This window comes from Coffea eugenioides, chromosome 8, assembly GCF_003713205.1.
Source record: "Coffea eugenioides isolate CCC68of chromosome 8, Ceug_1.0, whole genome shotgun sequence".
Lineage (NCBI taxonomy): Eukaryota > Viridiplantae > Streptophyta > Magnoliopsida > Gentianales > Rubiaceae > Coffea > Coffea eugenioides.
This window is the reverse complement of record NC_040042.1, coordinates 34,174,442-34,246,530: the sequence shown is the minus strand read 5'-3', so window position 1 is coordinate 34,246,530 and position 72,089 is coordinate 34,174,442. Positions and strand designations below refer to the sequence as shown.

General features: G+C 36.0%; 1 protein-coding gene across 1 annotated transcript; it reads right to left on the bottom strand.

The window, feature by feature from the left end:
* Positions 1 to 41,387: 41,387 nt before the first annotated feature.
* LOC113780618 (protein POLAR LOCALIZATION DURING ASYMMETRIC DIVISION AND REDISTRIBUTION) lies at positions 41,388 to 63,448 on the bottom strand. The gene is made up of 5 exons (XM_027326401.1): positions 63,270 to 63,448; positions 43,581 to 43,693; positions 42,095 to 42,568; positions 41,992 to 41,996; positions 41,388 to 41,868 (listed from the first exon to the last, which is right to left on the bottom strand). Exons 1-5 carry the CDS (start codon positions 63,446 to 63,448, stop codon positions 41,572 to 41,574), a joined length of 1,068 nt encoding a protein of 355 aa, XP_027182202.1. The 3' UTR covers positions 41,388 to 41,571.
* Positions 63,449 to 72,089: the final 8,641 nt, after the last annotated feature.

The following is a 72,089-nucleotide window of genomic DNA, read 5'->3' as shown; positions in this document are numbered from 1 at the left end:
ACGATTCTGGCTCCGGCTGACTGACGGGTTCAGGCTCGGGTTGAACTCCACTACTGATAAGCTCATCGATTAATTTCTTTTGGGCGGCCATTTCAGTTGCCATTTCACCAAACTTCGTAAGCATCTCGGTCAGTTGGACCCCCAAACTTGCAGTCTCAGGTTGGGCAGTTGTAGCAGACCTATCTGACAGTTCCGGTTGCGAACTCATGTTTACACGATTCCTCTGGGCTTGACTACGGGATCGCGTTATGATGGGGCTTCGACGAGAAGCGATGTTTAAATATTACCTGAAAATTTTAAAAGGAATTGCCTTTAGATTTAGCCCTCGCTTAATTATTCAAAGAAAATAAAGAAAAGGAAAAGAAAAAGGCAAGAGTTAGTAGATATCCAGAAAAATTCGGATGCATGTCCTATGGGGGAACCCTTTTATGCCAAGGGTAGGCCTAGCATGAAAATGCAATCCTCCAGAGCAGGCACTATACAATACCTGACGGATCTGATCAACTCATTGAGTGAAAAATAATTTTGAAAAATGTGGCCATTGGAGTGACGGGAGATTTGTCAAAATGAGGACAACGTCCGAATAGATTGATCACCTTTGATCGGTACAAGATTTTGCAAAAACGCACGGGTTTTACCTTGACGAACTTCCTATCAAAGAGATTGGAATTCGTTGATTGGATGCAATGGACGGTTTTCTTCAAAAGTGACTAGATTTCCCAATTTGGAATTTGACAATGAAACCCCAATAGGGCGACAATTTATTTAAAATCGACCAAATTACCCTAAAAAGGGAAACAGGTCAAATGAATTGAATGAAATTTATCCAAAATTAATCAGATTACCCTAAAAAGGGTAAATTGATCAAACAGATTGAACGAAATTTGATTTATTCAAAATCGGCTCGGTTGCCCTAAAAATGGGTAAATTGGTCAAATGAATGAAATTGAATTAGGGATTTATTCAAAAATCGGCCGAACGACCCTAAAAAGGGTAAATTGGTCAAAAGACCCTAAAAAGGGTAATTTGGTCAAAAGACCCTAAAAAGGGTAAATTGGTCAAATGAATTGACGATTTATTCAAAATTGACCGAATGACCCAAAAAGGGTAAATTGGTCAAATGATTTGATGATTTATTGAAGAATCGACCGGATGACCCTAAAAAGGGTAAATTGGTCAAATGAATTGGATGAAATGAAGTTATTGAAAAAAATGGATTGGATAAGATGGATGATTTGTTCAAAAATCGATTGAATTATTCGTCCACTGGGTGGTTTCAAGAAATCATTACAATGCCTTGGTCTATGAGCCTCTAAAATCAAAATTTGGCCTCTATATTTATCGTCTCAACAATGAGGAATCATTTGTGAATTTTCTTCGAATTAATGTCCTTTTACGCAAGGGAATTTTACCAATTTTGAGAAAATGGCCAAAAAGTGATTATTAGATGCTCATATTCCAAAAATCACTCTATGAAAATGATCGGATCCTACCTTACCTTGTGCACAACCCCTTTGGATGGTACGAGAAAGGTAAACGTGCAAGTCTCATTTGGATTATATATCCGAGACATGGGGTGGTTTATTCCTAACACGGGATCCCCTAAATGGCATTCCCTTTCTAGGGTTTATGCATGATGCCAGTTTATTAAAGCGATGTAAATATGTGACAAATACGACCTAAAGGACATGAATAATGCATCGAGGGGAAAAAGGTCTAGAATGAAATGTACTCATTGAAAATTAAGTGCAATAACTGAAATTTAAACATGTGAGCTATCTAGTAGGTGAGTCACTAAAAGAGTGCCAAAAGGGCCTCTTATCGCTAAGGCATATGAATGCAAGCCAAGAAACAAAAGAATGGTTAGTGCAATTGATAGTACACATAACACATTGTAAAGCAATCAAAGAAATAAAGCAATGAAAAAGGGGTTGGACCCCTCCCCTCGTGAATAGTGTCCCTTGCTTAGGATAAAGCTGACTCTACCCTAGGCAAGCTATCATGGATGCATGAGATTGAGGTTCGCTAATGCATCTAGACTCGATAAGCTCAGGTCCCCGAGCCTTCAGACTTAGAAACCAAGGGTCATCAATCCCAAAGTTCTTTGTCGGTGGCACGAGCGATTCCCCAGACGTTGCTACGCACACGTCGTGTTACGGCTACCCGTCTGGGCGAATCTAAAAAAAATCCTCAACCTTCGACTAAAAACTAATAGGTTATCAACCTAAAGTTTAAAGCGGAAGATCGAGTGACCCCTCGGATCATGCTACGCACACGTCGTGATACGATCACATGTCCAAGTGGGTCGCCTAAAATCCTAATAGGGTGGAGTGGCGTGACAAGCCACTAAAAGAAAAATAAATGAGGGACGAAAAATTAAAGCGTATGCACGTATGCTAGTGCTCGTTTGGAGGGGAGGGATCAAGAACCCACGCGAGGCTCTAGGGTATATCCCCCCACCCAAATGCAATGCAAAGCGCGAGATAAAACAAGTAAAATATACATCCAAACAACCAATCATACATACGTGAGTGAGGGAGTAGTTTGATACGCGTGCAAGGCCAAAAGTCCTAAAAATAGAAAAATGCAACCCTAATATCCAAATGCTATGCATAAAAAGGGTAGAAAAGGGAAAAGAATGGTCAAATCAAATGCTTGGACCCACTTAGGAAATCCCCAGTGGAGTCGCCAACTGTCGCGCCCCACTTTTTGAATGCGTGGTGAATGGTGTGTTGTATGTGTGTGAGTGTGTGTGATATACATGTGAAAAGGCCATGGGACTTGATAATGCGACGATTTGGCCAAATGAAATTTTAAAAAGGGTTTTTTAAATATGAAAATGGAGTCGCCACTTGGTATAGATTTGGGGTGTACCAAGTCACCCAAAAAGTGTTTTTAAAGACAAAGTAGTGAAAACCCTTTTTAAAACGACTCCTAGTCCACGTAAGCCAAAGAAAAAGGTTCGGGGGTCACGTTTGACAAAGGGGAAGGCAAGGATAGAATCCAAGGCACCCCTTTGACCTAGCCAAGGCTAGTTGCGCGACTCAAACCAATTTTTCCTAATATTTCTACCCAAGGTATGTATCGCGTATTGGATATGTCTATATGAATGCAAAAACCTAGACCTAGGGGGATTGGGGGAAATTTCTCTTCAAAGGTTGAGTGGTGCCAATCACATTAATTGTGAAGCCCAATAATGATCCTTTTGGAGAGGTCACACCTAAACCTAAATGACGTGAAAAATGAGTGGAATGCATGCCATGAAAAATGTGAGTTTGTGTGAAAAAGTAATAAAAACAATAGTGTGAGTGGAAGTGTGCAAAGAAAATGAAAGTACTCGTGTGCGAGTGAAGATAAAAGTGTGCGTGTGCAAGTGAAGATAAAAGTGTTCGTGGGCAAGTGAAGATAAAAAGTGTTCGTGTGCAAGTGAAAGTGAGAAAAAGTGAAAGTGTGATGATAGAGTGGATTGAAAATGCATGAGCCTAGGGAATTCATGCATGTTGGGTACGGGGAGACCTAAATCGTGACTCAATTTGCCCTTTTATAGAGAGGATACAAGCGTGCTAAGGCTTTAGGAAAAGCCACACTCGTCTATATCCCATATTTAAGGGGACTCTTCAGGCAAATGTACCCTAACTAGCATGAGATGCAAAAAATCCTAAAATGAGGGAAAAGGGGCTCGAGGAGCATGCCAAATGATAAAACTAAGAAAAATGCATGACATGTAGTGAACATGCAAATATGCACTAACAAAAAGGGATGGCCTAATGAGCCACAACTAGCATTGGACTAGTGTGGTGACGTACATTCATCCATTCCATTCATTCATGGTTATGAAAGCAAGTAGACATGCCAAAACGCTCGTAAACACGTAGCACGTAGCACTTAGCATGCTCGACTAGATGCAAGAGCCTACTAAAGCAATTTAACATGTAACAACAAAAGCAAGCAACCAGGGGGAAGGGGAAGTGGACCAGATGCTCTCCGAGCCCTATCTATTACAAGCCAAGAGGTGTACACATACCCCATGAAAGCATAAAGGGAAAGGGGAAATGGACCAGATGCTCTCCGAGCCCTATCTATTACAAGCCAAGAGGTGTACACATACCCCATAAAAGCATAAAGGGGAAGGGGAAATGGACCAGAGGCTCTCCGAGCCCTATCTTAAATAAAAGTAAAAGCCAGTAAATGCATGCAAGGAGATAAGGAAAGCGAAGTAGACATGCATATTCATATAACACGTAGGAGCACGTAGGGTCAAATGAAGTGCAAATAAAGGGGTAGAGTGTACCTCCCTTGAAGTGACGCCCTAACGTAGTGAAATTACTAACTTACCCTCCAAAATAATAAAAAGGGTCAAGGTACCTCAAATAGTAGAATATAACAAAAAAAAAACGGCTTAAGCTAAGACCATCAAAACAAAAGGTTAAGGCACCACTTTAATGATAAAATATAAATAATCCAAATGGCATTCATCAAATCATCAAAAATTTCCTCCATCACAACTTAAATGTAGTCAAAGGTACTTAAAGATCAAGGAGAAGGCATGGCCTATTCAATCCCCAAGCATAACACCTACTAAAGACCCAAAAGCAAGCACTACTCAATCATTTGAACCTAATTGAGGCATTTAAAAACACAAAAAGTTCCCCAAGTAAATAACAAGATCCAAACAAACATTTATGGAAATTCGAAGGTCCAAGAATGAACAAAGGTCCATGAATGATTTAAACATGCATTTTGAAAACTCAATAGCAACCATTAATCAAACAAATAGAACCAATTAAAAAATTTAAGAGCTTCAAAAGTCCCAAAACAATGAAAGACCAAATGATGACTCAAAGTACACCTACCTTAGGACCTAATTGTAAAGAAATGAGAACATGCTTGGCTTTAATGCATAGCTGCAAAAATCTCAGGGACCCAATTGATTAAATTTTCAAAGTTTCTGGGCCTTAGTGGCTTAAGGGGAGACTTGGGGAGTTAAAGTGCAATGTTAGAAAACTTTTCATGCATGCAAACCAACATTCACGACCAAAACTTCTGTAACTTCAATTCTTTTCTACAAATTCTGCTATGCTTAAACTTGGGCCATTCAGCACTAGCCTTCAAGCTCAATTAAACTTGTACAAATGAAACACCAACAGGCCGCCAATCACACATGCAAAATCTGAACAGCTCAAGATACTTCATGCAAAAAATTTATCAAACATTTCTGCTACAACCTTTTCGTTTCCAAATTTGCTGCAACCTTCCACCCATTTCATCATGCAAATGAAATCATCAAAACTACAATATCTTAACTACCAAACGTCCTTTGACAGCTAAACATTTTTATTAACACAACCCCTTCATCAACAAACAAACCATTAAACGGAAATGAATGACCAAATGATAAACACCTATTGCAGCAGAAAAAACTGGCTGGAAAATTCATTTCCAAACGCAGATTCCCATCCAAATGTACAACGTAGATCTGAATTTATCCACTAGTCATCAACAATGAAAAGCTAAACAACCAAACCAAAAACTTCCGCATCTAAACAGGCTAAAAAATTAGCAAGGAAGTTATGCAAGTGCTGGAAAATTTTCGTGCAGAAATTTTATCAATCAATGCTCTCTGGATTCAGCATCTCACATGGTGGACTCATTCTCAAATCACAAAACCATTTCAAGTTCACATTAAGCATGCCGGGGAATGGTAAAATCAAAAATGCTAAGGATCTTCATGCAGACATGAACGCAAACCAGGCTTTTTACCAAAGGAAACGAGGAAAAGAAACCAAATGCAGCCAACGTAGCTTTCTTTCTACAGCTTTAACATACACACGACATATTTATAAGCTTCAATGGATCATGCAAATCTGGAATAAACTCATGGGCTTCCTGCTACTCTGAAAACTCAGCAACCAAAGAAAGGAAAAAGGTGCTATAATAACCATGGATGCGGGCCTATTACAGCAGACTTTTATGCCCACCCTTGGCCACACACAACCTACAACCCAGCCATGGAACCATCAAATGTTCTACTTCCTTTTAAACGTGAGCCCCCTAATTCGAAAACTAAAAAAAAACCGACAGCAAAAGATGTAAACTTTTAGCCATTTGCTGCCATTATTTCAATCCCAAACCCAATTTGCTCATGCGAAGGTGGAAAAGAAAATCCAGACAAGCTTCACAACAGCCCATCCACAATCATATTGCTTCAAATCCAGAGGACCTAATCATATGACCAATCACAGAAATGCAGACAAAGAAAGCAAAACTCACGGCAAAACACAACCAGCATCGCAGCAAAGCTTCAACATTTCAGACATGATTTTTCAGTCTAACGGCAGAAGACAAGCGAAAGGCATTACCTTTATCTTTTCCAGAGGAAAAAACAGAATCTTGGATGATGAACAAAGTGTCCTTGCACAGCCCAAGAAGCTGAATCTTCCCAGTTGCCAACGTTCTTCCTCCTCCGGTTCCTTCACTCAACAGCCGAGAACTCCTTTGCAGTTTTCTCCAGCCCAAGTCTTTCTCTAATCTCAGCTTTTCACTCAACCCTCCCCCTTTTGCTCTCAATCCGTCTAGCCCCACTCTTTCTCTCGGTTGCTGTTTTTCTGTTCTCCCTTTTCCTCCCCAAATTTTCAGCCGTTCCTTTCTTCTCTAAAACCCTCTTTTTCTTTCTAGCTTTTAGCCCTTCTTTTTTCTTGCGGCTGCTACTTCTTGTCCCCTTTTATATGGAACCCAAAGGCTCTTAAACCCTCCACTGAATGGTCAGGATGAAGGCCAGCCTCTGCCTTCATCCTGCCCTTCAGTGGCACGCCCGAAACTAGCCCTTTGCAAGCTGCCAAAAATGCAGCTTGCAGGCTGCGATCCTTTTTTTTTTTTTTTCAAGAAAATTAATTGATTAAAATTGATAACTAATTTAACAAAATACATAATAATAAAAGAAAACTAATGAAGAAAGCTAAATTAAAATGAAATGCTAACGCTAATTATTCTTGTTTTCTTTTCTTTTTCTCTTGTTTTTTCCAAATTAAAAGACGAAATGGTAAAATAAAGTAAAAAACAGTAATTTAATTAATTGTCAAGTGAAAATGAATAAACTAAAAATAAAAAGCGGCAAAACTGCTATTTTCTACTTTTCGCTTTCATTTTTTTTATTTTTTTCCTTTTCTTTTTTTTTTCTTTTTCAAAATAACTTAATAAAAATAACTAAAATGCAAAAGGGTTGAATTTAAAGAAATAAAAATATTTTTGTGAACAAATTTCCCTTTTCTTTTTTATGATTTTTCTTTCCTTTCCTCTTTTTTTTTGAATTTTTCTTTTCAAGAAAGCATTGAATAAAAACAAAATGACTACGACATATTTTTGATGTTTTCCTTTTCTTCTTTTTTTCTAAAAACTCTACGCTAATTTTAAACTTAAACGCTAAAACTAAAAATTAAAACTAAAAGTAAACAACGAATGCAAGCAATCTAAAATGAAAATCATGAAATAGATGCCACATAAAAATATTCAAAATTTGGTGTCTACACTGATCAGTCAACCTATATTAGGTTCCCCTCAACAATATTGGAGGCATTAAATCCCTTTTTTAGCTTTTTTTGCTCCGATCCTAGGAATGAGTTTTCATTAGTTCTGTGACTGCATTTAAATGGAAGAGCTTTTTCTTTATGAAATTCGAATCTTCGTTTACTAGTTAAATGAGTGCAAACATGATATTTTTATGTAGTTTTTTTTTTAAAAAAGCTCACCTTTTTATTCTGGGAAAATCCGCAAATATGTTCCCCCTTCAAATTTATCTTCTTGTGCACCAAAAATTTTGATTTTGACTGATATACAAGATATTTAAAGTTCTTTTGTTTTTAATTGTTGGAAAGATGTTGATTTATCCATTTTGGTGAAAAATAGAGAACATTAGGTTGTAGTTGAGGGAGTAGGCAAAGGTATGTCTTGTTGGTGAGCTATCACTTTGCCAGATTACTGGAATGCTATTACTAGAATGCTATCCGTTTAGTATTGAGAATTATTGGCATGCCATTCTTCTTGTCTTGTTATAAGGGTATTGGCTTGAGGCTTCTATTTTTGTCTTTAAATGAGAATTAGAAAATGCAATCTGTTAGCTTTTTGTGCAAACATGACATGATTGTCAGATTGAATTAGCAATGGCTCGCTGGTAAAAGGGTAAGTTTGTAACTTATTCTATTGATCTTGGAAAGAGCTAAATAAACCTATATACTTGGTTGGTTGTCATATGATACGAGAGCTCAATGTTGTTAGTCATATACTTGGTTGGAAAGAGCTCAATGTTGGACGAATATATGAGATTCACTGGTTTGCATCGGTTGCTCTTATTTTATTTTCATTCCTGAATTGAATTTGGTCTATTAATTTTGCTTTGCTTAAATTAATCCAAGAGTAATGGCATTCTTTTTGTTGTGTTTTGATTCGAGAAAGATAGGGTTAGCGTAATTAGTTGAAATTGTATATTTGCTTTTTAATATTTTGAATGTGGAATTCCATTAGGCAATTTAGCGTACTTTTCTGCTTTATTATAGAAACAAATAATTAAGCTATAGCCTCTACAATTTGAGATACAGGCATACTTTCTTTTGTTAACAGGTTTATACTGCCACACACTAGATCCATTTCTAGAGATTTGTATTAGGAAATTTCAGTGTTTTGGAGCTGCATGTTGGACTGTTAAACAAGTAAGGGCTAATTACACTACTTTTTTTCACAGTCGGCAAACTCGTACTTCCTGATCCTGTGAGTGCTTGCTGGTCCGACTGTGGAGAGAACGACTTACAACTTTGCATTACCAATTACTTCAAGGTATACATTAAGTGTTACTGTTTTTCCAACCTCGTGTGCTGTTTATTGGTTGAAATTACCCATGTGCTTCACCTGTTGTTCCAAAATTGCTATATATGATGTGAAAATAGATGCATGTCTTCCTTTTGCATGCTTTATGGCCAACTTGCGCTAATGCATATTCCGTATATAAAGATAAAAAAACAAATGGCAAGTAAAGCTATTTCATCAAGGCAAGGTCGAGCTCAATTTCCAATGGAGAGAGAACTTGAATTTGCGGAGTACTTGGTGGAATTTAAACGAGCTAATAGAATGAACAAGGGCAACCTAAAGAGTGAGGTCTTCCCTGCAATAGTTGATAAATTTGCTAAAAAATGATGCCACTTTGACCCATCTCAAATTAAGGCAAAGTATTATGCTTAGCGCAGGAATACAATCGCATGCGATTGAGGGTCACTAGGGCCGGCTGGGATCCCCTCCTGCAGACTATAACCATGGACGAAAGCAAATGACAAGCTGTGATTAAGGTGGATACATTATTTTTTTTCTATTGTTTCACTGCCATACTTTTAGATTAGTCCTGATTTTTTTGCACCTACATCTTATGTTCTTTTTGGTGTTAAATGTGTAGGAGAATCCATCATTCGAGAATTATCACAACAATGACCGCCGTGCCTTCTACATTTTGTCCGAGGTGTTTGTCAAAATGGATGCCCAAGGGGGATATGCAAGGGATTCAAACCAACCTCCGGTTGACATCAATGTTGAGATAAAAGCGAGGCAAAGTCAATCACCAGGCAATATGGGTGGACAGGGCCCGGAGCAGGTGGACTTGATTGATGATATGAACCTGCCTATGCAGTCAATTGGGAAATCGAATGCCAAACATTCAAAAGGCAAAGGGAAAAGGAAGACGCTGGAATCTTCATCCGTCAGAGATCAAGACGGCGACCTCCCGCGTGGTTGAAATCATACTTCCTACAACAATGCAATATCTTGGATGGATGTCTAATTTGCTTCTGATCGGAGCACGTCCAAGAGAGTAGATGCCCCACCTCCCCTACCTGCTGCTGCTGCTCTTCCCCCAACTTACTTGGATGATAACCCTTATTCGGTGGGAAAGGCAAACGAAGTCTTAGAAAAAATAGAAGGCTTGCCCGATAAAATAGCGGTCTCAGTAGCTGTGACCTTGGCTGATTCCACTGCCCATCGGAAGATGTTTTTGAGTTAGAAAAATGAGGTTAGGAAGCGGTTATATGCATTGAAGATTGGGGGGCGAACTAGGTGACTGAGACCATTTCTGCCTAGGGGTCTTCCCCTTTTTCCATTGCTTTGATTGCATGTGTTAATGTAATAAATTTTCATTCAAGATTACAAGATGTTTGTTTTCTTTGTTGGGACAAGTTTGAACCTTATTCGTTGTGTTATTTCATGGTTTGGATCATGTTAAGACTTACCAAAATAGTGCTCCATTTCAAATATTTGACTTGATCGAAATAATAATACAAGTTTTACTTCAACCTAAAGAGTAACTTCTAAGTTCATATACTTGTTATGGCTCATTTGGTGCTTATCCGTCACATGTTTTCAAAGTGTAGGTGTTGCCGCTCAGGGCATAAATGGTTAGGGCTCCACCTAATTTTGGAGTGAATTTAGATGATCCAAATCATGCAAGAAAAGCCACAACTGCTATGCTAATACTATCCTGGCACTTTCAAAGACAGCAGGTACCAAGAATAAGGTAGCTAGCCCGAACAAGTGCTATGTCAGGTCACGGTTGGGTTGACGAGCTGTTGGAGGGACATTGCACTAGGATGCTGAAGAACATACGCATGAATGTGGCTACGTTTGTTCAACTATGCCGGATATTGCAAGAAGGTGGATACATTATTGAGGGACCCTTTGATAAAGTGTCTTTAGAGGAAGGAATAGCAGTTACTTTATATGGCATGAGCCACGATTTGACATAAAGAGTGCTAGGTGAGCGCTTCCAGCATTCCACTGAGACAATTCATCGACACGTACGCCGGTTGTGTCAGTCCTTAGTGCAATTAGCACCTATTGTACCCCGACATAGGAACACAGATGCTACTCATCCTAGAATACGGAATAATAAAGGATTTTATCCCTAGTTTAAGGTACTTGCCCCTCTCCCTAAAATTGATAAGTTAAATTGCATATAACTTATGGAAAAACTTGTAATGTAGGACTGCATTGGGGCAATTGATGGAACCTATGCCTCGGCAAGTGTGCCAAGAGAGAAACATGATACCTTTCGTAACAGAAAGGACACGATTTCACAAAATGTTTTAGTTGCATGTGGCTACAATGTGAGGTTCGTATACATCAAAGTTGGGTGGGAAGGTAGTGCCCATGATAGTCGTATCTTATTGGATGCTATTTCCAATCCCAGTGTAGTATTTTCCGTACCACTGATTGAAAAATATTACATAGTTGATGCAGCGTACAAACACATGCCGGGTTTCATGACCCCTTTCAAGAGTGGTCCAAGAGGGAAATCACAGACTACACAGAAAGCGTTATTTAATCGCCGCCATTCTTCGGTTCGGAATGTGATAGAGAGAACGTTTGGGGTCTGAAAAATGAGATTTAAAATTTTGGAAGGTCCTATGAAAAACTATCCTATTGAGGCATAGAGGAACATTGTAGTGGCGTACTGTGTACTGCACAATTTCATTAAGGAGATGCAACCATATGACCTCTACTTGACGGATGCTGCTAATATGGATGTCGGAGGTACCAAGGGAGCTCAAATGCCACAATTCCATGTCACTCCAGAAACATTCCATGATTGGAAGGAATTACGAAATGCAATGGCTGATCACATGTGGATGCACCGAAATGAGTAGTATATGATGGCCTGTCCTAATATCCACGCTGATTAAGTGATTCCCATGTAACCCAAACTAGTTTTTTGTATAATATGACTCTTTTTAATATTTGTTGAATATTTGGTCATGTAGCAATTGAAGCCTTCTGCTCATATACTTGTTTACCAGATTCTTTACCACTTGTATGAATGCGACGTTTTCACAACTTCCCCTACTTATTTTGGCAAAACAAAAAATTTGCACACTTATTTGAATCACCATATTTCTTTGAAATATATGAAAATCTACATGTTTATACAGTAAAGTTTTTCTACAATTTCTACAGTGATTTATAGTAAAGTTTTAGGTAAACTTTCAAAAAATTCAGGTTCCAAACAGGGCCATGAGCTCTTCGAGATAGTAGAATGTGGCATTCTACTTGGTCCAGGTGAGAAGATCATTGCAATCTGATGCGCTTAAGTAGTCATGATTGGAAGAATTGGGACCAGGATTGCAGAGCATAATTGTGTGAATTATGGATATTTAGAATTGAGGACTAATACGGTTGGGCCTTCTTTTATTATGATAATGGATTTGGTGTGAGGCCCATGTATATTTGAATTGGCCCAATGGATCAAAAAGTTGAAAACATTTTCGACAATAATGGATTGGATCTGGTACGAGACCCAGACACATTTTAATTGGCCCAGTGGATCAACAAATTGATAACAGTTTCACCAAGAATGTATTGGGCCTGGTGCGAGGCCCAGACACGTTTTAATTGGTCCAGTAAATCAAGAAATTGAGAACATTTTCATCGTGGATGGATTGGGCCTGATGTGAGATCCAATTACCATTTGATTGAGCCATCTGATCAAGAAATTAAGAATATGTTAGGCCATAGTATAAGTGGTCCACACATTAATAACCTTAATTCATCGCAAGCACTTCGGTTCACTTATTTTTTCCGACAAGTACATCGGCACACAACTCTTCTGATTTGTCAGATGAGAATCTGTCCCAATCGAATGGTCGGAGGCATCCATAATTTAAATAATTGTCCTGTCGCGAGTCATAATCTGTTAGAATGGACGGTTTACTTCGCACTTGATACTGTGATTGAAACTCCATTATAGAGAGTATGAATCGGATCGAAAACCATTGATAGGGTGCAAAACTGTTATTCAATTTATAATTATTTTTCCCTTGATTTTAGCCAAATATTATTTTAAATGATAGATTCTATTTATATTTGGCTAATGGAGCCAATTTTAGGAAAATGAGCAAAATATGATAAAAGGGTAATTTTTCAAAATTTGCTGTCAAATCCAAAGAAGTCGGGATTCGTACATAGCAGTTTCTCAATTCAAATCGAAGACTTACGAAGCATGTTTCCAAATACAGTTGGGGAATGATTTAGATTATCTTTTGTCAATTTAGGAATTATTTTCTTCTTAGGAAAATTAGGAAGTTTAATTTATTTTGGAAGTTAGAAAATAGAAAGAAGGCCAAATTCTCGTTTGATTAATTCCTCGGCCAGGAAACAATCTTGGGAGAGAATCATGACTCCCTATGGGGAAACGGCAGCCGCTTGGCTTTCTTTTTTTCTTAGTTAGTTTTCTTTGTTGAACGCTTATGCAAAGGTTCTCAATGAATTCGCGCGGTTCCTTCTCAATGATGCGCGGCTAATTCTCTTTTCTAGTTAAGGAACAATGAAAGATTTGGTTCATCTAAAATTGTGAGATCGAATTGATTATTTTTATTTCTTTTATTTACTAGTATTCATATATTCTTTGATTTAATTTCTTATGGTTATTATTTTATTTGAATATCAAGGACACCCGATATTTAATTAATCTAATAACTTAAAACCAATTAGAACAGTTAAATCCGTAATTGTTTAATTGTTTTAAATTAGTGGTGGCTGACATGATTGGATTTATGACAGGGAAACATATGGGTTAATTTAAAATAATCCTCGTATTATTTGATTAGAACAGGGTTTCTCTCATTCTTAAGACAATTAAAAAATTGAACTCTATGGTCGTGTCTAGTATTATTTCTTAATTAGAGAAGTGATTAATGGTCGTACCTTGATCACCGATACAATAAGGAGAAATTGATTGTCATCGGGTGTTTGGCAGTTATAACTTGTTTATCAGAGAATAAATGAGATTATCATTGTATCGATGATCAATTGAGTGAACCATTTCTGAAGTTAGTCCTTGGTTAGAGTTTGTTTATTATTGATTTAATTTTAATAAACTGTCACTTAGTTTTTATTTGTTTATTAATTTTTCTTTGAGTTGTTTAGTTATCTTCATTTTTATAAAAATTTCCCCATATTTTGAATTCGAGGAGAACGAATTTCTCCAGTCCCAATCGATTCAATCCTACTCACTACTATATATAAAATTCATACTTTATTTGAGCAGATATTTATTATTGCACAGGCTCGATACCTGTCAATTTTTTGCATCATTTTCGGGGACTAGTGTTAGTTAATTTGTGTCTTTTCGAGTTGATTTTCATTTTTATTTGTTGGTTTTTTTTAGTTTATATCTCATTTTTCTCGTACAGGCGAATTAATTTTTTATCGTGAAATAGAGAAGACTATGCGTAAAACAAAGAAAGAGACCAGATAACACAGAGAGGAGTAGTCAATTGCTCAGAGGATCAATCCAGAAGTCGAACCAATAAATTCTTTTGGTGACACCTTGAGTGATTCTGATCAAGAAAACGTCGTCATGGCTAATGCTCGAACTTTAAGGGAGTTGGCTGCTCCAAATTTAAATCTGTAACCATTATGTAATACCTTTCCAAATTTATATGATAATACCCATTTTAAATTAAAATCTAGTCTAATTCATCTTTTACCTTCTTTTCATGATTTTTCAGGTGAGGAGTCCCACAAGCACTTGAAGAAATTTGATGTAGTATGCACAAGTATGAAATCCCCAGAAATTACTGAGACGCAGATAAAAATGCGAGCATTTTTTTTTCCCTCAAGGACGCAGCAAACAATTGGTTGTATTATCTGCCATTAGGTAGTATAACAACTTGGGAACAGTTAAAGAAGAAATTTTTGAAAAATATATTTTCCTGCATCTAGAACTGTCAGTATGAGGAAGGATATATGCGGCATTAAACAGCATCCACGAAAATCTCTTTATGACTATTGGAAGAGATTCAAGAAATTGTGTATTAGATGTAACGAGTTGTTCCTGATTCAATATTTTTATGAAAGTTTGCTATATATAGATAGAAGTCTTATAGATACTGCCAGTGGAGGTGCTTTGGTGAATAAGATCCCCCAAAAAGCTTGGAAATTGATAGAAAGGATGGCAGAAAATTCTCAATAATTTGGCATAAGAGAGAATGTCCATACTCGACGAGTAAATGAGGTAAATGTCTTATTAATTCAACAACAATTATCTGAATTAATTTAGATTATTCGACAGTTGATTATAAGAAATTTGCAGCAGCCCAAAGTGTGTGGTATTTATAAGGACATGAGTCATCCCACATATAGGTGTCCAGTGTTACAAGATGAAAGAGTTGAACAGGTAAATATGGTTACTGGAAGAGATTTAAGAAATTGTGCACTAGATGGCCTTAACACCAGATTAGCGAGCAGTTCCTGATTCAATATTTCTGTGAAGGTTTGCTATATACAGATAGAAGTCTTATAGATATTGCCAGCGGAGGTGCTTTGGTGAATAAGACCCTCCAAAAAGCTTAAAAATTGATAGAAAGGATGGCAGAAAATTCTCAACAATTTGGCATAAGAGAGGATGTCCATACTTGATGAGTAAATGAGGTAAATGTCTCATCAATTTAACAACAATTATCTAAATTAACTTCGATTATTAGACAGTTGGCTATAAGAAATTTGCAACAGGCCAAAGCGTGTGATGTTTATAAGGATACGAGTCATCGCACAGATAGGTGTCCAGTGTTACAAGATGAAAGAGTTGAACAAATAAATATTACTAGTCACATGCCCACGCTAAGAGAGTAGTATGATCCATACTCCAACACCTACAATCCAGGTTGGAGGGACTATTCGAGTCTTAGTTATGGAGAAAACAAGCAGCAGAACTTCATGCCGAGTAGACAACAGGGTTACCAACAGCAATACCAATCTTGGCCACAAGCTCCTCCATTCAATTCGGGTCCATTGTTAGAAGAGATGATGAAAGAACTAACGGCTAATACTATGCGGTTCCAATAGAAAATGGATTCTAATATGTAGGAGATACGCAATCAAATAAGTCAGATGGTAATATCAATCAACAGTTTAGAATCCCAAACTCAAGGAAAATTGCCATCTTAACTCGAAGTGAATCCGAAAAATGTAAGCGCAATGCTTTTAAGGAGTGGGAAAGAAGTTGATAGATCCTACCTCGTGATTCCAAAAGATAAGAATGAAGAACGGATCGAAAAAGAGCTTGAAGAAGAAGGCATAGGCAGCGCGAATCCAAAGATGATTTTTGATTCTATAATTAAAGTTAGAACTAACCTACTGTCTTTTCCGAACAGGTTAGAGAAACCAAAGAAGTAAGATAAGAAAAAAGAGCTCCTAGAGGTGTTTCAAAAGGTAGCAATCAATATCCCTTTGTTGGACGCGATCAAGCAAGTGCTAAAATACGTAAATTCTTGAATAATTTATGCATCAATAAGAAGAAATTGAGAGAGGATGAGCAGATTGTGGTAGGTAAGAATATCTCAACGATTTTACAAGACACCTAAATGCGGGAATCCAGATATGTTTACTATCTTCCGTAAGATTGAACATTCTAAAATTAAAAATATCATGCTAGATTTAGATGTTTCTATTAACGTGATATCTAAATCAATTTATGATTTCCTAAATTTAGGACATTTGAAAGAAACAAGGATAATAATTCAATTGGCTAATTGTACATTTGCTTATTTGAATGGGATAATTGAGGATGTTTTAGTGCAAGTAGATGGGCTAATTTTTCTTGTTGATTTTTATGTGTTTTACATGGATGATAGAAGTACTCCAAATCCATCACCCATTATATTAGGAAGACCCTTCTTGAGTACTGTTCAAACTAAGATTGATGTTAGTATAGATGCTCTTACAATGGAAGTTGATGAAGAAGTAGTCCACTTTAATATTTTTGATACAATGACACATCCTATTAACTCTCATTTTGTATTTGCTATTCATGCTAGTAATCCCTCTGTGCAAGAATTTTTAGAGTTTAATCGTAGGGATAAATTCAAAGTTATTGCGAACAAGTATCATTGGATGAAAGCAATTTATGATGTGAAAATAAGTGAAAAATTATAGAAGATGATTACACTCAATGACTATTTGGATCCTGGATGAATGTTACCGATTGCAAGAAAATTTGAATTACATCTAGATTGAAAAGTGATGCTTCATTTCTAATAAAAAACATTAAAGAAAAATGTTTATTGGGAGGCAACCCAATTCAATCTTTAGTTTATTTTTATTATTAGTTTCATTATATTTATTTTAGATTTTTTGAATTTGATATGCTTAATTTTCGTTTTTGATATTTTCTTGGTTATAAGACTTCCTCTTGACAGGACGTGCCCGCACCTTGAGGGAACGTGATAACGCACTAATTCTTCATTCCATTATCAGAAACGTTTGGACCAACATGATGCGCCCGCATCTAGAGGGTACGTGATAAATTATAATCAACCATTTCTATCGTCAAAAGTGTTTCCACTAATAGGACGTGCTCGTGTCTTGTCCTAGAGAAGGCTTAAAAAAATATTTTTTTTCTCTCTTCTTTCTTTCTTCTTTCTTTCTCTCTTCCCTCCTTCTCCAGTTGAACCCCACGACCACCGCCATTCGCCGTCAGCTGCTCGCCACGACCAACTTGCCACGTCGTTTATCATCTTTTTTCACTGTACCACCCCCCACAATCTACAGGTCTCTTGATTCATTATTACACAAGTTCATCAAAGGATGACAGATTGGCCAATATTGAACTCCACTTGCCCATCATTTAGTGGCGTATGTCTATCATATTAATTTCGAGCATCCTTTTGCCCCTCATCCATAGCTGTTTCTGCCCACTTCGATGATCAAGAAAGTTTCGTTATACTCTTACTTTTTCTTTATTCTTTATTTCTTATATTGAGGACAATATAAGATTTAGGTGTTGAGGGGGGAGGAGAGTAGTATATTGGTAGTATATTGGAAAAGTATAAGTGTAGGCATTTTTGTTAGAATTTTTTTGTTCGACTTTGTCGAATTTTATTCAATTTTTGCTACTTCTTGTATATTTTTGTAGTTATTCTTGATCAACATAGCTAAATTCTCAAATGTGACTATTGCTAAGGTTTTATGTGCTAATGGGTCAAGTATGACATAGGTAAGTTTAAGGGTATCTCTCTGGTGAATAGTTGAAATTTTGTGATTTTTTACAATTTTTGATTAACTTTTTTAAGTATTGTAAATATTTTTTTGGCATTTTTTATGTAAATTAGTTCAACTATTAATTTTAGTTCTCCATATTTGAAAAATAAAGCATGCTTGTGTGGTCTTTAATTTTATTTTGGGTACTTATTTGTGAATAATGTTTAACTATACTCCGCTAGTATCATTACCTAGTAACCGGGAGTGTTCACCATAAGTATCGACATTCACGTCAAAAAGTGACGATAATTATGAGTATGTGATCCTTTAACAATAAAAGTTGAGTAACCTGATTCCTTCATTTGGCAGATGTCGAAATTCGCGTCAAAATGTTTGAATGGCTAAGAACTAAACTTTTTTCTCTAAAAAAGAAAAGAAAAGATGAGCTCATAGTGAAAAATGTGCAAGTATCAAGTATGTGGATAATTGTGTTAGCCTGCTGATCCATGAGTTTAATGTTGAGATTTTACTTAATAGTTGAACCGTTTGCTGACGAATTGATGAGAATATAAAGACCAAGGCCCATTCAAGCACATGAGAAATTGGAAGATTCAAGTGAAGATCAGTTGATTGCACGAATACTTGAGTTTAGTAGGATTATTTGATTTTCCTCGTTGATTTTGGTTATTTCTCGCTTTAGAAAGTTTAGGTAATTAAACTAGTTTAATTACGGCCCATTTGTTAGTAAGTGAGGCCCAAAATCTTCCTTAAGTATGTAGGGTAGTTTGGTCAATTTTTGGATTAGGGTTAATGCTTGTAAGGGCTATAAATAGCCCCACTTCCTCTTTGTTTTGACATCAATTTTTTGGCTATTAAATACAATTAGTGAGTTTTCACTTTCTCTTTGGCAAGAGAGTTTCCTTTGAATACTTGAGAATCTTCTCAAGTTATTCACCCAAACTTATCAATCGAGTATCTTCTTGATTGTGGCGTTCTACTACCTCCAATTTGGTTCGTTAATTCGAGTAGTTACGGGTTGAAATAATATCAAAATTGTTCGTGACTTCTAGAGATTAGTTGGGTCAAATTTCCGCTGCCTAAGCCATGGTGTTTTGGTTGTCTAGATCGGGGTTTCACATCAGTTGGTACCAGAGCTAGTCGACAACCACCATGTTATATCTTTTTTTTTTTGTTTATTTCGAGTCATATATGTTTATCCCAATCTGTTCGTTTGTTTAGAACCAAAAAAAAAAAAAAAAGAGTCACTGTTCACCGATACTGTTCATAGTTACTGTTTATCCGAATACAAATCTGTCCAGCCTTGTTGTTTGTGTTATCCAACTTGTTTACTTGGTTTTCAAATCTGGATTTTAGCAAAACTTGTTGGAATTTTGTGAATTTTGAAGAGAACTTACAATAATCTTGAGCTTCTTGCATTCTTGATCACAATCTTGAAATTTTTGAAGTTCCTGACAACTTCCTTGTAAGTTCTTGAAAGATCTTGGAGTTCTTGGTAGTTATTATTTGTGGACTTCCTTGTTTTGTGTCGTGGTTGATAGTTGTAGTCAAGAAAAAAAAAACAGAAAACAAAAATGAAAAGAAAAAAAAAGAAAAGAGGAATCGGTTGGCAAAAAAAAAAAAAAGGGAAAGGAAAGAAAGTGGCAACCGAATTGTTTTGAATAGGGAACCAAATTTGATTTGTGCAATCTTTCTTGGAGTAGAATTTGGAAGTTACCAAAAGTTGTTTCAAGAAGATTACCAAAGGTTGTTTCAAGAAGATTACCAAAAGTTGTTTCAAGAAGGTTACCAAAAGTTGTTCAAGAGGAAAAGGATTTTCAAAGGGTTTCCAAAAACTAACTTGTTTCCAAAATTAATTAGGAAACTAAGTAAAGCACTTGGATAACTCTTTGTACTCACTTGGACACTCTCTCTGCTACCTTTTAAGGAAACTTTCCCAAACTCTCTCATCCATTTTTTTTTGGAAACTTTCCTAAATTCTCTCATCCATTTCTTTTAGGAAACTTTTCTAAACTCTCTCATCCATTTCTTTTGAAAACTTTTCTAAAGTCTCCCATCTATTTTTAGGAAACTTTCCTAAATTCTCTCATACATTTTTAGGACCTTTCCTATATTCTCTCATCCACTTTAGGAAACTCTCCTATATTCTCTCATCCACTTTAGGAAACTCTCCTATATTCTCTTCCTAGATTTTAGGAACACTCTCCTACACTTTCTCCTATATTTTCTCCTATATTTTCTCCTAACTTTTAGGAACACTTCCCTACACTTTCTCCTACATCTCCGTGATTACTCTTGAGGAAGAAGTTGGTGACAATTATTTGGGCTTGAGCAGCATTTCTCAAACTACCTAACCCAACAGGTAAAGGTGTTTGGTAAGTCCATTAGAGCGCTTTGAGTGACATACACGGGGGTGAGTGATACACTAAGGGAGTGAGTGAGGCAGTTTCTACTAACTGTTTGTTGAGCCTTGCAGGTACTCTATAAACATGTCTCAAACTCATGCGACAAGTGACTCTTATGACATGAAACATGTTCTTGAAGCATTAACAGGCGCCATTGATCGCACGGCTCAGAGAATTGATACACTGGAGGATAAGGTGGAGCAATCAACCCTAGGCAAGAATGCCTCCAAGAGACAATCATACGTGGAGGAGTTAGGTGATTCGAACAATGAGGAGGACATGGCAGATGGAAACCGATTTCGGAATTATAAACGCATCCCTAATCAAGGGGATGATGAACTAAAGGGAATCAAGCTCAAAATTCCTACCTTCCCAGGCAAGTCGGACCCTGAAGCATATTTGGAATGGGAGAGGAAGATTGAGATGCTCTTTGACTGCAACCACTACTCAGAGTCCCAAAAAGTAAAGTTGGCAACCATTGAGTTCACTGAATACGTAGCCGTTTGGTGGGATCAGATTCGCACCAGACAAAGGAGAAATGAAGCACCACTCATTTGCACCTGGGAAGAACTCAAAAGGATCATGAGGAAGCGCTTCATACCAGCGTATTACCACAGGGATTTGCACCATAAATTGCAAACTCTCACCCAAGGTAGTATGACGGTTGAGGATTACTTCAAGGAGATGGAGATGGCCATGCTGCGGGCTGATGTTCGGGAGGATATAGAAGCAACCATGGCACGTTTCTTGAGAGGACTACACGCTGAAATTGCAGATGTTGTGGAGCTCCAACATTACCTTGACATGGATGAATTATTGGACAAAGCTATCAAGGTGGAAAGAAGGCTCAAGAGGAGGGGTATCCCCCATCAAAGCTCCAACGCCCAATCTGGAAATTGGAGAACTCCGCAGTATAAAGGCGAGATTACCCACACGAGCGAGCAAAAGTCCGCTAAGGCAAGTGGGGTTTCGAATGGAGCATGGGTGCCTGGTTCGTCATCTTCAAAACCGACCCAAAGGGCCGAATTTAAGGTTGATCTAGGGGCATCTAAACCTAGAAACCGCGACACTAAGTGCTTTAAGTGTCAAGGTTTCGGTCACATCGCGTCCCAATGCCCAAACCGAAGGACCATGCTCATGCTTCCAAGTGGTGAAGTGCTAACGGATGAGGAGGATGAGTATGAAGGCATGCCACCATTGGTTGAGGAAGAAGAGATAATTGCCCCTGACCAACCAGTTGGACTAGGCCTTGTTACAAGGTTGGCATTGAGTGCTCAACGCACAAATGAAGAAGAGCAGCGTACCAACATCTTCTATACCCGATGTCTAGTTAACGGGAAAGTGTGTAGCTTGATTATCGAAGGAGGAAGTTGTACCAATGTCGCCGGTGCCTTATTTGTCAAGAAGTTACACCTACCTGCCCAAGATCACCCTACACCATATAAGCCTCAATGGTTTAGTGATTGCGGCAAAGTGCGAGTGTCCAGGCGGGTTTCTGTGAAGTTTAACATTGGGAGATATGAGGATGAGTTGGTGTGTGACGTGGTTCCTATGCAAGCTGCCCATCTTATTCTTGGAAGACCTTGGCAATTTGATCGCGAGGTTACTTATGAAGGTCATTCCAACAAATACTCGTTCATGCATAAAGGGATAAGGATCATACTTGTTCCACTCTCACCTACACAAGTTCGAGAGGACCAAAATGTTTTACAGAGGGAATGGGAGTTGGATCGATTAGAAGGCAAGGAAAAGAAAGGGCGAACATTGATCCTGCTCGCTAAGCCTGAGGACAACATCGGGCACTGGGAGCTGGATCGTTCCACCTTGGTGGTGTTTAACGTGTTTTCATTTGTGCAGGTTGTTCGTGGTCAGATATCCTTCATCTTGCAGTGTGCAATACCCGTAACCATAGAGATCTGCGAAGAGAGTGTTGACCAAGTAATTCCAACCAACACTAGTCGAGTTACATTGGCCTTTGATGCAGTGTTTGCACGTCTTGATGCGTACAACTCGCAGCCCAACCAAACCTTGGTTCACCGGGCGTCCGCTCACGATCCACCCATAGGGTTGAGACGTCGCTTGTGTGACCATTGTCATGGAAATCTTGCTGTCCGCAACATGTATCTACCACCACCACGAGTTGTCCTTGTTCCACACAAGGATGTCATGATCATTCTTCGCTTAAGAAGGCGACATGCAGGCTGCTTGGTGACTATACACATGCTGTCATCACTTTTGTTTTGTAAGAGAGTCATGATTTGGGGACAAATCGCCTTTAAGAGGAGGGGAATGATGAGAATATAAAGACCAAGGCCCATTCAAGCACATGGGGAATTGGAAGATTCAAGTGAAGACCAGTTGATTGCACGAATACTTGAGTTTAGTAGGATTATTTGATTTTTCTCGTTGATTTTGGTTATTTCTCGCTTTAGAAAGTCTAGGTAATTAAGCTAGTTTAATTGCGGCCCATTTGTTAGTAAGTGAGGCCCAAAATCTTCCTTAAGTATGTAGGGTAGTTTGGTCAATTTTTGGATTAGGGTTAATGCTTGTAAGGGCTATAAATAGCCCCACTTCCTCTTTGTTTTGACATCAGTTTTTTGGCTATTAAATACAATTAGTGAGTTTTCACTTTCTTTTTGGCAAGAGAGTTTCCTTTGAATACTTGAGAATCTTCTCAAGTTATTCACCCGAACTTATCAATCGAGTATTTCCTTGATTGTGGCGTTCTACTACCTCCAATTTGGTTCGTTAATTCGAGTAGTTACGGGTTGAGATAATATCAAAATTGTTCGTGACTTCTAGGGAGTAGTTGGGTCAAATTTCCGCTGCCTAAGCCATGGTGTTTTGGTTGTCTAGATCGGGGTTTCACATCACGAATGTTGGTTGAATATTTTATATGTTTAGATTAGTTAGTCTGAAATTGGAAGATTTTTTTTATTTTAAAAGTTAACCGGAGAGATATCTCTTGGAAACTAGCCACTAATGCTTGACATGTATTTTGATTATATATTGGCAATGGGTAATTTGATTAATAGCCATTGTTTGAATTTGTTTGTTTGATTTGTTGTTTCTCATGTTTGAGAATAAGTATGATTTAGGTGTGAGGGGGGGGGAATTGATAGGGTGAAAAATTATTATTCAATTTATAATTATTTTTTTCTTGATTTTAGCTAAATATTATTTTAATTGATAGATTCTACTTATATTTGGTTAATGGTACCAATTTTAGGAAAATGAGCAAAATGTGATAAAAGGGGTAATTTTCCAAGAATTGATGTCAAATCCAAAGAAATCGGGATTCGCGCATGTTAGTTTCTCAATTCAAGTCGAACACTTACGGAGCATGTTTCCAAATACAGTTGGGGAACAATTTAGATTATCTTTAGTCAGTTTAGGAATTATCTTCTTCTTAGAAAAATTAGGAAATTTAATTTATTTTGAATGCTAGAAAATAGGAAGAAGGTCGAATTCCAGTTTGATTAATATCTCGGTCAGGGAACAATCTTGGGAGAGAATCGTGACTCCTTGTGGGGAAATGGCAGCTGCTTGGCTTTCTTTTCTTCTTAGTTAGTTTTCTTTGTCGATCGCTTATGAAAAGGTTCCAAATGAATTCGCGCGGTTTCTTTTCAATGATATGGGGCTAATTCTCTTTTCTAGTTGAGGAACAATGGAGAATTTGGTTCATCTAAAATTGTGAGACTGAATTGGTTATTTTTATTTCTTTTATTTACTGGTATTCGTATGTTATCTGATTTAATTTCTTATGGTTATTAATTTATTTGAATATCAAGGGCGTCTGATATTTAATTAATCTAATAACTTAAAATCAATTAGAGCAGTTAAATCTGTAATTGTTTAATCGTTTTAAATTAGTGGTGACTGGCATGATTGGGTTTGTGTCAGAGGAACATATGTGTTAATTTAAAATAACTCTCGTAGCATGTTATTTGGTTAGAACAGGGGTTCTCTAATTCTTAAGGCAATTGAAAAATTGAACTCTATAATCGTACCTAGTGTTATTTCTTGATTATGGGGGTGATTAATGGTCTTAACTTGATCACCGATATAGTAAGGAGAAATTGATTGTCATCGCGTGTTTGGCAATTATAACTTGTTTATCAGCGAATAAATGAGATTATCATGTTGGATCCTTAATCCATCATTGGACTTATATGTGAATAATTATGTATTGCAAACTGTCAATTAAGGTTAAATCCAATTAAAGTGATCAAATATAGTTTGAATTTAATGTATCTAATAGGATGTGGGCCTTTAATGTGTAGAGATTTAAGGGTTCCTATTTCTATGATGGGCTGAAATAGGGCTCCAAAAGGTAACAAAATGTTACCTATAAATAGGGTTATGGTCCCCAGGTCACAGGTATCTTTTTAGTTGTCGTATTTTCTAATACCACAGAATAACTCTTCCCTGATATCCCATCGTCAGGAAAGATACCAGATAGATACTAAAGGGCTCTCTCTAGGTTTGGCAAATACGTGTTGACCTGAAAGGCCACCCTAATATCCTTGGAGATTCATATGTCAGTTGTCGATATGAATCCAGGTACGTTTCTACTATTTTCCTGTTAATTTATTTTTTAATAATCGTCATATAGATTTTGGGTTTAATAGGTGATGGTTTTCACCAAAGATTAAATATAGATAACCACCCTAACAAGTGGTATCAGAGCCCTTTATGGTTGATTATTAGGAAATAATTTGGATTTAGTAATTTTGTGTTTAAGAATAATTATGTATGATATTTGTGAAGAATTGGCCAAGGAGATATTTGTTGAAACCATGACTGTTCAACTTTTCGTTTGTTATTCGGCTTCGGGTTTCATGCTTTTTATCGTATTTGTCATTTAAAAAAAAAAGGATTTAGTCATGCATTCGGTTTGCATGTTTTGGCAATTCAATTGATTCATAGTATTGATTTTATAGAATGAATGTGATCCCACCTTAGTCAAACTTGACTTGGCGATTGTTAACTTAGGTTGGCTTGAACTATTATGTTGCAAAAGTCATGGTAGGCCCCACATCTTACTTGCTTTGATGCTTCTGGTCGTATGTCAATCTTTGGTCGTATGTTTCGGCTTTGATGCTTCTCGTCGTACTTGCTGCATAACATAAAGTCCAGATAGTCCATGTTTCTCAAACAATATACTTAGGACCCGCATATTTATATGGTTTATGTTTTAAATCTTAGGTACACAATTTTCTTGTGTTGATTCAGCCGTGATTTATATTTTCCTTTTGACTTATTTCGGTGTATAAGAGAATAAACATGCATATATTTGTTTTAAGAAATTAGGGTTTCTTTAATTTGAGTAAACCCTAATAAAGATAAACAAGATATTTAAGCCCGACAAAAGTTCATATGTTTGGCCCATTAAATATATAGTTTTATAAAGTGCTTATGGTCTTCAAGAATATTTTGGGCTTGAATGATAAATTTGGGTCAAATTATGGATATGGACCTTTGGTCCAATAAGTCTTGATCCAATTTGATTGATTTGACCATGTTTGACCACGTTTTGACCAGAGTTAACCAAAGTTGACTTTGATCAAAATTTTTATTTAATTTGGATAATTTTAAATTTGAATATTGGTATGATTATATATATTTTGGAATAAATTAATTGAAATAATATGCCACCAAAATGACCTCTATTATGGAAATTAATTTATTTTATAATATAATTAGTTGGGAACTAGTAGTTTTATGAATATTGATCGACCCAAAGGAAGGTCAATATTTAATGAAATTACATGTGCACTTGTGGTAATAAATACGTGATAATTATTTAATTTTTTTTTACATGTGATTTATAAATTGGCCCAAAGAAAAATTTATTTTTGACATGTTATTATTATCAGTATTTATTATTGCACCAAGATATCACTTAGAAGTTAATATTTTTGTCCAAAGATAAAATATTAATGGAACCTCGGTATCTTGAGATGGGGTTACCTTTAGTTGAATTTATTATTATTTTTGGTTTATATGAGCATAGTTTTAATTATTTTATGTTTTCTGTTCAGTTGCAAATGATCTTACAAATATTACTTCCAACATCAATAATATTTCTATGCTGAATGACACAAATTTCAAGTACTTGAAAAAAAATCTCTTGATAGTACTTGGAGTAATGGATCTTGACCTTGCGTTAAGGATTGATTCTCCCCTACCTCTTACAGATCAGAGTAGCTCTGATGAAAAGAGAAATAATGAAAGGTGGGAGAGATCAAATCGCTTGTGTCTGATGATCATTAAAAAGGCCGTTCTAGAAGCATTCAGGAGAACAATATCAGAAGCGACTGTAACCACTAAAGAGTTCCTTCAAGACATTGAAAAAAAAGGTTTGTCAAGAACGAAAAGGCTGAAATTAGTACGCTCTTGACAAACCTAGTTTCAATGAAATATAGTGGTAAAGGCAATATCAGCGAGTACATCATGGAGATGTCTCACCTTGCTTCAAAATTGAATGCACTAAAATTGAAACTCTCTGAAGAGTTACTAGTGTATTTGATTTTAATATCTCTTCTTACACAATTTAGTCAATTTAAGGTGAGTTACAACTGTCAAAAGGAGACTTGGTCTCTAAATGAACTCATCTCACACTGTGTAAAGGAAGAGGAAAGGTTGAAACAAGAGCAGACAGAAAGCGCTCATCTGATATCAACCACTAATAATAAAAGTAAGGGATTTAAGAGAAAGAAGGAAAAAGGAGCTGCAGGTACAGCACCACAAAAGAAACAACAAAAGAAATCAGATGATCAGAGAAAGAATAGTTATTTCTTCTGTAGAGCTGAAGGGCATTAAAAGAAGTATTGCACCAACTATCACGCTTGACGTGCTAAAAAAGGTATGCTTCTTAATTTGATTTGTTCTGAAATTAATTTAACTTCGATTCCTAGACACACATGGTGGTTAGATTCTAGTGCAATAACTCACATCAGTGTATCTATGCAGGGTTGCCTGAATTGCCGAAAGCCTAATGATAATGAAAGATATATCTACGTGGGCGATGGCAAAACAGTTCAAGTTGAGGTAATTGTAGTTTTTAGATTATTATTAAAAATTGAATTTTATTTGAATTTCTATGAGACATTTGTTGTACCGTCTTTTAGATGGAATTTAATTTCTATTTCTGCTTTGGACAAATTTGATTATTTTTGTTCATTTGGAAATGGAAAATTTGAATTGTTTCATGATTATTTTTGTTCATTTGGAAATGGAAAATTTGAATAGTTTCATGGTTGGTTCTGGTTCTTTAATGCATTACGATAATCTATATTTAATTGATACAATTGTCTCATTTAATGAATCTCTGCATTTGAGTACTAGAGGAGTAAAGAGAAAATTAATCAATGAGAATTCAGCTGCATTATGGCACAAGAGATTGGGACATATCTCCAAACGGAGAATGGAAAGGCTTGTGTCAAATGAAATTATCGACCCCTTAAACTTTACAGATTTTGATGATTGCATTAACTGTATAAAGGGGAAACAAACCAATCAAAAGAGATTTGAAGCGAATAGGTCTTTAAACGTCTTAGAACTTATACATACGGATATTTGTGGATCAGTTTCTACATCTGCTTGGAATGGTCAATAATATTTTATAACGTTCATAGACGATTTTTCAAGATATGGCTACATATATCTCATTTCTGAAAAGTCACAATCACTGGACGTGTTCAAAAATTTTAAGACTGAAGTTGAGAATCAACTCAACAAAAGAATTAAAAGCATCAGATCTGACCGTGGTGGTGAGTACTATGGTAGATATGACGGTTCAGGTAAACAACGTCCAAGACCATTTGCTCAATACCTAAAGGAGTGAAGTATCGTCCCACAGTACACTATGCCGGGTTCACCCACTATGAATGGTGTAGCTGAAAGACGAAATAAAACACTTAAAGACATGGTAAGGAGTATGATATGTCATTCTACCTTACCAGAGTCACTCTGGGGTGAAACACTTAAGACTGCAACATATATCCTTAATAGAGTTCCAACTAAAGCAACTATCAAAATCCCTTATGAGGTTTGGACAGGGAAAAAACCCAGTTTAAAGCATATGTATGTTTGGGGGTGTCCAACTGAGGCAAGGCCTTACATGCCAAATGAAAAGAAACTGGACTCAAGAACGACTAGTTGTTATTTTATTGGATATTCTGAAAGATTTAGAGGTTGCAAGTTTTATGATCCCACAGTTAAATCAATTTTTGAGACAGGAAATGCTCGGTTCTGTGAGGATGTCGAGTTTGAGGGAGAAAATACAGTAAGGAACATTGTCTTTAAAGAGGAATATATTAATATTCCCACAGTTGTCATTGATCTTGTTCAGGAATAGGATCCTGAACAAGATCATGGCATAACAAATCAAGACAATGTCGAAAAATAAACTGTTATAGAAGTTCAAACTCTCCCTCTCTAAGAACCAGTGCTATTAAGAAAATCCACTAGAGAAAGGAGAAGTGCAGTGCTAGATGATTACATTATTTTTCTTCAAGAACATGAGGATGACATTGGATTGATGAAAGATGATCCAATCAACTTCCGTCAAGTCATGGAAAGTTCAAATTCTCAAAAGTGGATCGATGCCATGAATGAGAAGATTAAATCCATGAAGGACAATGATGTTTGGGATCTTGTCCCATTGCCAGAAGGTGCGAAACTCATTGATTGTAAATGGATATTTAAAATCAAGAGGGATTCGAAAGGCAATGTGGAAAGATACAAAGCTCGTCTTGTCGCTAAGGAATTTACACAAAAAGAAGGTATCGACTATAAAGAAACCTTCTCTCCGGTCTCTTTAAAGGACTATTTTAGAATTATTATGGCACTAGTGGCGCATTTCGATCTTGAGTTACATCAGATGGATGTAAAAACAGTGTTTCTAAATGGTAACATTGATGAGACGATTTATATGGTGCAACCAGAAAACTTTGTATCAGGAGATTCAAAAAATATGGTTTGCAAATTTAAAAAATTCATCTATGGGCTCAAACAAGCGTCTCGACATTGGTACTTCAAATTTCATCAAGTGATCATCTCATTTGATTTTGAGATGAATTTAGTAGATGATTGCATGTACCATAAGTTCTGTAGGAGTAAGTATATTTTTTTGGTATTGTATGTTGATGACATTTTGCTTGCCAGCAACGATATTGGTCTATTGCATGAAACCAAGAAATTTCTGACTAAGAATTTTTAGATGAAAGATATTGGTGATGCATCTTTTGTGCTAGATATACAAATACACCGAGATCGATCTCAGGGTATTTTAGAACTATCACAAAAGGGTTATATCGAAAAGGTTCTCAAAAGGTATGTCATGCAAAATTGTAAATCAAGTGACACTCCCGTGGCTAAAGGAGACAAATTTAGTCTTGAGTAGTGTTCTAAGAATGCTTTTGAGGAAAAAGAGATGCAAAAGATTCCTTATGCGTCAGCAGTAGGGAGTCTAATGTATGCTCAAGTATGTACGCGTCCAGATATTGCATACATTACTGGAATGTTGGGTAGATATTTGAGTAATCCTGGATTAAATCATTGAAAAGCAACCAAACGGATCTTACGATATCTACAGAAAACAAAGGATTACATGCTCACGTATCGGAAGTCAGATGAGTTAGAGATTATTGGGTATACTGATTCCGATTATGCTGGATGTCAAGATACTATGAAGTCAACGTCAGGCTATGTCTATTTGTTGGCTGGAGGTGCCATATCCTGGAAGAGTGCTAAACAGTCCATCATAGCATCTTCCACTATAGCTGCAGAGTTTATAACTTGTTATGAGGCATCCAATCAAGGAATTTGGCTGCGAAATTTTGTCACAAGATTACGTGTAGTGGATAGTATTGAACGACCACTCAAATTATTTTGTGACAATAAATCAGCAGTTTTATATTCCAATAATAACAGGAGCTCGACGAAATCTAAACATATAGATATCAAGTTCTTGGCTGTTAAAGAAAGAGTACAGAGTGAACAGTTATCGATAGAACATATCGGGACAAACTCCATGGTTGCGGATCCGCTTACTAAGGGATTGCCACCCAAAATGTTTCATGAGCATACTGCTCATATGGGTGTCGTGTTATTAAATGATGTACAGTTTTAGTGGGAGTTTGTCATTTTGAACGCTCTTATGATATTTTTCAGTTATTAAGGATTTAAGGATATTTTATGTATAAATAAAGTTTGGATTTATTTACACTCTGACTTTGGTATAGTTTGATTTCATGAAAATTTAAGGTGGACCAGTTGGAAATAGGCATGTTTTGATCACATTACATGAAATTTTCATGCTACACATCCACATCATGATTCATGTCATTCAATTGCATTGATATATGTGATCATTGATGGGTCGAGTTACGAAATTGTAACAAAGGCCTCTTTGATCCTATATTGGTGTAATTGATGGACCGAATTGGTTGCAAATACATTGTAATAATAACAGTAAAGTTGAGCTCATACGGTTAATTGCAAAACATAATTATAAGGTTACACATATAGTCCAAGTGGGAGATTGTTGGATCCTTAATCCAACATTGGACTTATATGTGAATAATTATGTATTGCAAACTGTCAATTAAGGTTAAATCCAATTAAAGTGATCAAATATAGTTTGAATTTAATGTATCTAATAGGATGTGGGCCTTTAATGTGTAGAGATTTAAGGGTTCCTATTTCTATGATGGGCTGAAATAGGGCTCCAAAAGGTAACAAAATGTTACCTATAAATAGGGTTATGGTCCCCAGGTCACAGGTATCTTTTTAGTTGTCGTATTTTCTAATACCACAGAATAACTCTTCCCTGATATCCCATCGTCAGGAAAGATATCAGATAGATACTAAAGGCCTCTCTCTAGGTTTGGCAAATACGTGTTGACCTGAAAGGCCACCCTAATATCCTTGGAGATTCATATGTCAGTTGTCGATATGAATCCAGGTACGTTTCTGCTATTTTCCTGTTAATTTATTTTTTAATAATCGTCATATAGATTTTGGGTTTAATAGGTGATGATTTTCACCAAAGATTAAATATAGATAACCACCCTAACATATCATTGTATCGATGATCAATTGAGTGAACCATTTCCAAAGTTAGTTCTTGGTTAGAGTTTGTTTATTATTAATTTAATTGTAATAAACTACCACTTAGTTTTTATTTGTTTATTTATTTTTCTTTGAGCTGTTTAGTTATCTCCATTTTTATAAAAATTTCCCCATACTTTGAACTCGAGGAGAGACGAATTTCTCGAATCCTTGTGGATTTGACCCTACTCACCACTGTATACAAAATTCATACTTTATTTGATTAAGTATTTATTATTGTACAGACTTGACACTTGTCAACCGTCGGAGCATAATGCCCCTAATTTACTTGCGAATTGAAGCAGAAAATGGAGAGAGTTGGTATTTTCATTGAACTACTCCCGTGTTCTTGCACTTGATGAAGATGAGATGACCGAGAAGGAAGTGTTTTGTGTTTTTCAGTAAAATCTTGGGGATTCTATGAAACGATGTCGATGAGACACAGTGCGGAGTTCTACCTAGATGACGTCACCCAACCCAACTTTATGACGTCATTCTACCCACTGCAAACTATCTGTTGTATTGGGTAGATTGAGTAGAATTTTATATTATTATTTTATCCTACGTGGCAGTGTGGTACCATGGGCCTTTTTTCTTATCTGATCAAGAAATTGGCCATAGACTGCTTTTGTAAAAGTGGCCCCCACACGCATACTGTATGTAATCAGGTGCTACGCGGTGCATCAATGATTGATCCACCTTAAATCATAGCCGTTCATTGTATTGGGTAGAACAAATCTCTACCGTCCATTTTTCGAATGAATGATGATGTGGCCCCCCTATCCACCGTCCACGTGTCTGTCCCCGAGCATCTTATAATATTATTGGCGAGCGTCGTACCCTTTCGCCACATATCCAATTCTTCTTATGACACGCATCAAGATTCTCGCCAATCAAACCAGGAACACGTGTCAGATTTTGAATTGGATGAGGGAAAAATTATCCCAACATATTCCTAATTTCTTAAACAGTGGTCTTTATAATATTATAAATGCAACTGAAATCGAAGACTTTCAACCTTCCTTGCGCAACACGCCCATTTTCTGGAAAATTAGTCAATACGCTGCATTTTGAATGATATAAGTGGCTTTGTGTAGGAGTGCGAGTGTGGCATCAGAAGAAATGGCAAACAAGAAGGACATGACAGGATGCGGCGTAGTAGCTATGTATTTGTATGTAGGTAGGGATTTAATGCAGCAGTACCACGTGTAATCAATACGCAATATCGAAATAAAAATACGTCAATCGATTTCATCTTGAAATAGAATGTGTACAAATTCGGAATCTGCTTCCTTGCAGTTAATCCAGACACATGGCAAGGAATTACACGCTAATTCTAGATTAATCGAACTTATGATATCGTAATTACATAGTTGGCTCATGACAAGAGCCCTAACCCTATTGAGATTCACGTCCTTCAATGATCAGGGAGTCCTAATCATAAGTCGTGCCCACATTTTGTTGAGGCAAAATTTCCTACGGAGGTTGTAATTTGCCTAAATTGACACCGACCAAGTGGTCGGAGCAATTTAGAGCGTTATGAAATTGAAGGGATCGTTCTGGAACTCCCAGGAATAACTTCCTTGTTACATCAAGGTTGAAAACATGGTGTCCCTTATTTCTTTCATTGCGGTGCAGCAGGCAACAAACACACGCGAACCTAATTCTCTTGGTTTGCGCCTTCTTCTTGGACATGTGGTGCCTAATTTTGATTTTTGGGGACGAATAGGAGCTCTTCAAGGAATTAGAATACGGCATTCTGCTTGGTCTAGTTGAGAATATCATTGTGATCTGGTGCACTTAAGTAGTCATGGTTGGAGGAATTAGGACCAGAATTGTAGAGCACGATTGTGTGAATTATAGATATTTAGAATTGAGGACCAATATGGTTGGGCCTTCTGTTATTATGATAATGGGCTTGATGTGAGGCCCATGTATATTTGAATTGGTCCAGTGAATCAAGAAGTTGAGAACGTTTTCGACAATAATGGATTGGGCCTATTACGAGGTCCAGACACATTTTAATTGGCCAAGTAGATCAAGAAGTTGATAGCATTTTCACCAAGAATGTATTGGGCCTAGTGCGAGGCCCAGACATATTTTAATTGGCCCAGTGGATCAAGAAGTTGAGAACATTTTCGTTGTGAATAGATTGGGTCTGGTGTAAGGTCCAATTACCATTTGATTGGGCCATCTGATAAAGAAATTAAGAATATGTTGGGCCACTGTATAAGTGGCCAAACATTTGATTAAATGGGTATCAATGGTTAACTCATTTATTTTCATATACAAAAAACTTAAGATATATATATTCATCTATTCATGAGTGAGTATGGATAAATTTAACTGAATGGGTTTGTTTGCCACCTATAATTAGAGCCAAAGAGTTTGTTACCTGAAGAAAAAAGGTGTTCATATACTCATGGATTGAAACTTAAAATCTCAAATAGTTATGGATTACAACATCATTTGTGCAGGTAACATCAGCACTAGCATTGTATTTAAGATTGCAAGATTTCTGTATGACAAACTAGGAGCACGGGATTTATTAGATAGAGAGAGGAGTGAAAAAGTGTAGAAAAAGAAGTGAGACCTTTTTTTAATCTTATCAATTTACATTTTAGTAGCATAGTCATAATTGTACAGTTAATTATTTTAATTTCTAGAGGGATTAGTTCAATTTTGCAGACAGATAGAGTTGGTCGAAATTAGTAAAAAGTAACTCTATGTTAACGTTCTCTTATTGCTTCTAATCTATGTAATATATAAGGAAACCTCTAATACTTTCACCAAAAATGAAAGGGGAAAAAAAGACATTGATTAATAAATGTGGTGATTAAACCATTTAGGTTTATCACTAGTTTAGCAGCCAAGAGAAAAAGGTACATAGGAATAATAGAAATTAGAGTCAATTTTATATATACTGACAGTGTATATATTATCACGGTTAAATACATAATACATATACAAAATTTGGGATTGAAATTTAAATTTGAATTATGTGTAATACATCTTGTGATGAAAATGCATATATTGTCAGTATGCAGAATATTAATCCATATAGACAATGAAGAAAGTTTTTCATGCAAGAGGTGTACATAAATAAGTGGGCTCTAGTAGAAAATAGTAGTTAAAAAAAAACAGGAATTAATCTTTCCTACATTGACAGTGTATCCACTGTCTACGTTGGATGAATGACAAATATGCAAAATTTGAATTTAAAATTCAACTTTGTACATATGTTATGGATCTAACGATAATAATATATACACTGCTAGTGTATATAAAATTTACTCAAAAAAAAAGTTCAGTTTGACATTAAAAATGTACTATTATATTCTTCAAATATGAACTTCCACGTACTATTGTTAGATAGCAATAGGAGCCAAATAGCATCTTAAGAAACTTTGCATTCCTTTTTTAAGTCTTTGTGCATTACGTACAAGAGTTACATTGAGCAATTAGGGCTGTGCGAAGATTTTTACTATGGCTCACTTCCGAGGGGAATTTGGTGATCCGTGGAGAAAACTTGCTCCTCGATCTACTAGAGTAGGTAAATGCTTGGCAGTTTCTTGGCGAGTGTTTGTAATGGCCGAGGAGCTGGAGGAGGCTTGCTTAAAGATCATGGAGGGAAGATTATTTGCGCTCTACAAGGAGTTCGGTGAAATTGATGCACTTACAGCTAAGAGCTTAGTGTTGTTGCATGGTCTTCGATTGTGTTCGTTGGAATATAGTGGAAGATTGCTTGTAGAAGTGGATTCGGAGAGTCTTGTCTCATTGGTTAATTCAGGGAGAATACCGAAATGGCCTTTGTGCAATTTTTTGCGAAGGATCCGTGCATTGCTTGAGGACTTGTAAGTTTTAGTAGTTCACATTTTTAGGGGAGCAAATGGTTCGGCAGATAAGTTGGCTGGGTCACGATTAAGGATAGAGTTGTACACTACATCTTTTACAAATCTTCCTGGGAAAACTAGAGCTGCAATTTTGTTAGACTGTAGGGAATTCTCAAATGTGCATATTCAAGTTGTAAAGGAGTAGTACTCCTACTTTATGGCTTTCTTTAATTCTGTATATGTTTTACTAGTTGTCATGAATAAAATTTTCCCCACCTGTGGACTGGATTTGCCACTAAAAAAAAAAAAGGAAGAAATCATAAACTGGTGAAACACTTAGGGACAATTGGAAGAAGCATTTTCCCTTTTTTTTCAAGCTTTCAATTTAATGGAGTACCATCGAGATTGAGATGCATTTATTTCTTCTAGATAAACATGCACCTTTCGTTATCCTAAAGTAATATTCTAGGACCTAGGGATAGGACATTGCTTTTACTAACAATCCTCCACATATTTCAATAGGTTCATCTTTTCATAAAATCTATTATCATGGGATAGAATGAATAAACTTTTACAAAGTTCATGAGCAACATTTCAACATAATTCCTCATTCTCTGTTTTATTGAATGATTTTATCATTCTACAGGTTAATGGCTTAAGATTGACTTGCAAGAAATGAGAACGTGGAACATATGGTGAAGTGAAAGTATAAGTAACTAATGATTTGAAAAATGTTCAAAAATTATTTTCATGAATATCATAGTACTAGTATTAAACGGAATTTAAGATAACAATAAATAGAAATCAAGAACACTAAAAAAAATATATAGTTTTGTTCTTGGTGCATACTTAAATGTTTTTGAGAAAAATCATGTGCAAACAAATTGCAAAATTTGTTTTTTCTTGGAAATTAAAATATTATGACAAAGGCAAATTACTTGTATATTGATTTTCTCTCTGGAGCTATTCCAATCTACTAGGCAAACAAATCTCAATCATTGATGGAGGCCATATTTTTAGTCTCTCACTTCTCACCAGTATGACCAAAAACCATATAGTTATGCAATTTAACAGTGCTTCTGATACACATTACAGAGACCAGCTAGAATTTACGAGATTTAATAATCATTTTTCTCCTTTTGAGGGGAAGAAACCATAAAAAAGGGCCATAAGAAATTACTGACCTCATGAAAATAATGACAAATAATTTCCTTTTTTTTTGGGCAAAGCCAATATCTTAATTGATTAACAGTAAAAAATTTGTATTGCACTCTTAAGTGTAACTTGTTAATCTCTGCCCTCAATCAACCAATGTGAAAAGACATTCAGTAGATTAAAATTATTCATGCCAGTAATAGTTCGAAAGATTTCAACTGTTGCGAGGCAGTTTACAAGTATTGCCCGTAAACAATAGTTTGAAAGGAGCTCAAATTTTTTTCAAAAAAAAAAAGGAGCTCAAATATTATAGGAAACTGTAGAAAATCTGAAAATGTGCAAAATGCAATGGATTTTCATGCCCTGCAACTTTTTTTTCTTTTCTGGTTTTTTAAAGGTTCTAGTGCCGCATAAAATAGGTTAAATTGGGCAAAATATAAAGTCACATATTTAGTTTACATCAAAAGTTCGGTAACGACTTTATATATATAGTATAGATACAAATATAGATAATATACAATCTTGACTCTTTATTTTGAGAAATTAGTTTCATAGTAAAAAATATTTGTCTAAAGGGGGTAAAGGTAAATTGCTAAACCATGAGGTAGTGACAGTCCTAACACAATAGGGTTTTTCCTTCCTTCCTTTCTTTCCTAAGTTCTGGCAACATTTATAGATGCTTTTAATTCTTAAGGCTTGCAAATGAGATTTGTAAAACACCCTTAGTCTGCTAAAGGGAAGATCTAAAAATTATATGGGGTTTATAGGTCTAAAAAAAAGCTCTTCGATGAGGTTATTTTCCCTCCCAAAAAGAGGAAGGCCAGATGTATGCGTGCACGAGCATCAAAAGCAGTTTGGTGTGTTTTGTGGCCAGCACAAATCCGTCAAAAAGAGGCGGCCGGCAGCTAAACTGATATTTCAGTGACCCATACAGCTCCTTTATGGCAGTGCTAATGCTACCGACGGGGATAAGGATTCAGTGAAATTGTATTTTATGTGATTTCTTCTAGTTATTATAGTTGTTTAAATTTTTAGTGTACAAATATATTATAATATTATATTTAATATATGTCAAATTTTTTATTTATGTATATTACTTTTATCCCGAATATAATATAACGTAATTATATATTAAATAATCTAAAAAGTATAATAATTGAATAGAATCGTATCAGACTCCAACCGCACTGATCCCTCACACCTACTAGTAGTGACTTCCAGCAATTGCAATATTGTACAATAAACATGGCCAATATGAATTTGCTTGCAAATTGGATAAATAGAAATGATTGTCAGACAATCATGGGTGCCGGCCAATGATCAGAGGAGGGTTCTTTGAGAACTCAAAGCAGGCACAATGTCTCGTATCAATTTTTATTAATCTCTTAAAAACAACTGTCTTCTGGCTCTTACTATTTCAATTAGAGCTTTTAACGAATCGAACTATTTGTGAACACGTTTGTGTTCGGCTAATTCGAATTCGAAAAAAGCTTTATCATTAATAAACGAATTGAGTTCGAACACAATATTAAGCTTATTTAATAATCGAGCTGAACATGAATCTATTCACGAATTATTCAAATTGTTTGTGAATACGTATATAATTATAAAATAAAAATAAAAATATTTAATATTATTAAATATATATTATATTTTTACTAAAAAAGTAATTATACATAAATTAGCATTATTTTTTAAAAATCAATAATTACAATTCGACATATTCTAACTAATGTATTATTTATTAAAAATACAATTAATCATCTTCAAAATCAAATTCGAACTTGAGTTTGAGTGCGAATTCGACTCATATAGTTTAACGAGCCAAGTTCGAGGTTGAACTCGAATATTTATACAAATAAACGAATTGAATTCAAACAATATTTGTAATTCGTTAATATTCGAGTCAAATTCGAACCTTGTTCGTATATTATACAAACAGAACTTGAACACCAAATATTCAGCTCTATTTGACTCGTTAAAACCTCTAATTTCAATCTATATCAATCTCTAGTATTATTAATTGATTCACCTAAAAGACAAATATAATCTAATACACACAGCTTACTACTCTGGGTAACCTAACATGCAAGTGTCAAGTCTCATTTCAACTAGTAGAATATAGAACGTTGTAACCTTTTACACTCTCTCTTGCAGTTAAAACTCATAATTGTAGAGACCCACAAACGTAACCCATAACCCAAAAGGACCAAAACATAGACCTAGAATTTTTTTTTAAAATTTTTTTACGTTTTTTTTGTGTTTTTTGTGAACATAATTTTCAAAAGGACCAAAACATAGACCTAGAAAAACAGCCTTGTTTGGATTGAGATTTTTCCTCAAAAATTTTTACGTATTTTGTAAATATAATTTTTAATTACTTTTTTATCTCACATATATCAAATTATTTTAGTACATTTTTTTTTAAAAAATAAAAGCTATAGAAAATAGCAATCCAAATAGACTAGCGAAATGTAAATTTCGAATTGTCCGTAATACGAGTCTTGATTAGAATTCCTTCCTTTCGGCCTACTCTGATTTGGGCCTAGATTTAGTTCTATCTCACTTAAATAGGAACAATCATAGTTTAATAATTCCAGTACAAATTCTGACATTTATCTGCAACAAAGAAAAACACAATTTACTTATTTCAGCCCAAATAATGTCAAATTTGGGATGAACTGTTATACCCTGCGTGTTCCTATTGAAGTTGCATACAAGTAAATCCAGGCCCAAACCATAGTTGGCCTAAATGAATTCTAATCAAGCCACATATTGTGGGCAATTCTTCGCATGCTTTTTAGGTCTATATGGAAGGTTTTTGGTCCATACGAAAGTTTTTGGTCCATTTGGATTATGGGTTTTCTACAATTATGAATTTTTCTTTTTTGATCATTACAATTATGAGTTTTAATTGCAAGAGTGAATGTCAAAAGTTGCATCTTCCTATATTTGTTTGTATACATAATGCACGAGTGTTGGGTTTGGTATTAAAAATTTAAAATATTTTGTCATTATTCGTTATTCCTATTTTTTTTTTTTTTTTTTTTTTTTTTTTCGACATTGGGGTGTCCGGGTCAAGACCCGAAGGCGGCCCGACTAATCCCCAGCGGCCCGAGAGGAGAGGCCCCATCCCCCCAAGCACGGTAACCCTGCACGACTCGAACCCCTGGCAAGCGCTCCTAAGGAGGCGTGCGCTGCCAGATGAGCTGCCCAGGAGGGGCCGTTATTCCTATTTCACTACACAACAATCTCAAGTTCCATCCCCCTATGTTTAGGGAACTACCTTGTAACCAACTCAACTTCTATATCCCCAGATTTGGGCAACTGCTGCTACCATACTCTGCTTATCTAAGTTTTCCTGGATCGCCATCTTCAATTTGAAATAAAAAAACTAAAAAAAATTAGCTTCACAAAAGATTAATACAAAACTGGTTTTGGTGGTTTCAAGGAGAACACAAACCGACTATGGAGCAAAGTTCATTCTTTGTTGTCAATTCTAGGATGCAATTTGGGTTGGACTTCTTATGTTTAAAAAAGCCGCATCCTTCACATTCCAACGTATGTATGGGTACTTTGTTTTTATTACAATTTCCTTTTGCACACTTCAATAGTACTTGCTAAGTTTTCGAGTCGCATGTGTTTGTTAACTTGAGGATGTTTTGTTTAATTGTGGGATATTGTTGGCTTGATGAATTTTAACAATCTGTACTTCACAGAGAATTCCTCTTTTGCGCATTTTTTTTCCCTTTTTTTTTTTTATAACTTTGAAAATGTACTGTTGAATAGTGTGTGCATATGCATATTTCTCGAACCATCATTCATAAAGAATGAGCCTTTAAAAGGATCTGTATTATTAGGATATCATTTTTTTCGTGTATCATATTTTACGAAATGCGCATGCATTGAGTGTGTCTCGACTACTAGTACATATAAATGCTAAAACAATACAATAATTGTACATAATTTTTACTCAAGAATCCTACCATAATTTCAAAATTTTTGTAAAGTGCTAATTCATGCCATAAAATGTTCAAATGGAAGATCTCAATCTCGAATTGTATCATGCAATTTTCCATTACCGTTGTGGAGAGCCTAATGGGTAAGTAAGCCAATTTGAGACCATGGCCTTTTGTCACTGAATTCAACATTCATCCATGCAATATTTAGTCGTTTTGTTCACAGGAATTGTTTTATCTAGTGAACTAATGAAGTGAAGAGTTGATAGAAAGTCATTAAGTTGATACAACGTTTCACTTTTAACCGTTAGATTCCGTTTCACTTGGGTTAGAAAAAACCTAGAGATTTAACTAGTAAGTTGTACACTCAAGTGAAATTAAAGTTCAAATCTTATTACCAATTTTGGTGTGTGACTGAGTAGATCTGAGATTGGATCCACTAATTGTAAAGTGTAAACCCCGAACGAAGCTCGTGTGTGCTTCAACCTCAGAATGGGAAAATCTTCTTGTCTTGATTTTATGTTCCGGATTACTTAAATAAAGAAGAAAAAGGTCCTCAAAATCGTAGTGTTGAACTTTTTTTAATGTGAAGTATGCCATACAGATGGGTGCCCTGTGGAAAACTGGCAGAGCCCACAATGATTGACATAATCTCTTTCTTTTTTCTTAACACAATCGACTCATGTACAATGCAGAATAAGCTTTGTCAGCATATTTTCCTGGTCAAAATTTAAATGCCCGCGCAAATGTGACAAGACTTCTCATCTTAGATCAATTTGGCATGGCCTTTGATTTGATTTGAGAAACATAATTTTTACTACTTTATAAAAAAAAAATTACGCATTAAATATTGAAATTTGGAAATAGCGAGTGAAAGAGTATAACATTAAAAAAAAAAAAGAAAAATAATGAATACCTATAAGCTCTTCACTACTTTTCCTTGGGATGCAGAGGAACAGAACATGCCATTTTAGTGCACCCCTGTGTATGATTTCAGCCGAAGCATCATAGCTAGAAAATGCAGACTAATATTTTTATTGTTGTATATCATTTTCTTCAATGTTGGATTAAGTTTCATGGTTACCTCATGGAGCGACAGCGAAGGGGAATCCGGTGAAAAACAACCCTGCCAGTGTCTTTCCACCAAGAAAGCTCTCTTTGGTTCTCATTAAGCTTGTGAATTGCAAATTCTAGAGCTGATTCAAGCTCTCTAATTCTCTCTTCCTGCCTCACTTCTTGAAGTTCATGCAATCTTCTTTCGAGCTCTCTTGGAGAAACTCCGTGGTAATATTCGAGGTTACCTATCTCAGGCTGTTCAAATACTTCCCCAAAATTTGTAATCTGGCTTTCTTCAGGTGCAGAGTCTTCAACAACTATCTGCAATTATAAGGCCTTAGAAATTAAGAAGAGAAAATAGAATGTTATTTCTTCGAAATTGAGAAACTTGAAAGAGTTTTTTATTCACCGTACAATTCTGATATAGACTAGGTCTATATGTACCATGTCTGAAAAAAAAAAAAAAAAGAGGATCTCATGTGAACCACAATTTTTTTGAGATGGTTCCTGATGACCGTCATCAATAATAAAGGGAATTTTTTGGTACAGTACTTTCCATGATTCTTGTCGGGGTAAATCAGCATAACTTCAGTATCCAACTGCAATTGGAGATTTTGTAATTCAGCTTCAAGTTCTGCCTCAAGCTGGTCCATCTCCACCATTTTCCCTTCTCTATTCATTTTCCCGTTACAACTGCTTGAAGTGATATCTGATCCTGAATATTCTTGTTCCCAAGAAGAAGATGGACAATCTTGGAGAGAAACATGCTCTATAATGGCATGACTAGAATCTTCTTGGAGAGAACCATGGTCTGTAATAGCATACTCAGAAACTTCTTGGGCTTTAGATGAGGTTTGAGAAGTTTCAATATTTGTACCTGCCACTTCGTTTTGATGTTGCCTTTTGACATTTTGGAGCAGTGTTTCAATTTGTTTGGATAACTCTATTTTACTCGTAGCCATGAGATAAATTAGCGCAAATCCAACTCCCAAGCTGAAAGAGGCCTCTTTTCTTTGTTCCCCTGAAATGTTGATTGAATATGTGTAACTTGCAAAAGGGTGTGAGGGTGGCAAAAGAAAAAAACCATGAGCCCCCCTAAATTGGCATGGCTTTCTCTTTATATATTAACCAACTTTATCAAATTTCCAATCTTTAAAACCATTTTGATAGTAGTGATAATGGTTATTAAATTGGCACTGTCCATTGAACATCACTCATGAAATGGGTAGGTTTGGACAACTTCCTCCATGCTAAATTGCACAAGGTGGAAAGCAAACTGGGCTCTTGCATGCCCGACTAAGTGCATATGTTTTACCATTGTAATATAAATCAAACTATTGTTTAAAAAAGTGACCATTTTGAAATTAGCAATGAGTAGTAGTCTGGTTTCCTAATATCAATGAAAGTATCCATAACGCATGAAAGCAACATCGTCATTCTTTAAGAGTATATACATATCATGATAAGTATCCATATTAAAATTTTTGACATGGTGTCAATAGTTTATTAGCAGTGTGACTGGATATTGAACAAGATATTACTCGATCAAATTTTCGCCAAACAGAAGTGTGAAAGACAAATATAGTCATTTAGCTAATCATAACTGGTAAATTTCGAAGTAACGTATCTAAACAGATGAATGGAATTTCAAATACAATAAAAATTTTTAAAAAGTACTCTAAAAGGTAATCTAAAAATTAGTTTAAAATTTTTTTTAAAAATTTTAAAAAATATCTAAAAATATATTCTAGAAACTCTTCTACTCTTAAATATCTCAAAATATTTTCTGAAAATATCTCAAAATATAATCTAAAAACTCTGCTACAGCAAAATTTTTTTAAAAACACCCCAAAAAACAGCTAATCCAAACGGAGACGTAGTTTCTACGAGCAAATGCTGTTAATGGGTATAATTAAGTAAACCGAGTTGACATGAGTTTGTAAAAATATGTGTTAAATCATAGTAACATGTCCAATTGCTATCATCCGATCCCATAATCAGAAGACTGCATTCAAGAGTTTGGACTCCATTACCTGATACTTCCTGGGCAGAATTAGATGATGATTTCTCATGCAAGCACTCAAGTGCAACTTCATCGTCTGAATCTTCGTCACGAAACTCCACCCCATCAACGTCCTTTCCATTTCTTGATTTTTCCAAATTGAACCAGGATGAAATAATTGACCAAGGGGAAAAACAGGTAAAGATTCTGCAGTTTTCCCTCCTTTTTCTCCGCCGACAGGTCGTGATAGCGGCTGTAAAGGAGTTATTGCTGCAACCCTTTTGGACCATTCTGGTATAGATAATAGATGCCAAAAATGATTTTGATCAGAAGCGAATATTCAAGAAGACGAGACAAATTTCATGCACTTCTCGTGAATTTGTGCTCGAATTTATATCGATTAAAGAGAGACGTGGAGAATGTTTATCCCTATGTGTATTTATAGCGGAGAAAGCGACTGTTGAATGTGATCATCCCGAAGTGAGAATGACAGTTCGAAGAAGTAATATTGCTGCAGTCTGTTCAAATGCTTAAAAAGTGGAGGGAAAAGTTTAAATGGAAATGAGTGCACAATCTTCAATATCTCTCTCATTATTCAACAAAAGCATGCTTCTTCACTAAAACCTCTATAAAATAATTAATAATTTAAATATTAGTTATTATTCATATTATCCCTTTTAAATAATAATTTTTCGGTTCTAATTTGGGCCAACGAGTTAAATTAATAATTTAAATAAAATAATAAGATAATATTTTTTTTGAAAACTTTACATAACCCTTTGGTTACATTCATATCATAAATTAATAATTTACTAAGTTACATATTATATTTTCCTAAATATGAGTCCATTGTTGCTTGTTTTTCATAAAATTTAAAATCTACCTAAATATCATCGCTAATTTTTCTTAGTACATCTAAAAATTTGAATTCTCATATTTGGCATATCTTGGAGAAACTACATGTCTAAGTGCAGAGGCCCGGGCTCTTCTTATTGGCATTCAAACATGCATACATAGGGGTTTTGAGAATCTCTATATTCAATCGGATTCTTTGGTATTAATTGGAATTCTTCAGAAACGTATTCACTGCCCTTGGAAGATTCGACGAGAGATTAGGCAGATTTGGTAGTTCGTGGAAGATCCTGATCGTTTTTCACATTGTTATAGGGAAGCTAACACAGTAGCTGATGCATTGTCCAATGTGGGCATCTCCCATCCAGAGCATCAACTCAAGTTATACGACTCCTTCCACATGTTCCCAACTATGGCTCATGGAGCAATTCGCCTCGACAGATTAGGGATGCCTTCAATTCGAAAAATTAAGCGTATGAAGGGCTGAGGATAAAGGAGAATTGGAGCTATTTTGCTTTTCAACTAAGCACCAAACATTTCTGGTTCATTTGTTGTCTTTATAGTTCAATCCTGTACTTCAAAATGATGTTTCTCTGTGTGTAACATTTATTCTCATCAATAAAAGACTACAAATTTAAAAAAGAAGAAGAAGAAGAAGAAGAGTTATTGATGCTTTGAGTGCCTCTTTCTGCATATAGGTTCCAAAGCTACTGTATCATAACACAATTTCTTCTAAATTTGAGACCTTTGAACTTGTATCATTTTCATTCGACTGATCCAATAAATAATTTACAACCATTTTGTTACAATAGACTAAATCATTGACTATTGTATTAAATTTATTAATATCTTCTTAATCCAAGTTCTTTGAGGCTATTTTTTCCACGGAACTTTAGTTGATTAAATGAGTATTTCTTTGAATTGTATGTACGCTTGACAAATTAATAAATTATTAGTTTATTGCTTGATTAAAATTAATAAAATTTGTATGATTCCAAAGTTATTAATCTGTAGAGGTTTTACTGTACAATGGATATTTTGTCTCCATCATTAGTGGCTTTTTGTATCTAATTAGTGATGCATAAATTCATCGTTTGCCTCCCTTGTTAGTAATGTTAATAGAAGGGAGATGATATTAGCACTCCAAATTGACTTCTTGCATTCCGATCCCACTTTTCATATAATTTTATGATAAAATTACCTCTTAATAAAAAAAAAACCAAGCAAATAGTATATAGAAGTTTTAATGAACTAAACTATTTGCAAACAAATTCGTATTCAATTTAATCGCATTAAAAAAAAGCTCGATTGTATAATAAGCGAATTAAGTTCAAACATAATATTAGAATCGTTTAATAATCAAACCGAATACAAATATATTCGTAAATTACTAGAATATATTTGTGAACACGAATATAATTATAAATAATAAGTAATTATAATCATTATTAAATATAGGGTTATATATCTTGTATTTTCCTCAACAAGTAGTTATATATAAGAATTAGTGTTATTTGTTTTCTAAAAAATACAATTAAAATTGTTTAGAATCATGTATTATTTAAAAAAAAAACAAAATTAAATCATTTTCAAATTTCAAATTCAAGTTTGAGTTCTAGTTTGCCTCATTTAATTTAACAAGTTGAGTTCGATTTCAAACTTGAATATATAAATTAATAAATTGAATTCGATCAATACTTATAGTTTATTTAATATTTGATCAACCTTAAATCCTGTTCATATAATAAACGCAATGTTAAATGCTCTACTAAAATCACCACTCTTCAACCCCAGCATGCACATAATAGCAACAAAAAGCCACCACTGCCCAGAATCACACCCCAAAGAATTCTACAAACATGCACCTTCCCTGAGCAGTAGCCACCGATATTAAACCTTCCCCTTTTTCACACGCCTGCTTCCCCCATCCTCTCCTCCCCTCCCTTAACTCAACCTTCTGGCTAGGCTATCAACTCATCTACCCACAAACACACTCCAAAAGGGCATTAAAAACCATCATCTTTTCCCTCTAGGCCTCTATCAATCACGATAAGACCACCTCTGGATAAATCTAAAGCCCTCATCATTGAGCTCCATACAAGTGTCGATTTGCCTAAATCTTTAGACCGATTTAAGGGTAGGCAATTCCGTATTTTATGAGTCCATAAGTTGGAATTTTGTCATTCTTTGTACGGATTGAAAAGTGGTATTGGAGAAGAATAAGAACTGCAATGGTTCTGGGGGTTTGCTGGTGAGAGATCAGAGAAAGAAAATAATGGGTAAAATTATTTACGGGATGGGTTGGGATTTCTAAACGAGAAGCAAGCAATGAGAAGATGGGTAATTGTCTTTTAAGTTTGATAAAACACATCCTTGGAGTGCCTAAGGTCAAATGTGACGTGCGAATTAATGAGTCTGTTTGACACTCAAGTTTTTGTCATGTTTTTAATAGACAAATTTTTTTTTTTTTACAACTCTATCTTATATTAACCTCTAAATATATTTCAAAAATTTTAATATACACACCCCAAAATATCAAAAAACACACAAATTTTTTCTTTTTTCTCCTTCTTTTCTTCCTCCTCTCTCACTTCAACCTATTCCTATTGGCCGGGGCCCCATTGATGCCAATGCTGATGACCTGCTTTTTTTCTTTTCTTCTCCTTTCTCCTCCTCTCCCTCCTCCTTCCTTTCTACTCTCTTCTCCACTTCCTCTCCCTTCTCCCCATCCCCTCCCCCTCCCCCATTCAGCCAATCAAACTGATCAATTCAATTTTCAAAACACTGGTGCGAATACCATTTGCCTAATAGACTAACTTGAAACTAGAATCCCTAGAAAACATTTAGTCCTAACTAAATACGATTAAAACTCTATATCGTCTTGATATTAGCTTTTCTATTCTTCTTTCATAATGGTTTGTGTCCTTGTATACAACGGCACATCTACCAACTTTAGTCTATTGGAAATTGCTTAATAGATCTGGTGCAAAACCATAGAGCCCTATAATTAAATTCCTCTAGACAGATGGATTTCACTTAGAAAAGTGACCAGAATAATCCACAATTAGTTGTTTTGATTGAAAGAATGACTAAAGTAATACTCAATTAGAAGTGTAAAGAATTCAGCTTAAAAATTAGACTAGTAATTAGCTTAGTTACCACTTCTTCACTTTGCTCTACAATTTTGAAAGTAATATTTCATCAACTGTTTAAAATTTTCACAAGGAAAATGGTTATCTTTTTTTTTTGGGTAAATTCCACTTTACCCCCTTGTGGTTTAGCGTTTTTTCACATAACCCCCCAGTGGTTTCAAAAGCTATACATAACCCCCTTATGGTTTGGATTAAAGTGTCAAAGTGGCGGAAATGATCATTCATAACGGCGTCATGTAAAATGTCAAAATTACCCTTATGTAAAGTTGAAAATTATTTATTAACCAATGGGGGTTATGTGTATATTTTAAAAATCATAAGGGGGTTATATGGTAAAGTACTAAACCATAAGGGGGTTATATGGTAAAATATAAAAAGCATACGGGGTTAATGTGTCATGTATTTATAAGGGTAATTTCGACATTTTTAAAAGTTCCGTTACGAGTGACTATTTCCGTCACTTTGACACTTTAATCCAAACCATGAGGGGGTTATGTATAGCTTTTGAAACCATAGGGGGGTTATGTAAAAAAAGGGTAAACTACAGGGGGGTAAAATGTAATTTGCCCTTTTTTTTTCCTCAATGACAATTATCTAATCTACTCCTGTTTCTACTCTAAGAAGAGTCTAAAGAGATTTATATGGGAGTTGAGGGGTGAATCACCAGACCAGATAAGTGTACTACGAATAAGTGCTCCCATTGAATTTTTTATAAATGAGAAGTACTATATTTCTTATGTGATGCACAAGGAAAATGGTTATCAATTGCCACGAATTAAAATAGATAATAATTGATGTAGATACTAAATTGCAGATATTAGCGCTCCACAAATGTCCTTTCGTGCTCCACTTTTACATTTTCTCATCTGAGAGAACAATTATGCCCTTTGAATTTTTGGGCCCTCTCAATCAGTTAACTGATTCATCCGATCTGCATAATGCAAAAAACCAAATGTCCACTTTAGTGGATCTGAATATAGATCACAAAATGACTGATCCAATTTTTGTGGGTTGGATCAACATTTTAATTAATGGACCTGATATCGTATACCCCTATTACCACCCATGCCTGTCGAATACTCCTCTCTTACACATCAATATAAAAAACATAAGAGAAAGTTCTCTCCAATAACCCACTTAAGAAAATTTCCCACCTTCGAAATGTGCACTCCTCTTTAGGGTTACAAATGAATCGAGTTGCTCGCGAGCTGATTGTGAGCGGTTCGAGTACAAGCTCGATTTAAGCTCGGTCAACATTGAGCTCGAGTTGATGAAATCGAATTTGTCGCGCCCCATTTTTTGATAAATAAATAAAATGGTTTAAAAAATGTATTTTTTGATTCAATTTGTGACTGGAAAATGAATTGTGATTTAAAAGAAAAATGGGTCTAAATGGGGGTTTGAAAATGCGACGATTTGACCCAAAATTATAGTTTAAAAAGGGTTTTTTGAAAAAATGGGAGTCGCCACTTGGTAATGAGTTAAGGTGTACCAAGTCACCTAAAAATGAATTTTTTAGGAAAAAGTTGTAAGAAACCCCTTTTAAACGATTCCTAGTCCACGTAAACCAATGAAAAAGGTTCGGGAGTCACATTTGACGAAGGGGAAGGCAAGGATAAAAATCCAAGGCACCCCTTCGACCTAGCCAAGGCTAGTTGCGTGATTTAATCAAAGATTTTCTTGTTTTAACCAAAGAATTTATTACATTTGGATGTGCTACATGCATACAAAACCCTAGATCTAGGGGTATTGGGGGAAATTTCTCTTCAAAGGTTGAGTGGTGCCAATCACATTAGTTGTGAAGCCCAATAACGATTCGTTGAAGAAGTCACGAATAATGCGAGTGGGATGCAAATGAATGGAATGCATGTATGCAATGTGAGGACATGAGTTTGAAAAAGTAATAAAAAACAATAAATATGTAAATGAACATGTGCACGTGAGTGGGCAAGGTACGGTATGTGAAACGATAATATGAAGTGCATGTGTGCAAGTGATGATAAAAGTGTTCGTGTGCAAGTGAAGAAACATAAAGGTGCACGTGTGCAAAATGGAACAAAAGTGTTCGTGTGCAAGTGAAGAAACATAAAGGTGCACGTGTGCAAAATGGAACAAAAGTGTTCGTGTGCAAGTGAAGGGATAAAAGGTGTATGTGTGCAAATGGAATGAAAAGTGAAAGTGTAATGATAGAGTGGATTTAGAATGCATGAGCCTAGAGAATGCATGCATATTGGGTACGGGGAGACCTAAATCGTGACTCAATTTACCCTTTTATAGAGGGAATACAAGCGTGCTAAGGCTTAGAAAAAGCCACACTCGTCTATATCCCATATTTAAGGGGACTCTCAAGCAAATGAACCCTATAACTAGCATGAAATGCAAAAATCCTAAAATGGAGGGAAAAGGGGGTCGAGGGGCATGCAAAATGATAAAACTAAAAGAATGCATGACATGAAATGAACATGCAAACATGTACTAACGAGGGGAAATCCCTAAGGGTCTAGCGTTGGACTAGCCCATTCTATGAATTCCGACTAGCGTTGGACTAGCGGAAACGTACATTCACCCATCACATTCATTCATGGCTATGGAAAGCGAGTAGACATGCCAAACACTCATAAACACATAGCACATAACATCTAGCATGCTCGACTAGATGCAAGGCCCTAACAAAGCAAATTAACACGTAGCAACTAAGCATGCAAGACACATAATACAATTAAAACTCTAACTATTACATTTGCTAGCTAGGCACATGACTTTGATAGGTTTTCATTGAATGCTCCTCTAAACCCTATCTATTACAAGCCAAGAGGTGTACACATACCCCATTAAGAATAAATTAAATAGAAAGCAAAAGTAAATGACATAAATAAAAGAAATTAAAGAAAGGCTAGGAAAGCAAAGTAGACATGTATTTCTCACGTAGCACGTTGGTCCACATAAGAGTGACGGAAAAAAAGATAAAAGAAATTATACCTCCCTTGAAATTAAGCTCTAATGGAGTGAAATCAACTTAATTATCCTCCAAAATAAAAGAAATGGTCAAGGTACCAATTTATTTGGCAAATAATAACAAAGGATAAAAAATAAACATGAATTTGAATCAATTAAATCATGTCAACAAACCACATTTAAGAAGTCAAAAGAAGAAAGGACTTGATTGCAAAAATTAATAAAGTCTTGGGGTCAAAATTAAAGAAAAATAAAGTTCAGGGACTCATTTGCAATTAAAGTAAGGACCGAATTGAATGAAATTGAAGACATCCAGGGCCACAGTATAGTTAAGGAAAAGTCCGAGGACTGATTTGCAAATTCATTCTCTGATTTCTTAGTGGATCAAGCTACTGGGCTATTCTGTTCATTTCTTGGGCCAAAAACCCTTACCAGCCCACGGAAGTCCAAAACAAATGGAAATGGGCCATCTTATTTATTTATTTGGGCCAAAACCTCCCTAGCCCAACAGAAATCCAAGCAAAACAAATGGGCTAGTCTAATATTCTGATCCCAAGAACGATCCAATTAAATTAATCACAAACCCAATTCTAAAACCCAACCAAAGGTGTTGGGCTCTATCTTCCTAAACCCAAGTCAGAAACCCAACAAAATAAACCAAATCCACTTCCTTGAGCCCAAACAAAATAACCCCTTAATCCAAAACACTTATTTCACTAAACTCAACAAGATAAACAAATCCACAAAATTATTAACCCACAATTATAATCTAACATCAAGAATTAATGTATCCAAAGGACTATTTAAACATTAAAAGATGATTACAATCTAAAAGAGTGAAATGAATTCAACTTTTCGATTCTTTGGGCTATGTCAGAATAAGAGGGAAACTTGAGAGGTTCAATCACAACAAAATAAGGACCCAATGGAAACAATTAAAGAAGTTAAAGGGGCCAATTTGATGGATTTGTCAATTGTTTGGGCCATAGTGGATCAAGGGGAAACCTGGGGGTTAAACTGTAATTTTATGAAGAATTTCATGCAACCTTCGAATGCAATCCGCGGTTCCTGGGTTTCTGAATGCCAAATCTTTTGTTCAAACGCAACTCATGACTGAACCATCTGAACTTGAACCAAAGTGAAAAAAACGAGCACCAAAATTCTTTTCATTCTTTTAACCTTGTTTAAATAAGCAAATTCAGAAAAAACAGATCATGTAAATTCTGGCAAATTGCTGCAACAAGCACGGAAGCTTCCTCCTACTTTTGACCAAGTTTTAGCTTTATAAAACTCAATGGTAATTTGCTCATAGGGAGAGGGAAGTGAGGGCGAGAATCCAAACTATCGGGAGACTATAGAAGACAGCAAATGAGCAACATAAAAACAAACGAATTTCCGCCCCATGCATTTGGAGGAATGAAAATCAACATGATAAAATGTTCATCGACCCAACTAACAAACACCCACTGGCTAGAGTCTCCTCCGTATGTATACATATAAACGCTGAAAATCTCTTCACTTTGGTTCAAGATTTTGGTTTAGGCATTTTAGCAAACAACAAATAGGCATTAAAATCCTATCAGATTTTTTGCTCAAATTGAGGCATAACTAACCCAGAAATTTGTCAGAAAACAAAACAGAATATCCCAACCAATCCATAAAGCATGCTCGGTCAAAATTGTGGACAATCCACAAAGAAATTCAAGAAATGAACTTGAACAGGGAAATGAATTTCAAAGAAAAAGGATCTCTTACCGCATATATTTTCTTGGCGAAAATTTGCCAATGGCGGTGGACTCCGACGAGGTGGGGTGGCGGCTCCTCGCCAGTACAGCAGCTTCGGCTGCTCTGTTTTTCGCAGCCTCTGTTTCTCTTTCGCTTCCCAGCCGCCTGAAGCTTTTTCCTCTGTTTTGCAGCATTCTAGATCTCTCCATTTTTCCTTCCTCCGTTGTCACTCTCCATGTCCTCTCCTTCGGCTGCTGTTTTCAGTCGAAGCATAACTCCCTTTCACCCCCTCTCCTTTTGCCGAAGACCCCCTTTTCCATTTGCTCTACCTTTCTCAGCCGTAAGACCCGCAAGACTTCCCCTCTGATTTTTCCTTCGGTTGCCCTTTCTATCTCTCTCATTTTTGCTCCGTTCGCTGCCGCTATTGCCTTCCCTCTCTGTTTTTCTTTTCGCTCTTCCTTAGCCGACTGACTCTGATTTCCTCATCCTCCTTTTTTTCGTTTTTGGACCCAAACCTCCCTCGGCCTTTTTCTTTTTCTTGCCCGATAGCTTTTCCTTCCTCCTCCTTATTGCGCCGCCCCCCCCTCCAGATTTTTCAATTTCCCGCAGATGTTTTCCTCTTGCTCCTCCTTGCTCTGTTTTTTCCCCCCAAGCCGTTTCCTTTTGTTTTTTCCTTCTTTTAGCCCCTCCGCCTCCGTAGCTCTTCCTCACATTTTGTTTCCTCAGCCGGCCCCCTTTTTTTCTTTTTCCAAAAAATCTTAAAACCTCCCAAGTGTCTCTCCCTTGCCACCTAAGTGATGTGTTGTTAAAAAACAAGAAGGGACACTTGTCCCACATGCAAATTTCCACTTGTCAATTTTTCTTTTCTTTTTCTTTTTTTTTTGAAATTTAATATGAAGACCAAAAATAAAATAAAATAAATAAAATAAATAAAATAAACTAGAATAAAGTAAAATAAAAATAAAAACCCTAAAATTGAAACAAATCAAGTTATTAAATTAATTGAACAAATAAAGTTAAAAATCAAAAATTTGGTGTCTACAGTTTGCCCCTCTTTGTCTGAGTTTTGGAAAAACTTGAGACAAAGAAGTAGACACCAAATACTTACCTGTGTTATTCGGCTGCAATGGACGCTTCTGAAATGAGGACTGACCTCTTTAACAAAATTTCAAAATGGGATAGACCCAGACAAGAAATGTAAAACGGGACTGACCCGAACTGGAATTTAAAACGGGACTGACCCGAACAGGAATTCAAACGGGACTGACCCGAACAGGAATTCAAACGGGACTGACCCGAACAGGAATTTAAAACAGGACTGACCCGAACAGGAATTTAAACGGAACTGATCCGAACAGGAATTTAAAACGGGACTGACCCGAACAGAAATTTAAACGGGACTGACCCGAACAGGAATTTAAACGGGACTGACCCGAACAGGAATTTAAAACGGGACTGACCCGAACAGGAATTCAAACGGGACTGACCCGAACAGGAATTTAAAACGGGTGAATTGAAGTGAGATGGAGTGTTGGTGGGATTGACCCATGTTTATTGGTGATGCAAATGAAATAAGTGAAATGAAGTGTTAATGGGACTGACCCATGGCTAGCGGTGGGGTAAAATGAAAGGCACACTAGTGGGACTGACCCAACGGCTAGTGGCGGTGTAAAATGAAATGCTCACTGGCGGGACTAACCTCTGCTCCAGTGGTTATGAAAATGAAATGTCTTGACAATCGGACAGTGGGATCAAACCCGAACCTGCCGTGAGAACTTGATTTGATTTTTTGATTTTTGGATTTTTGGATTTTTTGGATTTTTTTTTGATTTTTTGATTTTTTTTTTGTTTTTTTTTTTGTTTTTTTTTTTTTGAGGAATCTTTTCAAAATTTGCCCCAGTATGATGAATTGGTCAGTGAGACGACATCTGAGCCTGACGGGGTGTGGACGGTCAGCGGGATAAAACCCGGTCCTGCCGAGATTGGCGGGATAAAACCCGGTCCCAATGTGAGATAAGCGGTCAGCGGGATTAAACCCGGTCCTGCCGAGATTGGCGGGATAAAATCCGGTCCCAATTTGATAAAAACGGTCAGCGGGATAAACCCGGTCCTGCCGAGATTGGCGGGATAAAAATCCGGTCCCAATTGTGAGATAAGCGGTCAGCGGGATTAAACCCGGTCCTGCCGAGATTGGCGGGATAAAACCCGGTCCCAATTTGATAAAAACGGTCAGCGGGATTAAACCCGGTCCTGCCGAGATTGGCGGGATAAAACCCGGTCCCAATTTGATAAAAACGGTCAGCGGGATTAAACCCGGTCCTGCCGAGATTGGCGGGATAAAACCCGGTCCCAATGTGATAAAGTGATGTTGGCGGCACCAAGTCCAGGCCCAACGTGATAAAGTGATGTTAGCGGCACCAAGTCCAGGCCCAACGTGATAAAGTGAATGGCCAGTGGGATAAGACCCAATCCTGCCATCCAATTGGTCAAGAAATTAAGCGTGATTGTCAAGGAAAGGGGGAAATAGAAGAGTGCGCGGCATATGCCAAGACATCGCCAACAAGAATTGATTTTTCAAGAAACAAAAAAATTGAATTTGATTTTCCTTGATTTTTCTGATTGATTTTTGATTGATGATTTTTTGGATTTTTGGATTTTTGATTTTCGAGAGAATCTTTTCCAAAAATACATTGCCTCAGTGTCGGCCCTTTTCTTCTTCTTTCTTCTTGCTTCACTTTTCCGGCATCGGCCTTCCATCTTAATTGATGTTTCTCCATTGTTTGGACCCATGAATACCTGCACAGGGGGCTTAACAAAGCATGACATGCACTTGAATTTCAAAATATTGCAACTGCTATTCATAGAAAGAGCAGTGTGATTGATTTGAAAGTATATTACTTGGCTCTTTGACGAAATCCTCAAATGAACTATAAAAAATTTTGCCCCAGTGTGGGCTTATTTTGCGAAATCTTGCCAATAAAAATTTTGCCCCAGCATGGGCCCATTTGAATGTAAAAATTGGTTTGGATGCCCCTCCATTTATTTGAACAAAGTAAGAAACTGTGTTTCCTATATAATGTGAAGAAATCTGAACGTCTTGCTTAAAATCACATAGAAAATTTCATGATGAATTTCTCAAAATAATGCCAAATTACAAGCGATTGATGCTTTGGGTAATGGGTGTTATGTCTGATTTGGAAATGGGAGGTAAAGATTTGTCTTATTCTTTGTGCCCAAACGGTATGTAATCCCTTCAATACCACATCTTAGTGAAAGCAAAGAGTTTGTCACCCTTATTTCTTAAGAAAACTTAGTCAACGTATAAGCTTCATGGGCTTGCAAAATTTTGGGTAGAAATGATAGCTAAACATGTGAAATCTGGTTATACCCTTATGATGGATTTTTATTAGCATAATCCTCACTTTGGATTGTCATGAATGAATAAGTCAACGATGGACTTTATTAGCTTGTAATTTGGCTTGAGTACGATAGCTAAAGAAATAATTTCCAAAGGACATTGCACCGAAGATCACATTTTACAACATTGCCCCCATCTGGACTCCAGATTCTTGGACTTTGTTTGACTTTTTATCATCACCCAACAGGGTCTTTCAGCATCAGATGTTTTTGCATCTTTCTTTTGCATTCATTTCGTTCACTATCCTTTTCTTTTTCCCCCTTTTCAAAAATACCCTCGCGGGGTTTCACATGAAGAGCAGTGTCAACCTCACCCCTAATTAATTCAGAAATACAGCTAAAATTTTCGGCATCAGAGATTTCCTTGACAAGGCCGGTGCAAAGGACAGAAGTCAGGACTTTCGGCTTTGTAATGGGGTCAGGTGGGGTGCTTAGAAAAGTTAAGGCTTGAAAACGGATTTCAAAAGCGGTTTGAAGAGTCTGAGATCGCATTGTTGCGCGCCAACCCTGTTTTAGGGCTAAATCAGATTTGCCCCAGTTTACGCTCAATTGAGGTTTTTTCACTTTCATTTTCCCTCTTGTTTTGACTTTTCGGCCTTTCGCCATTCTTTTGAACTTTCACAAAATTTGCCCCAGTTATTTTTGAACTGAGGTTCTTTTTCCTTCTTTTGCTTTTGATTTTGTTGCTTTTCACTTTTCACCTTTTGAAACTTTCTTTTCAACTCAAACTCGCCCCCAGTGTGGGGTTTGCGATTCTCAGGGGTTGCCAAACGAAATATTTTATTCTGAAGGCTCAAAAAGGATAACTAGGGATAGAATGTTTGATTGGAAAAGAAGATGGCCTGACTTGTATTCCGTTCCTTACAATAACTCTGAAAGGAAACTTTCATTAATGGGAAATTTTTGGCATGTATCTGAATTAACTGATTGAGGAAGACCCTTGTTCATCCATATTTGTGAAACGTAGGCGATCCACCCGGACAAATCTCTTCCTCTTCTTTTTTTCCAAAAATTGAGACCCAGATAGATTCAAATTTCTCCAATTTGTGATTCCCTCTTTTTTTTCCCTTTTTTTCTTCCCCAATGTGGGGTGCGATCATAGATGCTTTGAAAAGAACCTCCAATTTTGGCTCAAATGAGGATGCAAGGGATAAATAGTGTTTAGGTTGTAGAAACGATGGCCAAAGCATCATTCTTACACCTCATGACAACCAAAGTAACGAAATGGTCATTGAAAATCCATTCCCTTTTTGATATTTGAAAATTTTCCATTATAGGGTAGTGATCATTGGGGCTCTTATTTGAAACGAAATTACTCTTTCAAAGGCTCAAATGGGAGAGCAAATGATAAAATGTGTATAGGTAGAGAAACGAATGCTCAAAGTATCATTCCAAATTTTCAAAACAAACAAGAATAATGCACATTTTTGCTTTCACTTAGATGTGAATTGAATCTGGTTAAACCAATGGGCATTTTCAAGCAAAGATGGCCCCAATTTGCAATTTATCAATCAATGTGATTGATTTTATTTTGGGGTTAAGTGAAGGAGAAAAGGTATCTCACGGGTCTTCTGAGTGACCTCTTTTAATTTTGAGCACTCTTATTGTGTAGCTCAGATCACCAATCTAGTGTACACAAGAATTTTAGAAAGTATACACTTGTGAAATTCAGGCTAGAGGTTGAAAAAACCTCAATTCGGTCTTATTTCTCAAAATTCATCATGAAATCTCCAATGAGTAAGAATAAAGAATGAAATGTACATAAATATACACAAAACAATAATTGTCCAAAAATTTTATTGCTGAAAAAGTTTGAAACCAAAATTTCTCATTCAATTATGATACAAATGAGAAGAGAGAGACTTGTAAAGAGCTCCACATATACACTTTTGTCTCTTTTCTTTTTGGGGAACAAAATGTATTAACAAATCAAATATAAAACACTTTCCTTTGGAAAACAATTACAACATCTCTCAGAGGCTTTAGCGTAGAGCTTCCAGATAAATCATTTATGTTTTCGTTGTAAGGTCTGCCCAAGAATCAAGTAACACTCGTAATCTTCAAACTTTATTGGATTAAAATTATCATCAGATATAGAAGAATATTTTCGCCTTATTGAAACATTTTTTATGAATGCAGGGGAGGGGGAAAACAAAAGAAAAATACACCGAGTTAGTAGGCAAAACTGCAAAATCGTTATGCATGTCCTATGGGGGAACCCTTTTATGCCAAGGGTAGGCCTAGCATGAAAATGCAATCCGCTAGAGTAGGCACTATACAATACCTGATGGATCCGATCAGCTTATGGAGTGAAAAATAATTTGAAAAATTTGGCCAATTGGAATGAAAAGAGACGTTGGTCAAAATGAGGATCTCGTCCGAAGGGATTGATCACTTTTGATCGATACAAGGACTTGCGAAAAACGTACGAGTTTGACCTTGACGAACTTCCTATCGAAGAGATTGGAATTCGTTTTGACAACTTTTCTCAGTGAAGCACGGGTCAAAACTCCAATTGATCAAATGGCTGGATGCAATGGATGTTTTTCTTGAAATCGACTAGGTTTTCCATTTTGAAATTCGACATTGAAAACCTAATTGGTCAAATGAAATTGACAATTTATTAAAAATCGACCGGATGACCCTAAAAAAGGGTAAATTGGTCAAATGACCCTAAAAAGGGTAAATTGGTCAAATGAATTGAATGAAATTGATGTATTCAAATATGGGTTGAATTGTCCACCCATTGGTAGTTTCAAAATTCTATTGCGATGCATTAGCCTTTGAGCTTTCTAAAATCAAATTTTGGCCTTGATTTATTTATCGTCTCAATAGGAGAAATCACTTGTGAATTTTCTTCAAATTAATGTCCTTTTACGCAAGGAAATTTTACCAATTTTGATAAAATGGCCAAAAAGTGATTATTAGATGCTCATATTCCAAAAATCGCTCTTATGAAGATGATCGGATCCTACCTTACCTTGTGCACTACCCCTTTAGATGGTACAAAATGTAAACGTGCAAGTCTCCTTGGATTAAGTATCCGAGACGCAAGATGGCTTATCCCTAACACGGGATCGCCTAAATGGCATTCCTTTTTCTAGGGTTTAATGCATGATGCCAGTTATTAAAGCGATGTAAATATGCAATTCGAAATGAAACGTGACCTAAGGAACCCTTTATTTGCCAGGGTAAGCCTAAAATGACATGGCATTATTAATTCATGAACAAAATATACCAAAATTTCTTAAGCGTGCAATAGCCTATCTACAAGGGTAGATTCTAAAAGAAGGTCATGCCAGACCTCTTATTTGCTAGGGTTTGTGAATGCAATGGGGACACAAAACCAAGAAAAAGTTAGTTCAGCCGAATGAATACACATAACACATTGTAGCAACGAAATCAATACAAAGAAATAAAACAATAAAAGGGAGAAAGGGGTTGGACCCCTCCCCTCGTGAACAGTGTCCCTAGCTCAGGATAAGGCCGACTCTACCCTAGGCAATTTTAATATGGATGCATGAGGTTGGGGTTCGCTAATGCATCTAGACTCGATAAGCTCAGGTCCCCGAGCCTTCAGACTTGGAAACCAAGGGTCATCAATCCCAAGGTTCTTTGTCGGTGGCTCGAACGATTCCCCAAACACCGCTACGCACACATCGTGTCACGGCTACGTGTTTGAGTGAATCTATCAAAATCCCCAACCTTCGACTAAAAGCTAAAGGCTAACCCATAGCTAAAAGCGGAAGATTGAGTGACCCATTGGATCATGCTACACACACATCGTGTCGTGATCACATGTCCAAGTGGGTCGCCTAATCCTAGTAGGGTGGAGTGGCGTGACAAGCCACTAAAAGAAAAATAAAAGGGATAAATAATAAAGCGAATGCACGTATGCTAGTGCTCGTTTGGAGGGGAGGGATCGAGAACCAACGCGAGGCTCTAAGGTGATGTCCCCCACCCCAAATGCAATGCAAGCGCGAGATAAGCAAGTAAACATACATCCAATCAACCAAACATACATTCGCGAGCGAGGGAGTAGTTGGACACACGTGAAATGCAAAATCCTAAAAAAGGAAAAAATGCAACCCTAAAACACCCAAATGTGATATATGAAAAGGTTAAAAGAAGAAAAAGATTGATTAAATCAAATTTGCTCGGACTCTCGAAAGTCCCCAGTGGAGTGGCCAACTGTCGCGCCCCATTTTTTGATAAATAAATAAAATGGTTTAAAAAATGTATTTTTTGATTCAATTTGTGACTGGAAAATGAATTGTGATTTAAAAGAAAAATGGGTCTAAATGGGGGTTTGAAAATGCGACGATTTGACCCAAAATTATAGTTTAAAAAGGGTTTTTTGAAAAAATGGGAGTCGCCACTTGGTAATGAGTTAAGGTGTACCAAGTCACCTAAAAATGAATTTTTTAGGAAAAAGTTGTAAGAAACCCCTTTTAAACGATTCCTAGTCCACGTAAACCAATGAAAAAGGTTCGGGAGTCACATTTGACGAAGGGGAAGGCAAGGATAAAAATCCAAGGCACCCCTTCGACCTAGCCAAGGCTAGTTGCGTGATTTAATCAAAGATTTTCTTGTTTTAACCAAAGAATTTATTACATTTGGATGTGCTACATGCATACAAAACCCTAGACCTAGGGGTATTGGGGGAAATTTCTCTTCAAAGGTTGAGTGGTGCCAATCACATTAGTTGTGAAGCCCAATAACGATTCGTTGAAGAAGTCACGAATAATGCGAGTGGGATGCAAATGAATGGAATGCATGTATGCAATGTGAGGACATGAGTTTGAAAAAGTAATAAAAAACAATAAATATGTAAATGAACATGTGCACGTGAGTGGGCAAGGTACGGTATGTGAAACGATAATATGAAGTGCATGTGTGCAAGTGATGATAAAAGTGTTCGTGTGCAAGTGAAGAAACATAAAGGTGCACGTGTGCAAAATGGAACAAAAGTGTTCGTGTGCAAGTGAAGAAACATAAAGGTGCACGTGTGCAAAATGGAACAAAAGTGTTCGTGTGCAAGTGAAGGGATAAAAGGTGTATGTGTGCAAATGGAATGAAAAGTGAAAGTGTAATGATAGAGTGGATTTAGAATGCATGAGCCTAGAGAATGCATGCATATTGGGTACGGGGAGACCTAAATCGTGACTCAATTTACCCTTTTATAGAGGGAATACAAGCGTGCTAAGGCTTAGAAAAAGCCACACTCGTCTATATCCCATATTTAAGGGGACTCTCAAGCAAATGAACCCTATAACTAGCATGAAATGCAAAAATCCTAAAATGGAGGGAAAAGGGGGTCGAGGGGCATGCAAAATGATAAAACTAAAAGAATGCATGACATGAAATGAACATGCAAACATGTACTAACGAGGGGAAATCCCTAAGGGTCTAGCGTTGGACTAGCCCATTCTATGAATTCCGACTAGCGTTGGACTAGCGGAAACGTACATTCACCCATCACATTCATTCATGGCTATGGAAAGCGAGTAGACATGCCAAACACTCATAAACACATAGCACATAACATCTAGCATGCTCGACTAGATGCAAGGCCCTAACAAAGCAAATTAACACGTAGCAACTAAGCATGCAAGACACATAATACAATTAAAACTCTAACTATTACATTTGCTAGCTAGGCACATGACTTTGATAGGTTTTCATTGAATGCTCCTCTAAACCCTATCTATTACAAGCCAAGAGGTGTACACATACCCCATTAAGAATAAATTAAATAGAAAGCAAAAGTAAATGACATAAATAAAAGAAATTAAAGAAAGGCTAGGAAAGCAAAGTAGACATGTATTTCTCACGTAGCACGTTGGTCCACATAAGAGTGACGGAAAAAAAGATAAAAGAAATTATACCTCCCTTGAAATTAAGCTCTAATGGAGTGAAATCAACTTAATTATCCTCCAAAATAAAAGAAATGGTCAAGGTACCAATTTATTTGGCAAATAATAACAAAGGATAAAAAATAAACATGAATTTGAATCAATTAAATCATGTCAACAAACCACATTTAAGAAGTCAAAAGAAGAAAGGACTTGATTGCAAAAATTAATAAAGTCTTGGGGTCAAAATTAAAGAAAAATAAAGTTCAGGGACTCATTTGCAATTAAAGTAAGGACCGAATTGAATGAAATTGAAGACATCCAGGGCCACAGTATAGTTAAGGAAAAGTCCGAGGACTGATTTGCAAATTCATTCTCTGATTTCTTAGTGGATCAAGCTACTGGGCTATTCTGTTCATTTCTTGGGCCAAAAACCCTTACCAGCCCACGGAAGTCCAAAACAAATGGAAATGGGCCATCTTATTTATTTATTTGGGCCAAAACCTCCCTAGCCCAACAGAAATCCAAGCAAAACAAATGGGCTAGTCTAATATTCTGATCCCAAGAACGATCCAATTAAATTAATCACAAACCCAATTCTAAAACCCAACCAAAGGTGTTGGGCTCTATCTTCCTAAACCCAAGTCAGAAACCCAACAAAATAAACCAAATCCACTTCCTTGAGCCCAAACAAAATAACCCCTTAATCCAAAACACTTATTTCACTAAACTCAACAAGATAAACAAATCCACAAAATTATTAACCCACAATTATAATCTAACATCAAGAATTAATGTATCCAAAGGACTATTTAAACATTAAAAGATGATTACAATCTAAAAGAGTGAAATGAATTCAACTTTTCGATTCTTTGGGCTATGTCAGAATAAGAGGGAAACTTGAGAGGTTCAATCACAACAAAATAAGGACCCAATGGAAACAATTAAAGAAGTTAAAGGGGCCAATTTGATGGATTTGTCAATTGTTTGGGCCATAGTGGATCAAGGGGAAACCTGGGGGTTAAACTGTAATTTTATGAAGAATTTCATGCAACCTTCGAATGCAATCCGCGGTTCCTGGGTTTCTGAATGCCAAATCTTTTGTTCAAACGCAACTCATGACTGAACCATCTGAACTTGAACCAAAGTGAAAAAAACGAGCACCAAAATTCTTTTCATTCTTTTAACCTTGTTTAAATAAGAAAATTCAGAAAAAACAGATCATGTAAATTCTGGCAAATTGCTGCAACAAGCACGGAAGCTTCCTCCTACTTTTGACCAAGTTTTAGCTTTATAAAACTCAATGGTAATTTGCTCATAGGGAGAGGGAAGTGAGGGCGAGAATCCAAACTATCGGGAGACTATAGAAGACAGCAAATGAGCAACATAAAAACAAACGAATTTCCGCCCCATGCATTTGGAGGAATGAAAATCAACATGATAAAATGTTCATCGACCCAACTAACAAACACCCACTGGCTAGAGTCTCCTCCGTATGTATACATATAAACGCTGAAAATCTCTTCACTTTGGTTCAAGATTTTGGTTTAGGCATTTTAGCAAACAACAAATAGGCATTAAAATCCTATCAGATTTTTTGCTCAAATTGAGGCATAACTAACCCAGAAATTTGTCAGAAAACAAAACAGAATATCCCAACCAATCCATAAAGCATGCTCGGTCAAAATTGTGGACAATCCACAAAGAAATTCAAGAAATGAACTTGAACAGGGAAATGAATTTCAAAGAAAAAGGATCTCTTACCGCATATATTTTCTTGGCGAAAATTTGCCAATGGCGGTGGACTCCGACGAGGTGGGGTGGCGGCTCCTCGCCAGTACAGCAGCTTCGGCTGCTCTGTTTTTCGCAGCCTCTGTTTCTCTTTCGCTTCCCAGCCGCCTGAAGCTTTTTCCTCTGTTTTGCAGCATTCTAGATCTCTCCATTTTTCCTTCCTCCGTTGTCACTCTCCATGTCCTCTCCTTCGGCTGCTGTTTTCAGTCGAAGCATAACTCCCTTTCACCCCCTCTCCTTTTGCCGAAGACCCCCTTTTCCATTTGCTCTACCTTTCTCAGCCGTAAGACCCGCAAGACTTCCCCTCTGATTTTTCCTTCGGTTGCCCTTTCTATCTCTCTCATTTTTGCTCCGTTCGCTGCCGCTATTGCCTTCCCTCTCTGTTTTTCTTTTCGCTCTTCCTTAGCCGACTGACTCTGATTTCCTCATCCTCCTTTTTTTCGTTTTTGGACCCAAACCTCCCTCGGCCTTTTTCTTTTTCTTGCCCGATAGCTTTTCCTTCCTCCTCCTTATTGCGCCGCCCCCCCCTCCAGATTTTTCAATTTCCCGCAGATGTTTTCCTCTTGCTCCTCCTTGCTCTGTTTTTTCCCCCCAAGCCGTTTCCTTTTGTTTTTTCCTTCTTTTAGCCCCTCCGCCTCCGTAGCTCTTCCTCACATTTTGTTTCCTCAGCCGGCCCCCTTTTTTTCGTTTTTCCAAAAAATCTTAAAACCTCCCAAGTGTCTCTCCCTTGCCACCTAAGTGATGTGTTGTTAAAAAACAAGAAGGGACACTTGTCCCACATGCAAATTTCCACTTGTCAATTTTTCTTTTCTTTTTCTTTTTTTTTTGAAATTTAATATGAAGACCAAAAATAAAATAAAATAAATAAAATAAATAAAATAAACTAGAATAAAGTAAAATAAAAATAAAAACCCTAAAATTGAAACAAATCAAGTTATTAAATTAATTGAACAAATAAAGTTAAAAATCAAAAATTTGGTGTCTACAGAATTCGAATTCAAAAATAAAAATACTAAACTTGCTCGCTAGCTCGATTATATATATATTTATTTTAATAATAAAATTACATATATATTCTAATATTTGTTAAGAAAAATAATTATTTTATTCATTTTTTAAAAATAAAATAATTATTTTATTCATTTTTTAAAAATAAAATAATTATTTTATTCATTTTTTAAAAATAAAATAATAATTTTTTAATTTTTTTAAACTCTAGCTCGATTTCGAACTTGAGTTCGAGTTTTGTAAAATTAAATTCAGGCTCGTCTCGATTAGACCAAAATTTGATTTGATTCGATTCATTTGCACCCCTACTCCTCTCTAACCTCTCTCCACCATTTTTCTATTGAGGAGGGATGTCAGTCTTTAATTTTATTAATCAAATAAAAGCGAAAAAAAGAGGGGATAAAACTTGACCTCCAATACAAAGAACAAAATTACAAAAAATAAAGAAGAAGTACTACTCTCTTGCAACATAAATTCTAATGGGGAAAATACTAGCACTATCTAATCTCAGTAAACCATCTTAAATACTAATGATTGGATCCACAAGCACAGCTGCAATATGAGGCTCCATAACTTTATGTGGATTGGTGAAACCATCTTCGGGGTGTTTGTAAACTACATCTATCATGCGTGCTAGATTGAGAATCCTCATAAGCATTTCCCTTGGCATATTAGTAGGACTCATAAATTCCTTATTTATGTCCTTCCAAGCATCCTCCACCATCTCTTCAAGTTTCTTCATTGCCTCTTTGCTCGGATACCTTGTAATGCTTCATGCTGCATTCAATGTCCAGTGGCACCCCTTTTTTTCTCATCCCTGAATGACTTAATTTAAGTTAAAATTTTTTAGGCTATTAAATTAGGATTAGTCTTGTATATATTGTCAGTGTACATTCTATCACTGTTAGATGCACAACACATGTGCGAAATTTGAATTTAAAATCCAATTTTTGCTCATGTGTAATGTATTCAATTGTGATAGTACATGTACTGTCAATATATATAAGATTAATTCATTAAATTAAATCAAACAAAATTTTAAGGAACTTATTCCACTAAATCACATTTTAGAACAATTATGGATCAAGCTGTAGTATACATCCATTTATTATGCAAGTCCAGGCACATTCTGTTGATTTACGTAGACCACTCACCATTTCACGAATTATTAATATTTGGCACCCTGTTATGAATTAATGTACATAAATCACCTCATATAGATTACGAGCCCTATAGGTGAGTTTTTCGTAGAGCCCACAACCTGTGAAAGGGCACATGTAGAACCCATTTATGAAAATCAATTCGTGGTGATGAGAAGGGATTCATGTAGATAAGTTGGGTTAGTTGGGTAGATAAGTCCCTAGCGCTGTACCAAGAGTTGCCGGCTTTTGGTATTAGCTCTGGGATTAGGTTTATTTCATTCGACAAAAGTCAATTGCTTTGAGTCGGAAAAAGAAGGGATTCATGTAGACTCGAAAATTTCAACCCATTCTTGATCTATAAGTATATGTTATTTGAGTGAGCGCAATAAATAATAAATTAAAGAAATTTAATTTAATGTATCTAACTTTTTAAAATAAATAGCATGGTTTTTTTTGAAAATTTGGAAAATGGAAATGTTGCAACACTATGATTTTGAAAGTTATTGACTATTTTTATCAAAAAAAAATTTATCAAAATTATCGTTATCAAAAAAAAGTTATTGACTATTTTTATCCCAAAAAAAAAAAAATTTGTCAAAATTTATCGTTATCCTATCTCTTTATCCTCATATTTTAAATATTTTTGCATGTAAATTTTAGATACTTTCATGAATATTTAACAACCAAAGCAAGATAATAACGACTGAGGCAATTTTATGCATGTGAATTAATGCATTTGTGATACTATTAACATTCTTAAAAATAATAGCAAGTTTCATTGCGTCTTTCATGACAGAACACGTACATACCTGACAAGAAGCAACATAATTAATCAATCGGCAGATCTTCCCGCAAGCCTGAAGAATTTGGGGTGTTTTTGATAGCCAATCAAACACTTCCTTTGTACCACTTTCCATCACTAGGAAGGCTGCTGGTGCCAAAAGATGGTACGTGCTTGTGATCAATGCATTGCTCAGGTAATCGGGAAATGCTGGCAATTTTCTTGCAAGAAACCACTTTGGCTGAATGTAGCTCTTTCTCACATATTGTTTCCACTAATTCAAGCAAATAAATACAGGCAAGGGATATTAGCCTTGCAATCCAGTTATAACGAAATAATGTCTGTTGAATATTTTTGTTAAATTCTTATTATTGCCTTTCTAGCTCAAGTTTAACTTTGAAACTTTCTATATCAAGTATGACTAAGCAAAATATTTCTTTTTTGATACAACAAGATACCTAATTTCATTCATTTAGAGAAAGTTGCACTAGTAGCAATAGTTACCTAAAAAACATGTAATGAATACAACAGCTAAAAGAAGATTTCTTAAAATTTTATAAATACTTAAGATTTCAGATCTGATACAACACTGTAAAACTTCAAAATTTTATCAATACTTCAAATTTTCATTGTATTTGACATTTATTCTCTGGTGAAAATGCCAAAAAAATTCTAATTAATTAAACTATGTGGCAGTTTCATCTAATATTGCAAAACTACGTCCATCCCGGGTTACTATCAAGAACATTATAAAGAAGTTCGAATTGTGGACCACTCACTTGAAAATGAGTGCCTTACCTACTAGGCTTGAGTAATTATTGAGAAGCTGAATTAACATTAAGAAAGTGATGATATACAGTTAAAAGAAAGAGTTAATCTTATGTACATTTATGGTGTATATACAATTACGGTTAAATGTATGATACACAAATAAAATTTGAATTTTAAATTTAAATTCGCATGAGTTGTCATGCATCAAATAGTGGTGATATATATATATATATATATATAGATACATTATCAGTATATAGAAGGTTAATTCTAAAAGAAAAGAGGCTAGCATTATTGTTTCGTATTTATTCTTTGGATGTGGAGAATGCATAACATCTTCCTTTTTTAGCAAACTCTTCTCCGAGCGACTTCCTGAAATTTATCGGAGCCACGTGGAAAGTTTGCATGTAGTCTGGCAGGTCATCAATCTTCTTGTCATCCCACCTGAAAAATAAGCGAATATAAATTTTCATGTATCTATGATCCGTGCGAATTCATCTGGAAAAAAGTTAATGATATCTATCACACTCAATTCACGGTGAAAATTTTATGATGAGAAAAGATGAGCCTTCTGAAAACGGTTATGCCAAAAGTATAGACATATCTTGAGAACGTTACATGTAAAACACTAACATACCTTATTGGTTTTTTATTTTTTTTTGGGTTGAAAGTTTTTTGCCTCTTCTAATTCTATGCATGTCTTGAAACTAGAATGCTTTCTACATACTGAATGAATATGTTCATGTTGTTTAATGTTCTGTTGTGGAAGTATGAAGTATGAAAGTTGGTAATGTTATTTGCATTTCCATTATCCCATTTTTATCTAAATGAGACCATATTATTCCCACTTTAATTTCTTTTCCTTGCCCCTAAGCTAACTTTATCAGATTTTCTCTTACATTCTAAAATCAATTAGTTATTCCATTACACATTAAAATGACTAATTTAAAATTGTCACTAATTTAAATGCAATGCACAAAAAGATCAAGCACCAATTTAAAGGAGCTCAGATATATAAAATAATACTACTCAAAGTGATTAATTGAGAAATAGGATAAACTAAGGTTTGATTTGGTAATGAGTAAAGAAACTATGCAAGCATTACACAAAAATACCCGTAATCAGTAGATGAAAATGAATAATAAAAGGGGAGTACACCCAAAGAGTTTTCATTGCATACCTTGGTTAGCAGGATTTGAGGGATTCAATATTGTCAATATTGTTGATAAAAAGTGGAAATATCTTCAATATTGTTAGATTTAATCATGTTGCATATCTTGCTTAATTCATCAATCTCTTCTAGAAAATTGTCTTCCATAGTTTGAAGCCCTAAAATTCTTGAAGGAAGAGAAAAATGGAGTTGATATTTGCTACTCCAAAACTGTCTGTCAAACTTTACGGTAGTAGAGTAGCATATGGACGATGAACGCAAGATAGGGTAGGAGCAAAAATTATGGCAAGAGTAATATGATTTTATCAAAATGAAAATGAAGTAACGGGCGTGCAAATAATATAAGATGAGTGTAAACACTGGCGGATTTAAGGTGGGGGCACGGGCTGCCACTGCTCCCCCTTAAATTCCTACAATATGCACAAAATTTTGATATTATCTTAAGTGTGCTTCCAAATTTTTTTTATGAAATAAGTGAAAAAATTACGTGATATTTTAAATTGGTTCATGAACTAATATTCTAAAAGGATATGTAGGTCACAAAATTCCATTTGAAATAAGTTCAATTTTTTTTTTCATTTTAACTCATTGGTGAATATTTTTTTACTTAAAAAACTAACAAAAGAGTAGGAAAAAAATTTTAGTGTTGCTTTTGTCCCCACTGAAAATTTTTTCTGGCTCCGCCACTGAGTGTAAATATAAAAAACAACTAAATATAGGATAACATAAGATTAGTAATCTAATTCTGTATCCCAAGGAGTATTGTCAACTGGGTTTTCTGATACAATGATAACCTTGGTCTGCGAATCATAATGATCGACTCGATTCTTGTCGGTTACAGGATATCAATTTATTGAACGGCAGATCCCAGACCCCACTATTTTGTTCAAATATTTGACGGTGACTATCAATGTAGACATATTTCGATATCGATTTCCAATTTTTACATGTATAGAACGGATTGATCAAGTCATTTGAATGAGCTATAATTCTTTGTTTTTCTTTCAATCATGTTTTGGATCCTTTGAAGGATGTTACGTTTATTGGACAAAGTGATACTGTATACCACTAAGCTCATGTGAATTTCGTAATTCACTCAATTATTCTTTCCCACCTTTTAGAAGCAACTTGAGTCTTTTTTTTTTTTAAACAAAAGGAGATTAATTAATTCACAAATGTTCCTCCATTAAAAATAATTCATCATCAAAATTCCGTTGCTTCGTCGGGTGTTTATGAATTCTCCCCAGTTTGTTTGACTAATTGATAAATGATAACTAAGCAAATATATTGGGCGTAGTTATATTCACACAGAAAATAAAAAGAAGATTCATCAAAATTATAGAGCAATAAAATTAATCGTCATAATTTCCCTTAATTTCATCAACAGTCGAATAAAAGCTCAAAATTTCACTCTAGTTATTAAGCGACAAAATTATGTATACAGCTTAATTGATTACAGAAATAACTGAACGTAAGTTCATTTCTGATTTTTTTCGGGTTGAACTTTGAGAAAGTCAATATTTTTCCCTTTTTCTTTTCTCTACTTTTCTTCTTTGCGTTTGAGAGTTTCATGCCTTTGAGAAATCTGTGAGTACAAACCTTTGAACTAAGAAATAACTCGGTAGTACAATTTACTGTGTTAAAGTAAATATGTTAATATGACATATAATTTTCTTGTATCAATTATATGATTCTCTTGTATCAATTACGTCTAGTCAGGATCAATTATAGATCTTTCCTTATGTAAAAGTTAGTCTGGATTCAATGTATTTCAGTGTTTAGATCTATATATAGGGACATCTTATTGTATTATGACCAAGAGAAATATATCCCACATCGAAAGATCGTGGGGTCTTTATCCTGGGTTTAAGGTCCATGGGAGCATCCTCCTGTCACCAATTGGCTGGATGGATGTTTCTCGTGGGTCCCACCTTAGATTGCTCGTTTGGGCCGGTGTGTTCGGTGTTACCTCTGCGTTCGTGTTAAATTAAGTGTGCGTGAGTTTATTCTGTCTATGGAAAAAAACAAACCATTACTGGTGAGGCTCGCGTGGGGGGGGGATGGGAGATTTTCTATCCCACATCGAAAGATCGTGGGGTCTTTATCCTGGGTTTAAGGTCCATGGGAGCATCCTCCTGTCACCAATTGGCTGGATGGATGTTTCTCGTGGGTCCCACCTTAGATTGCTCGTTTGGGCCGGTGTGTTCGGTGTTACCTCTGCGTTCGTGCTAAATTAAGTGTGCGTGAGTTTATTCTGTCTATGGAAAAAAACCAAGAGAAATATATCACAATTTTTCTATTCTAGTTTTTTTAACATGGTATCAGAGCTCTAGGTTCAAAATCTAGAGTGTCTTGATCCTTCATATTTCTCTCCTTTTAAAACTTCACTGCTGTCTCTTTCATTCTAATCATTTTTTGGTTAGTTTCTTTGCCCTTTATGGCAGTCATCCATCCTCCATTCGGATTTTCTTCATTCTTTTTCACAATTATATTGACCATTATTATGGCTCAAAATGATGTGTCCCAACCTATTAACATTATCCTTGATGGCACAAATTATTCTCACTGGGCATATGCCTTTCAAAATTTTCTTTGTGGTCGTAAACTGTGGAAATATATTACTGGTCATGTTACTGCTCTTGTTGCTTTTGATGGCAAGTCTTCTGAACAATTCGCTGCCCGTTTTGAAGAGTGGGATAGTGATAATCACAAGATCGTCACTTGGATCACTAACACATCTGTGCCAGCCATAAATCGTCTTTTTAGATGCTTTGACACAGCAAAAGGAGTTTGGGATTTCTTTGCAAATCGGTACACAACAATTGATCTATCCTGGCAATGCCTTCTCTTCGTTTACATGCCATGAAACAACAGCCTGGACAATTTGTTTAGGACTTTTACTCTGACATGGTTTGTCTGTGGGATAAGATTGCTGAATCCGAACCAAAGTGGACCTGCTCTGGTGATGCAAACAAATTCTACACCTATCGTGATTCTCATTGACTTATCCAGTTCCTCATGGTCTTATTTGATGACTATGACACAACACGCATATCTATTCTTAACAGGAAGCCACTACCTTCCCTTGATACTGCTCTTAAGGATCTGATTTCTGAGGAAACTCACCGCAATACCACAGCTTCACGTACTGTCGATATGGTCCTAGCTGCTCCCCGGCAGCCTGCTCCAACATATTGACAATCTACTCTAGCCTATAGATCACCTGTATCTGCTTCTTTAGGAACCAAATCCACCATTGAATGCAGGTACTGCCACAAACTTGGCCATGACATTTCAGAATGCATCAAGCTTCAACGAAAAAGGGGAGGACCAAGACAGTATACATGGAACTCTTCTCTTGCAGTTGCTACCACTGTCACCGGTCCTATGACTGAATCTACTAGTTCCACATCTCCTGTGCCTATAAATACTACTGCTCTTTCTGTTATTGATTTAGAGGTCATAGTTTCCCAAGTTCTTGCTCGCACTGTTTAGCCTTCTGCTAGTGCATTTTCTGCTACACCAGGTACCTCTCCATGGCTTATTGATTCTAGCTGTTGTAATCATATGATTTTTAACTCTGATATTTTCTGTTCTAATCCTTACCTTCCTAACCAACCTCCATTTCTTTCTGATGTCTATTTTGTCCTTCAACTATCCCTATACCTTCTGTCTGTTGGTCAATTATGTGATCTTGACCTTCCCTTATTCTTCTCCTGTGCTGCTTGCCTTATTCAGGATCCACTGACGAAAACAATAGTTGGGACTGGCCATAAGATTGGACGACTATTCGAATTGACATCCCTTCGTCTTCCACCTTCTCACGCTCTTGCTGCTCCTACCATGTCTATTTGGCATTCTAGATTAGGTCATCCTTCTTATGCAAAATTGAAGTCTTTAATTTCTGATGGAAAATTAGG

Bases quoted from the DNA above. Each gene is read 5' to 3' on its own strand.
- LOC113780618 (XM_027326401.1), bottom strand. From the start codon at position 63,448: ATGGAGAGATCTAGAATGCTGCAAAACAGAGGAAAAAGCTTCAGGCGG. The intron at 43,694-63,269 runs GTAAGAGATCCT...GGAAAAATCAAG, and splicing joins TCGCCAAGAAAATATATGCG to AAATGGAAAGGACGTTGATG. The intron at 42,569-43,580 runs GTAATGGAGTCC...TCAACATTTCAG, and splicing joins TTCTGCCCAGGAAGTATCAG to GGGAACAAAGAAAAGAGGCC.